Source organism: Chrysemys picta, chromosome 12, assembly GCF_011386835.1.
Source record: "Chrysemys picta bellii isolate R12L10 chromosome 12, ASM1138683v2, whole genome shotgun sequence".
In the NCBI taxonomy this organism is placed as follows: Eukaryota; Metazoa; Chordata; order Testudines; family Emydidae; genus Chrysemys; species Chrysemys picta.
In genome coordinates this window covers 25304024-25375192 of record NC_088802.1, presented here as the reverse complement: position 1 = coordinate 25375192, position 71169 = coordinate 25304024, and the positions used below count along the sequence as shown (strand labels likewise).

Here is a 71169-nt window from a genome sequence, read left to right as displayed (position 1 = left end):
GCGGCAGGCGGGCTCCCCCATCGACTCCGCCTACTCCTCTCACGGAGCAGGATTACCGGCGTCGACGGCGAGCACTTCCGGGATCGATTTATCGCATCTACACAAGACGCGATAAATCGATCCCAGAAGATTGATTGCTTGCCGCCGAACCAGCGGGTAAGTATAGACGTACCCTATGATTCTATGAACAATTTAAACTTCTGCTAAACAAGTTCTCAAAGAGTAACAGCATCTGATATTTGGTTACTGGTGCCAGCGAAAAAGCAGGAAATGTCAAATGAAGTCCTGATATCTTGAATTACCCCATGGTTGACTCAAAGAAAGGAAAATCTGCTGAAGACCTATTTTATGCGACACGGAGCAAGGTATGCAGGTTGTTGTGTTGTAAAAAAGGCCTGATACTGCCAGGTGTTGATAGTTTCCTGGAGCTGCCACTGATCTCAAGTTGGACTCAAATCAATAGGAGCAGAGTGTGCTCAGCACGTAGCAGCAGCATCCCTATACAGAGGGTTAATTATGCTGCATGTACACCTGCTTTGCATCCATGAAGTGGCCCAAAGCTGTCAAAACGTCTCAGTCAGTCCGGCCCACAGCACAACTGTAGTGAATCTCTAATAGGGACTGAATGTGCTTTCATGGTACTTGCAGTGCTTTTACACTGACATGACTCTAACAAGCTCTGTGTAGTTCGAAAGCTTGTCTCTTTCACCAAGAGAAGTTGGTCCAATAAAAGCTATTCCCTCACCCACCTTGTCTCTGCAATATCCTAGGAGCAACACGGCTACAACTACACTGCAAATAACTCCACTGTGTTTTGAGCACTTCAGCTGAGCCTGAGGACTCGTCAGTCCAGCCTCCAGGCAGATTAATGAGCTCTGCTGAGTTGCAGTAGAGCCACCGGACAGGCTGTCTGATTGGCTGGGGGTGCAAACAGGCTTGCTTTTAAGCTCAGCAGCAGCAGCAGATTGCTGGCTGGGCCATGCTTTGGCTTCTAGCTGTGACGGCTCTTGCCTCTGTCCTGCATCAGCTCAGGTTGTGTTCCTGGTTCCTGGCTCTGGTTTTGAGCCTTGGCTCTGATGACTGGTTCTTGTCTCTGGCTCCCATCCTTGGCTCTGGTTGCTTGGTCCTGACTCCAGCTCTGACCATTGAATCAGATTCCTGACTCTGGCTCTGACCCCTGGGTCCAGTTGCTGACCCCACTCAGCTGGGTTCTAACCATTGAATGGGACTGCCAGGCCTGGGCCTGACACAACGTGATTATTCTTGATATACAGCAGGGTGAATAGGAGGGAAATCAAGCCCAGTGACTCCAAGGAGGTCATCCCTGATTTACACCAGTGTGAGAGAAATGAGATCCTTTCCTAGTCCTAGCAGGGGACCCACCTCCCATGATGCAGACAAAGGCAACAAAACAAAACAAAACAAGGGTTCAATGGGCACTAACTCAGATACCATTGAGGATATTTTAAATCATTACCCTGGGCAGTGCATGAACTCCTCCTTTGGGGAGGCCAGCCCTCTGGCCCCTGCCCTTCCAACTGAGCTCCCCCCCCCAGCTGGAGGAGCACTGGCCTGCCTGCCGCAGCTGCCCTAACCCCCGGGCTGGCCTGAGCCACGCCGAGCCACCTGCCGGCCTAAGCCTCGAGCTCCAGGCCGTTGGCTGTAGCTGAGCCCCAGCCGGCTTCAGGGAAGGAGGGGAGCGAGGGCGGGGCCTCCGGGTGGAGCGTGGGTGGGGCCACGGCCTGGGTTAGGTGAGGCTTAGCCTCCCCTGGCCTATTATACCCAATGCCCACAAGAGTCCTTTCTCAGCAAGTAAATCCTATTTACCCATGAGAATAAGGTTTAGCAGGATCATGCACAGGCGCTGACTCCATGGGTGCTCCAGGGCTCAAGCACCCATGGACAAAAATAGGGGGTGCTCAGCACTCACCAGCCACAGTGATTCAGGTGGGGCCCCGGGGCTGGCCACCAATCAGCTGTTCATTGGGCAGGGGGAAGAGAAAGGGCTGGGGCAGGAGACAGTGGGGAGAGGAAAGGGGAGGAGATGGGGAAGGGGGGACCTTGGGGGAGGGAGTGAAGTGGGGGTGGGGGCGGGAAGAGGCAGAGCAAGGGCGGGGCCTCAGTTATCTCAATGGAAAAGCTGTCAAGGTTATTCCAGAAGTATCTGCAGCCAGAGTTGAATACTATCTTCACTATCTGTGTAGGAATCATGAATACATTCACATACAGAAAGATACACAGGAAATTGCTGAGAAAGACAGCAGGTCAAATTCTAGTCTCCCATTCATTATACTCCATTGAATGCAGTGTAATAGCAAAAAGAAGAACAGGAGTACTTGTGGCACCTTAGAGACTAACAAATTTATTAGAGCATAAGCTTTCGTGGACTACAGCCCACTTCTTCGGATGCATAAGTGGGCTGTAGAGTGCCACAAGTACTCCTGTTCTTCTTTTTGCGGATACAGACTAACATGGCTGCTACTCTGAAAAGTGTAATAGCAGTGGTATAAAAATACAATCCTTTATGACTGACAGGCAGAATTTGATCAATCCTGTGCATGAAACTAAGCCCTGAAAAAACATACACCTGCAAGTTCATGGAATTCCCAGAGCTTTTCATCACTTGGATTTAGAACCTTAGGGTGTGTCTACACTAAGCGTGATGCCACAGATGCCAGCTTTCAACTTTCCCCACGGGTCTCAACCCCCGCTCAGCCCAAGGCCCCACTCCCACAACACCCCTTCCTCCAATCCCCCACCCCCTGCCTCTTCCTGCCCCCACCCCGCCTCTTCCTGCCCAGTCCTATCCCCTCCCCTGAGTGCGCCCCATCCCTGCTCCTCCTCCTCCCTCCCAGAGCAAGGTGCTGATTGGCATGGCCTCCAGTGGGTGGAAGGTGCTGGGAGGGAGGGGAGGAGTTGATCTGTCGGGCCGCCAGCAGGCGGGAGTCACTGGGGGGGGGGGTTGGAGCTGGTTGCTGGTGGGTGCTAAGCAACCACTAATTTTTTTCCATGGGTGCTCAAATTGTATAGCCTTGCCTTTTCCAGCTCCACCAGAGCCAAAGAATGACCACTTGACCATGTGATAGACTATTTGATCTCATTTACTCCTGGCTGAGACATAAGTTTGACTCTTGTTTCTGAGGAACTGGTTTGATGCAGTCTCCCCAGATTTGGAATATGTCTTAGTAACAACATACAGTTGAATCTTATATATTTACATACAATGTTGCTATACATATTTTACTAGGACAATAATGATCAGCAAATTATGCATTTTCAAATGATACCTCACAAGGCATACTTTTTACAAAGTTTATCTAGGGTTACCATTCGTCCGGATTCCCCCGGACATGTCCGGATTTTTGAGCTAAAAATAGCGTCCGGGGGGAATTTGTAAATGTCCGGACTTCCCCCCCCTCCCCCCCCATGCAGAGTGCGTGCGGCTAACAGAGCAGCCGGCCGGATGGTGCCACTTACATGGGGCTCCGACAGCCGGAGAGAGCCCCGCCTCCCCCCTGCAGCTGAGAGCACGCCCTCCCTCCCTGCATTCGCAGATCGCCTCCGGCAGTCTGGAGCTCCTCCTCCACTGCCAGCCAGCGTGCTGGAACGAATGGCTCAGGTCCTTCCTGAGCAAGTTCACAGAGACATTAGGTGAAGGCCAACAACAAGGGGGCCAGGGGATCGGAGAAGGGGCAGGGAGGTTTTGGATGGGGCAGTCAAGAGACGGAGCGGGGGTCGGGAGTTCGGGGGGGCTTTCTGGGGGAGGGTGTGGATAAGGTTTTGGGAAGTCAGGGTACAGGAGGGGGTAGGGTCCTGGGGGGCAGTTAGGGAGGGGGGGTCTTAGGAAGGGGCAGTTAGGGGATAAGGAACAGGGAGGCTTAGGTAGGGGGTGGGGTTCTGGAGGGCAGTTAGGAGCAGGGGTCCCAGGAGGGGGCAGTCAGGGGACAAGGAGCGAGGGGGGGGTTGGGAGTTCTGGGGGGGGGCTGTCAGGGGGCAGGAGTGGGGAGAGGGATCGGAGCAGTCAATGGGACAGGGAGCAGAGGGGTTTAGATGGGTCGGGAGTTCTGGGGGGGGCTGTCAGGGGGTGGGGAGTGGTTGGATGGGGTGTGGGAGTCCCAGGGGTCTGTCTGGGGGTGGGGGTGTGGATAAGGGTTGGAGCAGTCAGGGTACAGGTAGGGGGTAGGGTCCTAGGGGGCCAGTTAGGATGTGGGGAGGGTCTCAGGAGGGGACAGTCAGGGGACAAGAGGCAGGGAGGCTTAGGTAGGGGGTGGAGTCCTGGGGGGCAGTTAGGGGCAGGGGTCCCAGGAGCGGGCAGTCAGGGGACAAGGAGCGGGGGGAGGGTTGGGGGTTCTGAGGGGGGCAGGACGTGGGTGGGGCAGGGGCGGGGCTAGGGCAGGACGGGGGCGGGGCTCAGGCGGGGCTCCTCCCGTCCTCTTTTTTGCTTGCTGAAATATGGTAACCCTAGTTTATCATAACCTTGTACATAGATGAACATAAGGGTATAGACTGTCACAGTAGTTAACTCACCTTTCTGAGAAGCAGTAGATATGTACAAGTCTACACTTATAATGGCTTCATCGGCGCAGCTGTGCCATTGTAGCGCTTTAGTGAAGTCACTCTATGCCGATAGGAGAGAGCTCTCCCGTTGGTGTAGTTAATCCACCTCCCTGAGAAGTGGTGGATATGTTGGTGGGAGAAGCTCTCCTGCCGACAGAGCCCAGTCTACATCCGGGGTTAGGTTGGTATAACTACCTCGCTCAGGGGTGTGGATTTTTCACACCCCTGAGAGATGCAGTTATACCGATATAAGTTTCTAGTGTAGACCTGGCCCCGTTACAGGCTCTTGGCAGGAGCAATAGGCATAGTGCCCTGCACTCTGTATCACATCTCTGTCATTATCTGAGGGATAGCTTAGTGGTTTGCACATTGGTCCACTAAACCCAGGATTTTGAGTTCAATCCTTGAGGGGGCCACTTAGAGATCTAAAGCAAAATCAGTACTTGGTCCTGCTACTGAATGCAGGGGGCAGGACTTGATGACCTTTTGAGATCACTTCCAGTTCTATGAGATAGGCATATCTCCATATATTATTATAAATATGCTCCCTTCACTTGTAGAGCCAATGTAAATCTCTTAAACCAGGTCACTACCAGCTTAGAAATCCCCTTCATGAGGTTGTGGCAGTTCACGAGAAACTGCTGAGACAGTAACAGGGCTAGAAGAAACCACACAAGTAAGGAAAATTTCAAAAGTTACAGGCACTTCAGATTGTCTTATCAGCCTGTGTGGTCACTCTTGTGTTTCACTGACATAAATGGGAAGCAAAGAGGTCTGGGAGGTGCTCAGACTCATAAACTCAGAAGGAAAGTGAAGGAGGAAGTGGGGCCCAGGCAAGGGGAGAAACATCAGCTATTACAACATATACAAATATTCCAGTAAAGTGAAGTTCTGACTGTGGTCGCAGATCAGCAGGTTGAGAGCATGTTACATTTCAAGAATCTTAGGATAAAAAAAAAAAATCTAAACAGCCTCGCTAAACTTTGAACATTTAAAAATCTGGGGAGTGCCAATTTAAAGTTATACTTCTCAGATGAAGTGAACCTTAATTTACTTCCGAAGAAGTGGGCTGTAGTCCACGAAAGCTTATGCTCTAATAAATTTGTTAGTCTCTAAGGTGCCACAAGTACTCCTGTTCTTCTTAATTTACTTATTTAGGAGCATGGGTGGTGCGTGAAAAAATGGTTACTCACCTTCTTGTAACTGTTGTTCTTTGAGATGTGTTGTTCATGTCCATTCCAATTAGGTGACTCCCAAGCCCAAGTTCAGGAGGCAGGGTTGGAGTCTTTCACTGATTGGAGTACTGCTCGTCTGAAGGCCACATCGTCCCTGGCCTGCTGGGTAATCTCATAGTGCATGGCGAAAGCGTGTATGGAGAACCATGTCGCCGCCCTGCAGATTTCTTGAGTGGGAACCTGAGGCAGGAATGCTGTAGATGAAGCCTGTGCCCTGGTAGCGTGTGCAGTGATTGGAGGTGCAGGAACACCTGCCAGGTTGTAGCACTCATGAATACAGGATGCTATCCATGACGAGATGCATTGGCAACAAGGAGTCTGGTGGCACCTTAAAGACTAACAGATTTATTTGGGCATAAGCTTTCGTGAGTTAAAACCTCACTTCTTCGGATGCATAGAGTGAAAGTGCATCCGAAGAAGTGAGGTTTTAACTCACGAAAGCTTATGCCCAAATAAATCTGTTAGTCTTTAAGGTGCCACCAGACTCCTTGTTGTTTTTGTAGATACAGACTAACACAGCTACCCCCTGATACTTGACGAGATGCATTGGGATGACACAGACTGACCTTTAATCCTGTCCGCCACTGCCACGAATAACTGGACCGATTTTCTGAATGGTTTCGTTCTCTTGATGTAAAAGGCCAGCGCCCTGCAGACATCCAGAGAGTGGAGCCTCTGCTCCCTGCCGCTGGAATGCGGCTTAGGGTAGAAGACCAGGAGAAAGATGTCCTGGTTGATGTGAAACTGCGACACAACCTTCAGGAGGAAAGGGTGAGGTCTGAGCTGAACCATGGTTTATGGAGGCTCTGAAGTCAGGGCCCTGAGCTCAGACACCCTCCTGGCTGAGGTTATCACTACCAGGAACGTGACCTTGTAAGAGAGGTAGAGCAGGGAGCATGAGCCTAAAAAGGACCAAGTTGAGGTCCCAGGCCGGGAGAGGGCTGACGGACATTAGGGCATAGCCTGTTGAGCCCTTTTAGGAATCAGCTGACCATGGGGTTAGCAAACACAGATTGGCCCCTGCACGCCCGAGTGGAAGACCGAGATGGCGGCTAAGTGCACCCTTATTGAAGACATCGAGAGTCCCTCCTGCTTCAGATGGAGGAGGTAGTCCAGAATGAGCGGTACTGAAGCTAGCGTTGAAAATCAGATTGAAAATCTCTTCACTTGTCAAGGTATGTGGCTCTCGTAGAGGGTTTCCTACTGCCAAGAAGGACCTGTCTAACCTGGTCTGAACAGGAAAGCTCCAACAGATCAGGCTGGTGCTACCAGTATGACCTGAGGCCCGATCTCTGCGGCTCTTGAGAAGCACCTTGAGAATGAGCAGTGTGGGTGGAAAGACATATAAGAGAGAGCCTCCCCAATGGAGGAGGAATGCATCCCCGCTGGAGCCCAGGCTGTGATTCTGGAAGGAGCGAAATTGCTGGCCTTCCTATTGTGTCGTGTGGCGAAAAGGTCTACCTGGGGAAAACCCCACCTCTGGAAGATTGAAATTGCAACGTCTTGGCGATGGGATCACTCATGGCTGTGAAACGACCTGCTGAGGTGGACCCCAGCTCGTTACGTACCCCGGGGAGGTATGATGCCTGCAGGTGTATTGATTGTTCTACGCAGAAGTCCCAAAGCATGAGGGCTTCCTGGCACAGTGAAGAGGAGAGCGCACCCCCCCGTTTGTTGATATAGGACATTGCTGTTTGTATTGTCCGTCATTACTGATGCTCATTGTCCAGTTAGGTAAGGACGGAAGGTCTGACATGCTAGGCGCACCACTCTCAGCTCTCTGACATTGATGTGGAGACCCAGATCTGCTTGAGACCAGAGGCCTTGAGTCCTGCCATCTCCCAGATGAGCTCCCCAGCCCAAGTCTGACGCGTCCGCCACCAGTGACAGGGAACAGTTATGGGGCAGCAAAGGGAACCCCTGAGCACATCTCCTGAGTGTCGATCCACCACAGGAGGGAGTTGAGGACAGGGTGAGGCAGGATCACAATCCTGTCCAAGCTGTCCCGGGCTGGGTGATACACTGACGTGAGGCACGACTGAAACGGTCGAAGCCTGAGTCTGGCATGCTGCACCTGGCATGCTGGCTGGTATAGACAGCCATGTATCTCAGAAGTTTCAGGCAGTTCCTTGCTGTAGTTGTGGGGAACTGTCTGAGGCCTCAAATTATATCGTTGAGGACAGGAAACCGTGCCTGTGGCAGGTATGCCCTGGCTTGAGTCGAGTCTAGTACTACCCCCTATGAACTCTATCCTCTGGACAGGGGACAGAGTCGATTTTGCTTCATTTAGAAGTAGACCCAGGCTGTCGAAAGTGTCTCCGATGAATCCAACCTGAGCTTCCACTTGGGTCCTGGAGCGGCCTTTGATCAGCCAATCGTCGAGGTATGGAAATACCTGTACCTGGTGCCTTCGCAAGAACATGGCGACGACTGCCATGCACTTGGTGAAGACTCGAGGTGCTGCTGACAGGCCGAATGGGAGGACAGTAAATTGGTAGTGGATACCATTAACCACAAACCTGAGGTACTTCCTGTGGGGCTGAGTGACTGCAATATGAAAATATGCATCCTTCAAGTCAAGGGCAGCATACCAGTCTGCTGGATCTAGTAAGGGGATGATGGAGGCAGGGCCGGCTCCAGGCACCAGCTTCTCAAGCAGGTGCTTGGGGCGGCTGCTCCGGAGAGGGGCAGCACGTCCAGGTATTCGGCGGCAATTCGGCGGATGGTCCCTCACTCCGTCTGAGGGCCGAGAACTCAGCTTGGGAGTCCGAAGGGAGGAGCTCTGGAAATTTGTCCATCACTGCATAGGTGTTATACGAGTACCTGCTGACGGTGGCATGCTGGTTTAAAGTATGGAGCTGCAGTCCCCCTGTAGAATAGTCCTTTCTCCCAACACAGGTCTATTCGCTTAGCCTCCCTGTTTTGGGGGGATGGCCTTTGGAATCCCTGCTGCTCACGCTGGTTAGCAGCGTCCACAACAAGAGTCAGGGTGTGGGTGGGAGTATAAATGTTCGTACCCTCTGGAGGTCATGAAATAACACCTCTCATTGCGCTTGGCAGTGGGCGGCAAGGGAGCAGGGGTCTGCCACAGGATCTTGGTGGTGTCCACAATAGTTTTAATCAGTGGAAGGGCAATACAAAAAGGTCCTGAGGGGGCGAGGATGTCCACCATGGGATCAGCCTCCTCGACTACATCCTTGGCTTAATGCCCAGACCCTAATCAGCCCTACACAGCAACTGCTGCAGCACCCTGTTGTCCTCAAGCACTGGGGCTACCGCTGTGCCTGCCAATGCCTCATCTGGCGATGATGAGGAGGAAGCGCTTATAAGGAGCAGATGCTCCCTGCCATCCGCCTCCACAAGATCCCACGACTCTCGGAGTAGTGTCGGTGCCAATGGGGCTCTTGTCGGCGCTGGGCTATAGACGACAAACCCGGTGTTGGTGCCACCATCAGTGAGACCGGAGGAACCGTCGATGTAGCCGGTGCCGATCTTCCTGTCTGCACCGATGAAGATGGTGGGCCTGTCGCCGGCATCAGCGCCAGGGTCATTGGTGCCTGCGCTGTAGTCGGCTTTGATATCAGTGCCTGCGCCGAAGTCAGATGAGTCAGTGATGCCGAGATAGATGCTGAGGTTGATGACGAGTGGGCTGGTACCGAGGGACATGGAGGGGGGAGCGCCTGGACATCATAGCTGGTTTCCCTCTTAACTGCACCTGGGGGCAGGGTGAGCCAGCACTGGAGGTTCTTTCCTCCTCGGGGGCGAAAACGGCGCTGTAAGGTGCAGCAGGTCCCAAGCAGCTTCGAAAGCCTCCAGCATTAAAGGGAGCTGTAGCTGCTGGCCTGTAGGGACCGGTGAGCGTGGGGGACCCGGACTCAACTGCCTCGCCTGAGGACTAGACGCAGTCCTAGTAGGGGATCTGGACCTGTGGCCTGCCTGGGGTCTCACTTCTCTGGATTTAGCCGGAGGTGACTGGCTGTCTGGCTTCTTTTTCTTCTGTGGCACTGGAGAGTGGGATCGGTACCTGCTCTCCGCTGGGCCTCCTGAGGTGCTGTGCCGAGTGTCCTGGGATGAGTCTTTTCCCAGTGCCAAGCTTGACAATGGTGCCGGGGCGCTCCGCAGTGAGGATGATGTGTTAGGAGCCGAGTCCCCTGAGCCCGAGTCGAAATGGGGGCATAGAGCTGACTCCATGAGGATCACCTTAAGCCACAGTTCCCTTTCTTTAAGAGTTCTAGGGTGGAACTCATGGCAGATCTTACAGCGATCCTTCTGGTGACCCTCCCCTAGGCACCGTAAACACGAGGAGTGTGGATCACTCTTCGGCATGTGCTTTGCGCAGGCCACACAGTTTTCAAATCCCAAGGATCATGGCATACCATGGCTCTGGGGAGTCGGAATGGGCAGGGGGACTCCCAACAACTCTAATTACTAAAAACTCTTATTACTAATAATAACTACGGTAACTATATACAGAGAACTATAGAATGTGCTTGCTAAGCAAGAGCTACAGGAAGTTCCAGCTAACCGCCACTGGCAGTAAGAAGGAACTGAAGGGGTGGTGCATCGGCAGGGCTGTATATTAGGTGCCATGAAGGCGCGACTCCAGGGGATGCCCAGACTGACCCGACAGATGCTGCTATGGGAAAAATCATCCGGCCACCATGCATGTGTATGCACACACACCTGATTGGAATGGACAGGAACAAGCACTCAAAGAAGAACCCCGGCTTTGGGGAGGCTAGACCCCTGGCCCCACCCCTTCTGCCCTAGGCCCCGCCCCTACCCCCCTTCTACTCTCCTTCACCCACTGGAGTCCGAACTCCACCCCCTCACCCACCGTACCCTGGACGAACAGGCTCGAGCACCAGCTGGCCTACCCCAGCTGCCCTGAGTCCCAGGCCACCGGCGCCTTGAGTCCTGGACCGCCGGCCGGCCTGAGCACCGGCCCACCCGCCCCAGCTGCCCTGAGCTCCAGGCCACTGGGTCGAGCTAAGCCCCTGCCAGCTTCAAGGGAGAGGGGGAATGAGGGTGGGGCCTTGGTTGGGGCGGCGCATGGGCCGGATCCCGGCCTGGGTTAGGGTAGGCTTAGCAACCCCTGGCCCATTATATCTGCTGCCCATGATTTCCTTGAGAGGAAGGGGGCGGGAAAGAAAAACAATGAGTAAACCAGGCTCATCAAGGACAAAGGCCCAGATCCTTAAAGGTATTTAGGCTCCTAGCTCCCACTGATTTCAGTTAAAGTTAGGACCCGAAATACCTTTGAGGAACCTGCACCAAACCCAATGAGGGCTTGTCTACAAAGGAACCTATGTAAATTAAAGTGTGAATTTAAGCTGATCTATTTATATCAATATAACTGTCCCATAGTCACTCTTATTACAGAATAAGAGTAACTTTACCCAGTTTAGTGCTTTGGAAGGGGTTTAAACTAAACCATAACAAGCCATTCTGATTCTGGACTAAGTGTGTCCACTTGGGAAGTTATATCAGTATAACTATTTTGATTTAAACTATTCAGGTATAAATACACCAGTATAACTGGCCAAACTTTCCCATGCCTACAAGCCCTACACATCATGTGAGGAAGATATGGGGTAAGTGGCTGTCTGTAGTGTGTGTTTGTGTTTGGGGGTTACTTGCTGTGTGCTGAGCTTGTGTTTGTCTGTTTGTTTGTTTGTTTGTTTGTTTGTTTGAAGACCGTATGCTGTGGCCGGCAGTTGGAAGCTGTGAGTAGGGTGACCAGACGTCCTGATTTTATCGGGACTGTCCCAATATTTCCTTGTTTGTCCCGCGTCCCGACCGACGTGCGGTCGGGACACTGGACAAACAAGGAAATGCGCCGGAGCCTGGAGCCGGAAGTGCTCGCACCCCCCCCTCCCCCGCCCCGACTCCACCCCTCCTTCCCCCATTGACTCCCTCCCCGAATCCCCGCCTCTTCCCCAGGCTCACCATTCCTCCTCCTTCCACAAGCGCTGGAGGGAGGCCCAGAAGACTCAGAGGAAGCGCGGGGCCGGGGTGAGTGAGAGTCCGGCCTGGCCCCGAGCACAGGCAGGACTCAGTTGGGTGGTAGAGAGAGGAGGGGGGCGGCCCACGGGGCCAGGCGGCGGCTGTTCTCCCCCCCGGGCAGCGGGACGCGGGAGTAGCCGCTGCTGCAGCTCCCACTGCCGCGGGGGGAGGAAGCGGCCATGGCGCTTGGCGGCTGCGGCTCTGGCGCCCCCGAACCCCCCGAGCCGGGGCCTGCTGTGGGGACCCAGCAGCGCGCAGGCTGCGCCTAGCCCCTGGCCAGTCGCGTCTGGGCTGGCTGCCCAGGTGGTGCAATCCCGCGGCGGCCCCGGGGCGGAGGCATCGGCAGCCCAGCCCCGTTCGTTCCCCTGCGGGACTCAAGCGGGACAGGGGGGCTGGGGCCTGCTGCCCTCACTCCGGGGCCGCCGCGGGATAGTACCAGCTGGGCAGCAGCCCAGACGCGCCTGGCCAGGGGCTGGGCGCAGCGTGCGCGCTGCAGGGTCCCCGAAGCAGGTCCAGGCTCGGGGGATTCGGGGGCGCCAGAGCCGCAGCCGCCCAGCTTGGCCATCGGCCGCTTCCTCCCCCGCGGCAGTGGGAGCTGCAGCAGCGGCTGCTCCCGAGTCCCGCTGCCCAGGGGGGGAGAACAGCCGCAGCCTGGCACTGCGGGCCGCCCCCCTCCTCTCCCAACCACCCAACTGAGTCCTGCCTGCTCGGGGCCAGGCCGGACTCTCACTCACCAGGCCCCGCGCTTCCCCTGCGTCTCCCGGGCCTTCCTCCAGCACTTGTGGAGGAAGGGTGTTTTTTTTTTTTTTTTTCCCCGCCCCCCCCCCGCGTCACCCCCCCTCCCCCCGCGTCCCGATATTTGACTTGGGTGATCTGGTCACCCTAGCTGTGAGTTTCTAAACAAGGTTTCATATCTAGATGCCTTTGTTCATTGGCTGAGCCTTAGTCATGGGGCGGGGCTATCAGGAAAGCCAGGGCTTCATAAAGCAGCGAGTCAGCGACCAGGGGCTGCTAACAGGGAGTTTCGAGAGGGAGTTTGGAAGGGGAGTTGGAAGGGGGCGAGGCACACTTGCCATTCTTTAAAACCTTTAAACTAACCTATAATCAAAACTTCTTGATGTAAACAAAAACCCTATCATTAACCTAGGTAGCTGCAGGAGAGAATGCAGGCAGAAGCCCAGCAGCAGATTGGGGGCTATCCTGTTTATTGCGCTGAGTGCAGCATGTATGATTACCTGCCCTGTGGGCGGGTGGCGTATGTGTGCATTCTGTGCAAGGAGCGCCTGGCCCTCAGAGACCGCGTACAGGCTTTGGAGGCCAGGGTGGCGGAACTGGAGGAGCTAAGGGAGGCAGAGAGGTATGTTGATGAGGCTTTCCGGGACACTGTAAATTTGTTCCACCTCAGCCCCTGTACAGTCAGACTGTAGCTGGAAAGTGCAATTCCCAGCTGTGGCTGGCCACCTGAGCACAATCCCTCCTGACACCCTGGATATGTATGTGGGTAGCTAGTCAAAGCTGCTGCCTATGCTGCTGTGGCCACACAAGTGCGGAGATAGAGCATGTATGTCTATCCAAACTGGGAATGATGCCTTCCAGCTGCTGTGTGGATGAGTTTCTTTTTTTTTTTATGAGTACTAGATGGGAACCAGTCATAGGAGTAAGGATTGCAGATATTAGTTATAGTCTGTGATGGGCTCTGAGTTCTTTTGGAATGAAATATGAAAGATGTTATACTGGTTGATTTTTTTTGAATTCCTAAATGACGATAAACATTTTAATGGACATTTTGAATTTCCATTAAAAGATGAGGGCAAAAGATCTTATGAAATTTTCCTGAAAATTCTCCCAGCTGTAAACTTGGTTGAAAATATTTCAATGGAAAATGTCCTGGATTTTTTGAATTTCAACCTAATTTTCATGAAATTCCCCTCTGTCTTCTCCCAGTTTTTGTCCACCTGTAATAAGTATTGAATAATGTTAATGATAATTTAAAAAAAAGTTAAATAAGACCTTGATCCTGCCAACACTTACAGTCATGTGTAACTTGAATTTAGTGGGACTACTCACATGCATAAAGTTATGCACATATTATTGTTGTTGTCGTTGTTGTAGTGCATAGAGTGCTAGTCATAGAATCATAGAATCATAGAATATCAGGGTTGGAAGGGACCTCAGGAGATCATCTAGTCCAACCCCCTGCTCAAAGCAGGACCAATTCCCAACTAAATCATCCCAGCCAGGGCTTTGTCAAGCCGGACCTTAAAAACCTCCAAGGAAGGAGACTCCACCACCTCCCTAGGTAACGCATTCCAGTGCTTCACCACCCTCCTAGTGAAATAGTGTTTCCTAATATCCAACCTAGACCTCCCCCACTGCAACTTGAGACCATTGCTTCTTGTTCTGTCATCTGCCACTACTGAGAACAGCCGAGCTCCATCCTCTTTGGAACCCCACTTCAGGTAGTTGAAAGCAGCTATCAAATCCCCCCTCATTCTTCTCTTCTGGAGACTAAACAATCCCAGTTCCCTCAGCCTCTCCTCATAAGTCATGTGCTCCAGACCCCTAATCATTTTTGTTGCCCTCCACTGGACTCTTTCCAATTTTTCCACATCCTTCTTGTAGTGGGGGCCCCAAAACTGGACACGGTCATAGAAGGGCAGGGCTGGATTTACATCTTATGTGTCCCTAGGCCCACCCCCACCCCCAACCCCCTGCCTACAGCTGACCTTCATGTTTTCCATTAAAAATGAAACAAAAAGAAATATAAGCACAGCCTCTCCGAGACGGCACGAGACCGTCTGCCACGCACGGTGCTCCCAGCCCAAGCTGGGGCACAGCCCACCTGCCCCAAGTGAGGTGCAAGGGGGAGAGTGTACCTCTCCCCACAGTTAGCAGTCCCTGAGTGGTGCCTTCCGTTCCTCCTGTGACCCAGCATGGGAGCTGCACTCCTGCTCTGCCTGTGCAAGTAAATGTGTGCTGTCCATGCCCCTTCCTCTCCCTCCCCAGCATGGGGTGGAAGCAGTGGGACAGCCGAGATTGGGAAGGGACTGGGACATTCCCAGCACCTTCAGCAGCCGCCCCACCTGGCCATAGCTCACAGCACCCTCTATGTGGGATGACCCAGACGCTCACTCTGCTCCAGCCCCAGATGCTGGCCGGCCACCAACCCATGTCAGGAGCCTGCCCATCTGCAGGGGAGCTGTGTGCATTAACTTTAACTTTTAACCCACTTTTAACTTTTAGGTGCCCCTAGAACACCTGCACCCCTAGGCATGTGCCTACTGTGCCTAATTGGAAATCTGGCCCTGCAGAAGGGACTGTCTGACCTCCTGCATGTTGCAGGTCACAGAACTCACCCACCGACTCCTGTAATAAACCCCAATCCTCTGGCTGAGTTACTGAAGTCCTTAAATCATGGTTTAAAGATGTCAAGTTACAGAGAATTTACCATTTACACTAGTTTTAACCTGCAAGTGACACATGCCCCATGCTGCAGAGGAAGGCGAACCCCCCACAGGGTCTCTGCCAACCTGATCCAGGGGAAAATTTCTTCCTAACCCCATATATGGTGGTCAGTTGGACCCTGAGCATTTTGGCAAGACGCAACAGCCAGACACCAGGGAAAGAATTCTCTGTTGTAACTCAGAGGCCTTCCCATCTAGTGTCCCATCACCAGTCATTGGGGACATTTGCTACTAACAGTCGCAGATTGGCTACATGCCATTGTAGACAGTCTCATCATACCATCCCCTCCATAAATTTAACGAGCTCGGTCTTGAAGTCAGTTAGGTTCTTTTGTTCCTACTGCTCCCTTTGGAAGGCTGTTCCAGAACTTCACTCCTCTGATGGTTAGAAACCTTTACCTAATTGCAAGCCTAAACTTGTTGATAGCTAGTTTATATCCATTTATTCTTGTATCCACATTGGCTTAACTTAAATAACTCCTCTCCCTCCCTTGTATTTATCCCTCTGATGTATTTATAGACAGAAATCCTATGTCCCTTCAGCCTTGGTTAGGTTAAAAAAGCCAAGCTCTCTGAGTTTCCTCTCATAAGGACCAGCACCTCATTATGAGAGGTGCTGTATAAACATAGAACAAAAAAGACATCTGTGATGAAGCGGGGTGGGGTGGGGGTCCTGTTTTTCAATGGTTTGCATGCAGAGGGTTTGTGACTCAGTTTCTCTGTGTGTTACTGGTTTAACAAGGCAGTGGAAAAGGGAGTTTGTTGTTATAGAGGGCCAGTGAACAGCCTGGAGAATGGATACCCCGGTGACTGATGACCTGATGACTGGGAGGCCCAGCTTGGGAGTCACAGCTGGTTCTGGCCAGTGGGAGGACAATGGGCTATGGAGAGAGGACCCTGGTGACTTGACCAGCCTGTTCCAACCAGTGAGGAAACAAATGACGGATGAGAGGAGAGGCTGAGAGGAGAGGAGGCCTAGGCAGCCTGTTTACCTGGGACAGAAGACAAAGGACAGAGGCAGGACTTGGGAGATGGTGATATCAGATGCCCTGCTGGAAGGAGGGATTTTTCTGGGCTGGGAGGAGAGAGCAGCCAGACCTAAGTATCAGAGGAGTAGCCGTGTTAGTCTGTATCCACAAAAACAACGAGAAGCCAGAGCTAAGGTTGCCAATATTCTAATTGCACAAAACTGAACACCCTAGCCCTGCTGTGACATTCTATACCTTGGGGGAGCATACTGTAACCCCCATATTCTTCATTTTCATATAATTGTGATCTTACATATACAGCATGCCTTGTAAGGTATCAGGGGCAAGGTTATGATCTGCTGAAAGTCATTTCTCTACCCATATATGTGTGTATCATTAATACATATAAAGTTATGAGAATTGTGTAGTATGGTTGTCACTAAAACATGCTGTAAGTTGGGGGAATCAGCCAGATATTAGCTCCCCAGAGGCAATAGCAAGGAAAATTACCTATGCCCAGGCGGGGTGTCAAACAACCCATCAACAGCCATTGTCCAGCAAGGGAGCTACAATACAATGACTCACCTGCATGAGGCCGCACCAGGGGAATTGCTCAACCTGTCTTGGAGAGACTCAGTAATGCTCACCTGACTCTGAAGGGTGGACGGGGGTGGGGGGTAGGGAAAAGCCAAGAGGGAGGAAAGGTCATGATAAAAGGAAGAGACATTTGCCATGCTCTTCTTCTCTCTTTCACCTACACCTACAGACACCACCAGGCGACTGAAGCACTGATCAAAGGGGAGAATCTGGCTGAAGAGCAACCAGCCAGCCTGTGGTGAGAAGCATCTAAGTTTGTAAAGACACTGAAAGTGTTAAGATCAGGTTAGAATGTGTTTTGCTTTTATTTCATTTGACCAAATCTGACTTGTTATGTTTTGACTTATAATCACTTAAAATGTATCTTTATAGCTAATACATCTGTTTGTTTATTCTACCTGAAGCAGTGCATTTGGTTTGACGTCAGAGGCTCCCCTTGGGATAACAAGCTCGGTACATATCAATTTCATTGTTAAATTGACGAACTCATATAACTTGCAGTGTCCAGTGGGCATTACTGGACACTGCAAGACAGAGGTTCCTAGGGTTGTGTCTGGGACCAGAGATATTGGCTAGTGTCATTCGGTTGCACAATCCAAGGAGCAGCTTACATGCCAGAAGCTGTGCATAAACAGCCCAGGAGTGGGGGTTCTCACAGCATAACAGGGTAAGGCTGGCTCCCAGAGTCAAGGATTGGAGTGACCTAGCAGATCACTGGTCCAGATAACACCAGAGGGGAATGTCACACCTGCCCCTTCCCCGAGGCCTCACCCCCCCCCCCCAACTCATTACATTCCCCCTCCCTCAGTGGCTCGCTCTGCCCAACCCTCACTCACTTTCACTGGGCTGGGGCAGGGGCTTGGGGTGAGGGAGGGGGTGAGGCCTCCAGCTGGGGGTGCAGGCTCTGTGGTGGGGCTGGGGATGAGGAGTTTGAGGTGCAGGAGGGGGTTCCAGGCTGAGGGTGGGGCTGAGGGATTCGGAATGTGGGAGGGGGCTGCAGGTTGTTGGAGCAGGGGGTTGGAGTGTGGGGGAGAGTAGGGGCTCTGGGCTAGGGGTCTGGGCTCTGGGGTGGGGCCAGGGATGAGGGGCTTGGGGTTCAGGAGGGGGCTCCAGGTTTTGGGGACCCAGGGCTGGGGCAGAGAGCTGGGGTGCAGGAGGGGGTATGGTCTCTGGGCTAGGGGTGTGGGCTCTGGGGTGGGGCTGGGGATGAGGGCTTTGGGTGCAGGAGGGGCTCTGGGTTTGGTGGGGAGGTTCAGGGCTGAGGCAGGGGGTTGGGGCTCGGGGTTGGGACACGGGTTTACCTCAGGCGGCTCCTGGTCAGCGGCACAGCGGGGCTAAGGCAGACTGCCTCTTTGTCCTGACACTGCGTTGCATGTGCCCTGAAAGCAGCTAGCAGGTTGGCACTAGTGGGCGGGGGCATTGCACCCCCAACTCCTATTGGCCAGTTCCCAGCCAATGCGAGTGTAGAGGCAGTGCTCGGGCAGGGGCAGCACGTGGAGCCCCATGCCCCCCCGCCGCCTAGGAGCCGGACCTGCTGGCTGCTTTCGGGGCGCAGCGTGGTGCCAGGACAGATAGGGACTAGCCTGCTTTAGCACCGCAGCATTGCCAACCGGACCTTTAATGGCAGGTCAGCGGTGCTGACCGGAGCCTCCAGGATCCCTTTTTGACCGGATATTCCAGTCGAAAATTGGACACCTGGTCACCCTAGCCAGAGCCCACAGATGTACTGTGCTGAGGGATGGTAGGCCTGAGACCTAGAGGTACTGTGCTGAGGGATGCTACAAAGAGTTTACAATCTAAGCATAAGACAAGGGGCAAGAGATGGTTACAATCAGACAACCAGGGGAGTACAAGAAAATTATTGAACTGGTCAGCATGACAGGCTGCTGTCTAACCATTGTCAGCTTTTTTTTAGGCATTACAGCAAAGGAAATTTGTAAGGAGCGATTTGAAAGAGGATAATGAGTTAGCCCTGTGGATGTTTATGAGGGGCTGCTAGCAAACACAAGGGGCAGAATGGGAGAAAGCACACAGGTGCTTCTCTGAAAACAAGTAGCCAAGGAGGCTGGTATCATGGGCCGATCAAAGCTGGGTGCTGACATTTAGATATCAAATGAGAGATTATAGGTGGAGTGGGGATAGGCCTTAACAGGGAAGACAAGGGGATTCAATGGAGGCAGGGCCGGATCTAACTTTTTTGCTGCCCCAAGCAGCAAAAAAAAGTGCCGCCCCGCCGAGGCCCACCCCGCCGAGTGCCACGCCGCTGGAACTCCCCCCCCCGAGCGCCGCGCCGCCAGAGCCCACCCCCCACCCCCGCCGAGCACCGCGCCGCCAGAACCCCTCCCTGAGCGCCGCTCCCCGCGCCGCCCCCCTGCCAAGCGCCGCGCGCCACGCCACCGGAGCCCGCCCCCCCCGCCGAGCGCCGCAGCCTGCCCCGCGGAATGCCGCGCTGCGCTGCCCCCCGCCACCCCAAGATTGGCCGCCCCTTACCAGGTGCCGCCCCAAGCATGTGCTTGGTTGCCTGGTGCCTGGAGCCAGCCCTGAATGGAGGGATGCAAAGTGAGGGGTGTTTAACTGCTTGCAGGAGTATAGCATAAATATGCACAGAAATTTTATCAATTTTCCCCTGTGCCTTGCACAGATTTCTTCAGATTTAGGGGAGCAATAGGCAGAAAAAGCCATATAGATTTTGCCAAATTACAGAATTAGGCATTGTACTATGTCTGCTGAGAGGAAGGCAGATAAATGTATAACCTGGATGTATACAGGGGACTTACCAGAAAAATAACTAACTTGTGTTCAAGTCACTTTGTGTCAACTGATCAAAGGGTGGGACAGAAAGAGACACAGAATTGTGTCAGACTAGAAATTCATTTCCCTAGAATTATTAATTACATCTCTTTCAGTATTTGGAACATACTGATTGGTAGGAAGTTTTGAACCACTTTCTTTTCTGAGACCAGCTGGTTCAGGCTATAAAATGAAAGTGCTCACTAGATGACAAGAGCTGCTGGTGGAAACATGGACAGATTCTGTAAGTGAAACTGCTGCGCTGGGATAATTGCTTTGGGGCTAGGAAAGGATGTGTGTTAGTCCATCTTCAGCTGCTTTCTTGTTTTGCATCTTTCTCTTTCTTTTAACCGCTCACTTTTTTTCATTCTTATTTAGATGAATATGTCTTGGGCTTTGTTTTTCAGTGCCTCTTTCTGCTGCCTTGAAGTTGATTCTCACTGATTTCAATGAGCCTTGGATCACGCCCTCTTGGTGGCAATGTGATTTTTTAAAAAGAGGATGCATACCTGCCTTTGTGGGTATTTTATGGAAAAATTTGGTCACACTAAGGGCTTGATCCTGAATGATTGAAAGCAATGGCAATTTTGCTTTTAACTTCAATGGCAGAAGGATTAGACTGTAGGACTTTACATGAATCGATTGCTGTTAATACTGTGTAACCCTCTGAGAAAGTGCCATCCAATAATATGCTGGCAGGTCCCACTTACAACTGTTCCAATGCCAACAATGGTTCCATGAGATTCCTCATGTGAGTCAGGCTTGTAGGATCAGGGTTTAAAGCAAGTCACGTTGTCCAAAGGAAATTTTTGGTACTGTTTAGTTTCTTGAGTGAAACTGGTGCCTGTTTGAGAAGAGAAGAGAAAAAAAAAATCTTATTCTGTGGTTCTTTGGGTAATAGCTTCCGGCTGAAACTGGAAACTCTTGAACTGTGTTTTTCTTCACTGTGAACTGAATTTATATGCACTGCTGGTGAATCTGTGTATAGTTTAAAGGATTGTTCTGAATGGGCTCTGATCTACCCTGCTGTTTCTCAGGGCATTTCTAGAAAAATAAATTTATTTGAGGAGCACAGAGAGGTCTAATCACCAATAGTTCCAAAATAGCCAATCGAGTAAAAGCACTGTAGCAGTGTGGAGATTCAATGACTTTAGTGGGTGCAAATTTAGGTCAACACTGAGCCCTTTTGAAAATCTCACCGAGTGTGCCTTAAAGTTTTATTTAAATGTCTTTAATATTCCTTGTTATAAATACTTTTGAACTTTACAGTTAAGTAGCACCCTTCACTACAATCTTGTCCACACTGGGGAAATGTATTAAAAGATTCAAACTGGTTTTAAAATCAGTTTGAAACTAGTTAGAACCACAATGTAGACAAGACTCAAGCAGCCAGATTCATTCTTATAATTGGTTTACTTAAGCATCCTGATAGCCAAATTATTTAAACTGATTGTAAATATGATTATGGCCAACAACAAACTTATCAGCCCTGTGGCTCCAACTGATTTTGAAACTGGTCTGAATTTTTTGGGAAAAGATCTGCAATGTGGACAAGACCTTAAAGTTAACAAAGATTTTGTGTCTATTGGGCCAAGACTTTTAACAATGGCTAGTGATTTTGCATGCCTTATTATTTCACAGACCCTAAGTCCAGAGGGGACCATTGTGACCTTCTAGTCTGACACCTACCTAATTCAAGACATAGAATTTCATCTTCTAATTCCTGCATCAAGCCCATGTCTTGTGGTTTAGCTACAGGGTAAAGAGCAATTTCAGTGTGCCCCAGTTGAGGCATCTTAAAGGGGCTTCATTTTTCAGAAAAGGCTGGACACCTGTTATCTGAAAATGTGCCCCTTTCAAGTGTCCCATGCTGATGTCACACAACATCACTTCTGAAACTCTTGCCCATTATGTTTATTACATTGCAGCTCCTCTCCCCAGGTTGCTACCCTGTCGCTAGGGGTGAGGTATGGCACATCACGGGTGGGACTGACAGACACTCTACCAGCGATGAGTTACATATTTGAGCTTCTCTATCTAGGCTGTCGACGACTCCATGTGTGGTGGATCCAAGAGGTCTCACCCAGGCCTCTCACCTTCATTGTGCTATGCACTGTGCAAAGATGTTTTAAGTGACAGCCCATTTCCCAAAGATCTTATAATCTGAGGGTAACCATGGTGGGGTGTGAGCAGCAGGAAGGGGTACCTGCCCCTAACATGATTCTGTCCAAGATCCTAGGAATATACTCCTCCCCATCCCATGCTTCCACTGCTGTGGATACCATTCTATTTTTAGCATGCTAGCTCAATAAGAGGGAGCACAGGTCTGTCTACTCAAGCTGGAAATGACACATCCATCTCCAGTGTAGACATACCTTAAAATGATCGTCTTTGTATTCTGGTAATGTTAGGAGCTGGTTTGCTCTTATGTATCATCTGGCAATACTCAAGGCTGGTTTGCTGCACACCCTTGTATGGATTTTAGCTCTGCTGTGGGCTGATTGGTGTCATTTCAGGGATGCCACCTGCCATCTGGGTTTCAGAAAATTAATTTGCTTCCCTGACTGCATCATTCATTAACTACACCTCACTTCTCTTTGTCCATATGTCCCCAGCGCTTTCCAGGCTGTTTCTCCTTGTGGCTGTACTATGGTCTGAGAGTTTCTCTAGATTTCCTGAACTTTGCCTTGATGATCCCGACTACGATGAGCTGGTGAAGATTGCCGAAAATGGGCTTGGAAAGGCAGCTCATCCAGTGGAGGTGGTCATTGTAGGGGCAGGCATAAGTGGACTCACTGCTGCCAAACTGCTCAGAGATGCCGGTCACATGGTAATTCTATGCACAGAGAGATGTCAGAGCAAGGCAGGGAGTCAGTGCTGGCTTGAGTATTTTTCATTATTTCTTTTCTGAGGAATAAAGGTTAAAATGAAACAAGGGGAATTCACAAGAACTAAGAAAGAAAGAAAGAAAGAAAAGGCTCATTAACAAAGGAAGAGATTTTTCAAAGGCAATAATGGGACTTTAGGTGCCCAACTCCCATTGTATTTCAATAGGATTTAGGCTCCCTCTTCCCATTTCTGTCTTGGAAGATTTCCCTGAACCTTCATTAATTAAAAGCTGGAGGAGTTACAGTAACTATCATAAGAAATAGGAAAAGGAACAAATCCCCCAAAAGCTACAGTTTCAAAATTACCCTATCTATTCGAAAGTGGCAAGTCACAGGAATATACTTTGAAATGTCAATATCCGTACGGAGCATACATTCTCTCACAGAAATCTAAGCATGTGAACATTGATATGCTATTGGTAGCCTTCAGTCTGCCTTCTTTTTATGTTCTTTTCAGGCCAGAAATAACAGGGGTGAATTTCAGCCCAGTGGAGACATAACTTTAAATGATTTTCATCCCTGTTTACAGAGGAGTCAGTGCAAGACTTATGAGCTATTTAACTCCCACATAAATCCATTTTTCTTTAAGGCCAGGATGTGCGTAGAAGCCTAAGGAGTTGAAAATCCCAGTCCCAGTTATTTGTGAATTCTAAGGACCCTGATGCTTTGGAAAACTTACAGGCAAAATGTACAAACTTGGGTGCTTAAAGTTAAGCACTTACAGGAAGGTTTTCAAAAGCACAATAATAGTTAAATGCAGCTTGAGAAAATCTTCCTTCAAAATCCTTATGCCGACATGTAAGGCTCAGACCTTGCCTACACTATATATTCTTTGCCAGGTTAGCTATTCCAGCAGAGCCGCCTGGGTTAGATGTAGCTTATGCTGACAGAAAGAGTTTTTTCTGTCAGTATGGTACTCCACCTCCCCAAATGGCGTTAATTGTGTCAACAGAAGCACTCTTGTGTTGTCCTAGCTATGTTTACACTGGGAGTTTTGCCAGCATACTTACGTTGCCTGGGGTGTGTGGTTTTTCAACCTGACAAACACAGCTAGGCCGACAAACCCTGGTAGTGTAGAACTGGCTCTCAGATTTTCAGATGCACTCAGAGTTGGCATCACTCTGCTCCCATTGACTGCAGTGGGTGCAGTTCAACCAAGATGGAGTGCTTTTGAAAATCCCACTTTAAAAGGGTGCAATTTTCAGAGGTACAATGTACATAATGTTAGGAACTGGTGGGTGCAGAGACATTAGGACACTTATTTAGGTGCCTGAATGTAGGGTTACCATATTTCAACACTGAAAAAAGAGGACACTCCACGGGGGCTCTGGCCCCGCCCCAACTCCACCTCTTCCCCATCCCTGCCTCCGCCCCCTCCCCACCCCCATTCCATCCCCTTCCCCAAAGTCCCCACCCCAACTCTGCCCCCTCCTCTGAGCACCCCGCATTCCCCCTTCTCCCTCCCGCTCTGTTCTTGGTTGGGGGTTGCTAAGTGCTTCATAAACTGTAAAACGTTTGTAAAACCTACAAAGTGAGGGTGAAACAGAGAAAAGTCTGTGAGCAAAACAAGCTGCTAGTGAGGGAGACATGGTTATCTATATGAGATGTTTCTATTTAAGAACCTATGGTAATACAAATAGTAATGATGATGATGGTGGTAATGCTACCAATAAGCAGTTAAGATTGGGACCTTATTCTAAACAAGAAAATAAATCTAAACCATGGAGAATGCAGTGAAAATTAATATTGATTATTAAGAATAATGGTGAGGTAGAAATAGCATCATGATGGTCAAGGAGAAGGGATTCTGCTAGGGCCAGGTAGTAACCATGGTTCTATTTAGTATTTGTGTCAAAGCACATTCACCGCTTAAATACAGTTCTCTGGTTTAGTTATTTGGTACAGTAACTTGCAAACCGTGAAGCCGGTAGCGCTCCGGCAAAAGACGCTCGGGGGACCCCGAGTGCGAGTGGCTGCAGCAAAACTAACAACTCGTACTGAGATGATGTCACAGCGGGCGACCCCCCCCCCCCCAAATTCGGAGAGCCGTAATATAGTTGAAATACACTGAATTACAGATTTTTGGATGGACAGAATGGAAAAAATAGTAGCTATTTTGCTAAAAATGAAGGACAGCTGTTAGTGTACAGGACTTCTGGCACTGCATTTCTGACTATACCACTGCCTCATTCAGTGACCCTGGGCAAGTCACTAAGGCCTGCTCTACACACAGATTTTGTGCCAGGGTAACTATTTAGGTTAGGGGTATAGTTTTTTTTTAAACCAATTTAGTTATCCCAGTACAACCGCAAGTGTGGTTGTAATTCTATACTAGTACAAGCACTTTGATACCAAGTCCATGCCAAGAAGTTGTCCCACTTTCATTATACTGGTACTGTTAAAATGAGAGAATTTTCCTGAGCCACCAAGGCCTTACACTCGATCTGTTTCCACCTATTTATGATTTTCCACTTGCTGCTTTGTGATGCTCACACTGCAGGAGCTCTACAAGCATAAAGTATTTTTATGGCTGTGTATCATGAGTGGGGTGCATGGCTAGGAGCCTGACCTTTGCCTCGCCTCACAAGATATGGAGGTGCAAGACCTGAGTAACGTTTCCCCTGGGTCATGGTTTACGGACAGGACTCACAGGGCACGCAGCAGCCCGATTGATTTTCACCAGTTCCATTCAGGAAAGTAAATGGAGACACGGGGGGGGGGGGGAAGGGCGGGATCCTGCCCCGCAGACACACCCCAACAACATCCTCCAGGCAGCTCAACCCGACTAGCGGCTCCTCTCATGCCCCAGGCTCGCCAGCCGCCCCAGCCCCTCCAGCCGCCCCATGACTGGTGCCCGGGGCCGGGGGCGCAGCTCTAGCCCCAGGGGGATGCAAATCCAGACAGTGCCAGCTCCCCGCAACGCGCTGGCGACCACAACCCCCCCCCGGGGTGCCCCCCAGCCCGGCGCTGGCTGCCAAGCGGCGCCCAGAGACACCCCCCACCCAAAGGACACGGGCCCGCGTCCCCCCTCCCCCGACGGCTTGCTGCCTCACAGGGGCAGGTTGGTCGCGTCGCAGGGGCCGCTGGGAGTTGTAGTTTTCGGCCGCTCCCCTCTCCCGGCTCTCCCTGGAGCGTGAGGCCCGGCCGGACTACAGCCCCCAGCATGCCCTGGGCAGGAGCCGAGTGTCGCACCGAGATGATGTCACAGCGGGCGACCCACACACACACACATTCAGAGAGCCAAGCCTCCCTATTTCCCTGGACATGTCCGGCTTTTTGGCAATCCCCCCGGACGGGGATTTGGGGACCAAAAAGCCGGACATGTCCGGGGAAATCTGGACGTATGGTAACCCTACTGAATGTAGATTCAGTTACCTAATTTTAGTCACCAAGGTTTGAAAGTTTTGTCCTTTGTGCCTAAAATTGTGCAGCTGCCACATAAGTGAGTGGAAATGATGTTCCATGCTTGTTCCTAGGTTACAGTTCTGGAAGCCAGTGGTCGTGTGGGAGGACGAGTCAGGACGTATCGAGATGAGACACAAGATTGGTATGTGGAGTTGGGAGCCATGCGTTTGCCAAGCACCCACAGGTAATACAGTTTCTCCTCCTCAGCCATGTAAGTTGTTTGGTAAAGGAACAATCCAGTTTTGCAGAATTCTGCTATGGTTAGGGATAAGATCAAACATCCTAAAAGAACTTGCTGCTAGATGTAATATTTCCTGCCATAATTAGTCTCAATGACCTGGGTAGGATTATGGCCAATAGTAAACAATGAACTGAGCAATAAGTGTTTTCAGGATTAGGGCCTCATTATGGAACTGGCGGCTTGTGAGTGCATGGTCGAACTTCCATGAAACCAATGGAATAATTCCAGTTTACGTTAATGGAAGTTGTATCAGGCCCTGAGTCAAAAGAAAGCCAGACAATAGATATGGGCTCTTCATTAGCCAAAGTGATTTGAAATGAATTGCATTGTTTCATAAAACACTGCACCCAATTGTTTTGTGAGGAAGTATAAGAACAAGAATAGAATAGAATAGCATAGAATAGAATCTTTTTCAGCACAATTATATGGAACAAAAGCTTATTAAAACAAACAAACAAACAAACACAAAAAGCTGTATCATAAATATACCCTAACTACAAAGGAAACTACCATGAACTGAGACTACAATTTCGAAGCAGAACAACTAGATGAGATTATTATAGTCAACATCTGTGGTTACCAGTCAATATGCCAAGCCCTCAGTTACTATATAGCTGGTAGCCCCCTTGTAGTCAATGGAACTACATCAGTTTACATCAGGATCAGGATCTAGATCTATCTATCATATTCCTACAGCATTAATAACATTAGTTGGAATCAGGAAAGTTCAATAAGGGAATGACATAAATAACATACTTACAATTGTATTATTTGTATGCCCAGTAGAGAGTATAATTTATTTTCTTATTTTTGACTCTTTTCCCCCTTTCTCTCCCCTTTCTTTCTTTTGCAGTATTGTTCGTCAATTTATTAGACAATTCTCCCTTACGCTAAACAAGTTCTCTGAGACGGATGACAACGCCTGGTATTTGGTTAATGGTGTCAGGACAACAGCTGGGAATGTCAAAAAGAACCCAGATATCTTGAGTTATACTCTGGCTCCCTCAGAGAAAGGCAAATCTGCTAAGGAACTTTATAAAGAAATTCTGCAAAAGGTATGTTTATTGGTCGATTGTATAAAGGAAAGTAAATTACCAGCCTGATTCTGAAAAATGGCCCTAACGTCTACTGCAGCACAGGGGGTCTCTTCTTCTGTAGTATGTGGTGGTCTCTTTTCCCAACACATCCCTTCTCAACACCATTCCAATCCAGAATACATCCGGTGTTAGGAGAATCTGAGCTAGAATTCCCCTTGTTGTGGTATGAAGGGGATTTACCAGGGCAGATTATCTGGCCCTAGTTCTCTTTTCACTTTCACCCATGTGAATCAGGAGTAACGACATGTGATCTCTCACCCCTCCCCTCCCCCCCCCGGACCTGTGGGTGCTTGCCACTTCTGAAAAGAAACACTTGTTTTTGATTCCTACACAGTGAACTCGGGATCAAATCCTGCCATTTAACTACAGCAGGGCTGGAGACTATGCCATGCAACTCAGTTCCATTCACTGGGGTCTCATGGATACACACAGGAATTAGGGTCTAGTAGATAGGGCATTGCATTAGGACTTTGGGATCAGTTGCTGCTATAGCTATGTGCTCTGTGAAATGGAGCTGATTCTTCCCTACCTTAAAAGAATATTTTGGGACTAAAATTCATCAGTGATTATGAAATCTGCAGATATCATGCAAGTATCTGCCTAGATAGATAGGAGAACAGAATTTGGTCCAGTGTTTTTGTGAACATATTTCTCTTTCTGTCTATGAATGTTTCCATGCATGGTTCCAACACAGGCCAGAGAGAAGTTCCAGAGCACAGATTGTGAAAAGTTGCTGGATCGGTATGACAGCTTTTCCACCAAGGTAATGGATATGGGCCTTCAAGTACCTTTAAATCCAAATATTTAGGGAAAGTCTGAAATTATTGCTCTGAGCAGGGCTGACTCCAGGCACCAGCCAACCAAGCACGTGCTTGGGGCAGCATCTTGTAAGGGGCGGCCAATCTTGGTTTGGCAGGGCAGCGCTCGTTTTTTTTTTGGTTCGGCGGGGTGGCGCTCATTTTTTGTTGTTGTTGTTGTTGTTTTTGTTTCAGCGGGGTGGCGCTCCGGGGAGGGGGTTGATTTTCTTTTCGGTTCAGCGGGGCAGCACTCGGGGGGGGGGGGGGGGGGGACACTGTTGTTTTTGGTTCAGCAGGGCGGCGCCGGGTTGTTGTTTTTTTTGGTTCGGTGTGGCGGCGCACGCGTGGGGTTGTTTTTGGTTTGGCGGGGCAGTGCTTTTTTTTTACTTGGGCGCCAAAAAAGTTAGAGCGGGCCCTGGCTCTGAGAGTGGTGTAAAATGCACCTGTTTATCCCAATTAAACCTAATGATACCAGTTTTCATGTTGAGGTTGACCTTTATTCAAAGCACCAATAAAGGAATGAGGGAAAACAGCATATTATGAAGCTCTGCACAGTCTATTAGGATTAGCTTCTCCTTTTGGCAGCCTCAGTGGGCAGGGTTTTGTTTGTGCCAAGATTATGGAAAATAAAGGAAGAAGTGCCAGAAATTTCATATTTCCTTCAATTATTATTTTAATATTGTTATGCTGGAAGGTGTTAATGGTGGCGATCAAACATATCTTTAGTCTATAGGTTAGGCTCAGACCTGGTTAAAGTTGATGGGCATGCTAAACACATTTCATTCAGGTAAAATGGAAGAAACAATTAAGCTCCTTTCTGGAGTTAGATAGTTGGAGGCAGTGGAAGCCACTGCGCAAGGCACTATCAGGCTGCATGGGTAGGCCAATCATAAGCTAAGCTGTGGGGGTTGATGGTTTCCCTAGGATTGATTGCAGAGGTTAGGTGGTTGATTGTTTGCAGTTGAGTCTGTGTGTGAGAGGGGGAGAAAGCCAGGAGAAAAAGAGAGTAGCAGTGGTTAACATGGCTGTTTGAGACAACAAAAGATAGAGCTTCTTTGGGTCACAGTATTTGCTGGAAATGCAGACTTCGATTGCTGAGCAGGGACATTGCCTCCAGTTGACTGTTTCTACTGTGTTCAGGGAAACAGGACTTTGTATCCATTCTTTTTAAATAGACAGGATTGCAGCAAAGAAAGACCTGACTCACATCATCAATCTCTCCTTCAAACAGAAAGAACCAAGCAAGGCCTTGGATATTGGCAATGGCTCAGACCAAAAAGGAGCAACAATATCATCACCATATAAAACTTGAAAATAACCCTTTATCTTCTCCTTCTTCATGATAGTCAAATCTTTCCCCAATGATACCTCCATAAATGTGCCTCTTGTGCCTAAAGAGAGAACAACTTTACTCCCTTTCCTCCACTCCCAGGAGTACTTGATTAAAGAAGGGAAATTAAGCCTTGGGGCTGTACAGATGATTGGAGACTTGATGAATGAGGGTGCTGGATTCCACAGGTCATTTCTTAACTCTCTCATGGAATTTAATATCTTCTTTCATGAAGACGGGTGAGAAACGAATGTACTTAAATTGCAAGGTTTTTGGGGTGTCTACATTGCCAGTGGGCTGCCCATGGCAGTGAGTCTTCTAGGAGAGGGTGAGACTTAGGCTAGTGGGGATTTTACTAGCACTGTACAAATAGCTGTGTAGACAGCACTCTGAAGTTGCAGCTTGGGCTGGAGCTCGGGCTCTGTAGCCTTGGGAGATGGGTGGGCTTGAGAGCCCAAGTTCCAGCCCAAGCAGCAACTTGAAAGCACTGTCTACACAGCTATTTCTATAGCGCTACTGAGAGCCCCACTAACCTGAGTCTCTCGACCCAGGCTGGGAGTCTTGCTGCACCGGCAGTGTAGATGTACCCTTTGTGTGACTGCAATGTGAGTAAATAACTAAATAAATAATATCCTTCTTGTAGTTGATAGAGGCAGACACTCCAGATTACCAATGGGAAACACCCCTTGCGGTAGTTAGAATGTGCGGAGAGAAGCACTCTCTGTCATCAAATGGGTCATATTGTCAGCAATATAGTCCTCGATTCCTTAATCTGGGCCATAATTTGGACTCACCCTGTGCAGCACAATCTGAATTCCCCAGCATTGGCTGAAATTCCCCTCCGGGCCCCAGGTCTGTGTGTCACTTAAGCCTCAGTTCCCCCTTCTGTAAAATGACAATAATAAACTTTTTTTTTTGATCTATCTTGTCTAGCTGGAGCATAAACTCTTTGAGGCAGGATCTGTCTCAGACACAGACCCTATTTCAAAGGGGCACCACTTTGTTGTTGTACCTAAAAGCAATTGTAGTTCTGCTACTAGTGTAATTCTTTCACCCATCACTTCTTGTTTCTTTCAGTTTTGATGAGATCACAGGGGGATTCGACCAATTGCCCCTGGCCTTCTACTGGTCTATGCCTGGAGTTGTCCAGCTGAACTGCACAGTAGAGCAGATAAAATACATTGGTAACAAGGTCCAAGTATTGTACCATAGTGCACACGACACATGTAGCCCCTCCTCAGTGATGGCTGATTATGTCCTTGTCACAGCCACAGCAAAAGCCACGAGACTTATCAAATTTTTGCCACCACTTTCCTCCAATAAGACCCATGCCCTGCGCTCCATTCACTATGCCAGTGCCACCAAGGTTGCCTTGGCCTGCACTGAAAAGTTCTGGGAGAAGGATGGGATTCGAGGTGGGCCGTCAATCACAGATCGTCCTTCTAGATTCATCTACTATCCCAACCACAACTTCTCTAGTGGGGTGGGGGTGATTGTGGCTTCCTACACCTGGAACAACGACGCTGAATTCTTTCTTCCCCTGAGTGACAAGAAGTGCATTGATGTGGTGCTGGAGGACCTGGCAGAAATCCACAATGTATCTAAGGACCATCTCCGGTTTGTCTGTGATAAACACGTGATACAGAGATGGAATCTGGACAAACATTCCATGGGAGCATTTGCCTCGTTCACCCCCTACCAGTTTGCTGACCATCCTGGGCCTTTGTTTCAGAATGAAGGGAGGGCCCACTTTGCAGGAGAACACACAGCCCTGCCTCACGGCTGGATTGACACTGCTATGAAATCTGCTGTGAGAGCAGCAAGGAACATCCACAGGGATAGCTATCTGTCGTGGGGGAAACATTAGCTGCAGAAGAAGCAAGAACAACAAGAGCAGGAGCAGGAAAGGGTTGACTGGGTTCAAAAATGTGGACTTTAATTGCTTTATGGGTGTTTAAGGAAGGCACAACTGCACTGGACACTGAGGAGGGAATTAGAAACTGCACTGATAATCTCCTTCACGGGGACAGATCCTCAACTGGTGTAAATTGGTGTATTTCCATTGAGTCAATAGAGCTAAACCACTCAACACCAGTAGAGGATCTGGCCCCAAATCCAGTGTATGTAAACTGAGCTTGTTCTGTCTCCTTTGAAATATTAAATAAAACTACTACAGTATAGAAACCTCCACAGAATTAATTTGTTTCATTAATCAAAATCATTACTAATCAAATACAAAGCACTAACCTGTTCTTTATAAATAGAAAAAAATATTGTTCTGTAGCATCCTATCAATAAAAGAATAGATAGAAATAATCCAATATTGCTTTCATTTTGTTCATTAGTTGTAAACTATGATAATTTGCAGTAGTGATGCTATGGAATAGATAAGGCTGAGAGAACAGCTTATTCCTAAACCAATTCTAGTCAGTTGCACTTTTCAAAACATGTTTCTAACAGTGCAAATAAACAAAACCAGGCATGCACTGATGGCCTGAAATCCTAGGCTCTGACTAGACTATAATTGTTGATCATTTTGTCACTCAGGTTGATTGACATGTGGGGTGAACTCACAAGATGCTGAATGCAAATATAGATACTCCCCAGATGTATGTATGTTGGTCATGGTTCAATCTAGGGCTCGGGAAACAATGTTTGTGTCACTGAATAAACAAGGACACACATTTCCATATAGACAGGGACCTCTGGGTTATTTCTTTTCAAAGAAAATGTGAATTAAACATTTTCAGATGTTAAAGTACATGAGTGTGAAATAAGCCATTTCTCTGCCATTGTGGGATTTGTTTTGAGAACAGGTTCATCCTGAAACTGGGCATGTAATCCAGCCACTCATCCTCTCATGAAATAGTATATCACTCCAGGCCTGATTCTACCACACTTCCTTGTCTTATGTAATATCTAAGTCCTGGTCTGCTCTAGAAAATTAGGTCATCATAAATAAGTCACTCAGGCATGTGAAAAATCCACACTCCTGATTGGCTCAGTTAAGCCAACCCAAGTCCCCGAGTAGGCAGCACTAGGGCGACTGAGGAATTCTTCTGTTGACCTAGCTACCACCTCTCAGGGAGGGGGCTTATGTACACCAATGGGGAATCCCTCCATTTGGCATAAATTATGTCTACAGATAAGAGCTACAGAGATCCTGCAGTAGCATTTCAAGGGTAGACAAGACATTTTCTGATTATCCTCATGGGGGACAAGATTGAGCAGTTACTCACATAGAACATAAGAACGACCTTAGTGGGTCAGACCAAAGATCCATCTAGCCCAGTATCCTGCCTTCCAACAGTGGCCAATGCCAGGTGCCCCAGAGGGAATGAACAGAAGAGGCAATCATCAACTGATCCATCCCCGTCACTCATTCCCAGCTTCTGGCTAACAGAGGCTAGCACCTTCCCTGCCCATTCTGACTAATATCCATTGATGGGACCTATGCTCCATTCATTTATCTAGTTCTTTTTTGAACCCTGTTATAATCTTGGCCTTCACAAAATGTATTGGACAATGGGATGTTCTGATAACGGCCGTTCTCAAAAATTGTTCTAAAAAATCTTAGATTGTTAAAGAATTTAGAACAATCAAGAGATAATACAGCAAGATATTCCCAATCCCAATCCTTGGGGGATCAGTTCTGGATATTTAACACAGATATCAGCAACACATGTTTGGTACTTTGTGCACTATCTTTAGGAGAGCGAAATAAAACCTCCTTACTTTCTCTGACACACTCTGTGTTACTGCCATTGTCTGCTCTAGTTTAGTGAATTGTTTTTCACTTCACTAAAAATGTATTTACTTAACTTTAATATATGCAGTTAAGGTTTTTTCCCTCTTTTATTAAGAAGGGGTGTCAAGGCTGCTTTCCCACTCTGAACTTTAGGGTACAGATGTGGGGGCCTGCATGAAAGCTTCTAAGCTTAACTACCAGCTTAGATCTGGTCCGCTGCCACCACTCTCAATGCTAATTCCCTTCCCTGGGTAGCCTTGAGAGACTCTTCACCAATTTCCTGATGAATACAGATCCAAACCCCTTGGATCTTAAAACAAGGAGAAATTAACCATCCCCCCTCCTTCCTCCCACCAACTCCTGGTGGATCAAGATCCAACCCCCTTGGATCTAAAAACAAGGAAAAATCAATCAGGTTCTTAAAAAGAAGGCTTTTAATTAAAGAAAAAGGTAAAAATCAACTCTGTAAAATCAGGATGGAAAATAACTTACACGGTAATCAAACTTAAAGAGCCCAGAGGACCCCCCCTCTAGCCTTAGGTTCAAAGTTACAGCAAACAGAGGTAAACACCCTAGTAAAAGGTACATTTACAAGTTGAGAAAAACAAAGGTAAACTAACACCCCTTGCCTGGCTGTTTACTTGCAAGTTTGAAATATGAGAGACTTGTTCAAAAAGATGTGGAGAGCCTGGATTGATGTCTGGTCCCTCTTAGTCCCAAGAGCGAACAACCGCCCAAAACAAAGAGCACAAACAAAAACCTTCCCCCCCGCCCAAGATTTGAAAGTATCTTGTCCCCTTATTGGTCCTTTGGGTCAGGTGTCCACCAGGTTACCTGAACTTCTTAACCCTTTACAGGGAAAAGGATTTTGGAGTCTCTGGCCAGGAGGGATTTTATAGTACTGTACACAGGAGAGCTGTTACCCTTCCCTTTATAGTTATGACAAGGGGGAATTTATTTTTCTAATTATTTTAGCATTTATGTTTACTGAGCACAAGCATGTCCGTGACTCACTAACCTTTAACTCAATCATTACTGTTAGTATCAGACTTGGAACTGCATTTATTTTCATACAAATTTTAAGCTATTTTATAGATATAACTAAAAGTACAATTTGCAAATAAGTAACCTTCATCTGCCCAGTGTGTGTTTAACTAATTGTGTTTTAAACTGGCATTGCTAAGGTTTGTATAAGCTAATTGACATTCTAGACGGATACTATTAGTTGATTATACCATTTTAAATAATGAATGGCAAAGCACAATATGGTAATAAAAGTAATATGATTATTACTCCAACCAGGACAGGTTGGGCATTTTAGAACTCACTACTCAAAGAATTAAATTTAAGCATAAGAGAAATAAAATGATGAAATGAACAGAGCAGTTGAAAAACTAAAATAACAGCACTGTAATCCTCAACGAACTTTGAAAGAATAAAATGATAAAGACTATATGTGCCTTGTGCATTGCAACAGGAAGTAACAAGAAGTAACAACAAAAATAATAATTCAAGTGTGTGTGTGTGTGTGTGTGTGTGTATGTGTGTGAGAGAGAGTGTGTGTGAGTGTTTCGGGGACTGTGAGGGGGACTGCGTGTGTGTGAGAAAGCGTGTGTATGTGTCTCTGTTGGGGGGCGTGACATAGACTGTGTGTGTGCATGTGCATAAGAGTGTGTTGGGGAACTGTGTGAGAGATTGTGTGTATGTGAGAAACAGTGTGGGGTGGGGCTTGAAGGATTGTGTGAAAGAATGCTTGTGTGTTAGGGGCATGTGTTTGAGAAAGCATGTGTGTGAGAGTGTGTGTATGTGAGAGACAGTGTGTGTGTGTGTGTGTTGAGGGGAGTGTGTGACAGTGTGTGTGTGTGAGGTCACACCCTGAGTGTCTGTGTATAGCTGCAACCCTGGTCCCACAGACACTGACCCCAGCCGTCTGCTAGCAGCACACCAGTTACGCTCTGGCATCCACCAGGCTTGGTTACAACCAGCAAGACGACTCCAACACAGTGCCAAATTTCCCCCAAACCATATGCCCCATAATGTCCAGCCCTTTCCCGGATAGTTCAGAAAAATAATCAGGTTTGTTTGTTGCTTTGAAGACACAAAAGCACATCACAGCTTACTAACTTAAATGGGCGTAAATACACCCTTGCCTTTAAACATAGCAATGAGTCAGTTTATGGCATGAATGAAAATAATTTACTAACAAAATAGACATAGGATTAAGTGAGTTCAAGTATAAGGAATAAAGCTAGAAAGAGTTACAAGCAAAACATGCTTCTAAAAGTCTAAAACTTAATCTAGCAAGATGCATGCTTTGATCAAGCAGGTTTCTCACCCATATTCAATTCCCAGCAACTTCAGCCCGCATCTTAGTTGAAGGACCCCTCTTTTTCAGCCTGTAAGAGCTCTCCCCTCTAGCATCCATCCAGTGATTTCTATGCAAATAGAGCTTCCATTGTTTTTTGTTCCACCATGCTTAATTTACATAGGAGACAGGTATATAGCTGCACCCCCATACGCACACTGACTTAGGGGGCTAGTTCAAGCCAAATGCAGACTTCGATTGCTGAGCAGGGACATTGCCTCCAGTTGACTGTTTCTACTGTGTTCAGGGAAACAGGACTTTATATCCATTCTTTTTAAATAGACAGGATTGCACCAAAGAAAGACCTGACTCACATCCTCAATCTCTTTTTCAAACAGAAAGAACCAAGCAAGGCCTTGGATATTGGCAATGGCTCAGGCCAAAAAAGGGCAACAGTATCATCACAATATAAAACTTGAAAATAACCCTTTATCTTCTCCTTCCTCATGAAAGTCAAATCTTTCCCCAATGATACCTCCATAAATGTACTTCTTGTGCGTATAGAGAGAACAACTTTACTCCCTTTCCTCCCCTCCCAGGAGTACTTGATTAAAGAAGGGAATTTAAGCCATGGGGCTGTACAGATGATCGGAGACTTGATGAATGAGGATGCTGGATTCCACATGTCATTTCTTAATTCTCTCATGGAGTTTAATATCTTCTTTCATGAAGACGGGTGAGAAACGAATGTACTTAAATTGCAAAGTCTTTGGGGCATGGCTACATCTTTTCATTCTACATGTGTGTACTTTACCTAGGACAATGGGGCCCTCCATTGTTGGCCTCTGGGGGTACGTCTATATTGCCAGTAGGTTGCCCATGGCAATGAGTCTCCTAGGTCAGGCTGAGAGACTTAGGCTAGTGGGGATTTTACTAGCACTGTACAAATAGCTGTGTAGACAGTGCTCTGAACTTGCAGCTTGGGCTGGAGCTCGGGCTCTGTAGCCTCGGGAGATGGGCTGGCTTGAGAGCCTGAATTCTAGCCCAAGCCCCAACCTCAAAGCACTGTCTACACAGCTATTTCTACAGCGCTTCTGCAAACCCCGCTACCCCACGCCTCTCGACCCGGGCTGGGAGTCTTGCTACCACTGGCAGTGTAGATGTACCCTTTGTTGGACGATTTGGGTGGTGGCAGCATACTGATCTAAGCTGGTAATTAAGCTTAGGGGTTTTCATGCAGGTCCCCACATCTGTACCCTAAAGTTCAGAGCGGGGGTGAAACCTATGACATCCCCCTTCTCTAAAATGACAATAATAAACCTTTTTGGTCTGTCTTGTCTAGCTGGAGCATAACCCCTTTGAGGCAGGATCTGTCTCAGACACAGACCCTACCTCAAGGGGGCCCCACTTTATTGTCCCTAAAAGCAATCGTAGTACTGCTGCTAATGTAATTCTTTCACATGTCACCTCTTATTTCTTTCAGTTTTGATGAGATCACAGGGGGATTCGACCAATTGCCCCTGGCCTTCTACCGGTCTATGCCTGGAGTTGTCCAGCTGACCTGCACAGTAGAGCAGATAAAATACATTGGTAACAAGGTCCAAGTATTGTACCATAGTGCACACGACACATGTAGCCCCTCCTCAGTGATGGCTGACTATGTCCTTGTCACAGCCACAGCAAAAGCCACGAGACTTATCAAATTTCTGCCACCACTTTCCTCCAATAAGACCCATGCCCTGCGCTCCATTCACTATGCCACCGCTACCAAGGTTGCCTTGGCCTGCACTGAAAAGTTCTGGGAGAAGGATGGGATTCGAGGTGGGCCATCAGTCACAGATCGTCCTTCTAGATTCATCTACTATCCCAACCACAATTTCTCTAGTGGGGTGGGGGTGATTGTGGCTTCCTACACGTGGAACGACGACGCTGAATTCTTTCTTTCCATGAGTGATGAGAAGTGCATTGATGTGGTACTGGAGGACCTGGCAGAAATCCACAACAAATCCACAAAGTATCTCCGGTCTGTCTGTAATAAGCATGTGATACAGAGATGGAACCTGGACAAACATTCCATGGGAGCATTTGCCTCATTCACCCCCTACCAGTTTGCTGACTATTCCGGGCCTTTGTTTCAGAATGAAGGGAGGGCCCACTTTGCAGGAGAACACACAGCCCAGCCTCACGCCTGGATCGACACTGCTATGAAATCTGCTGTGAGAGCAGCAAGGAACATCCACTTAGCTAGCAATCTGTCGTGGGGGAAAAATCAGCTGCAGAAGCAGCAAGAACAACAAGAGCAGAAGCAGGAAAGGGATGACTGGGTTCAAAGAGTTGAACTTTAATTGCTTTATGGGTGTTTAAGGAAGGCACAACTGAGGAGAGAATTAGAAACTGCACTGCTAATCTCCTTCAGGGGGCCAGATCCTCAACTGGTGTAAATTGGTGTATTTCCATTGAAGTCAATAGAGCTAAACCACTCAACACCAGTAGATGATCTGGTCCCAAATCCGGTGTATGTAAATTGAGATTGTTCTGTCTCCTTTGAAATATTAAATAGAACTACTACAGTATACAAATCATTGGTTTCATTAATCAAAATCATTACTGATCAAATACAAAGCACTAACCTGTTCTTTATAAATAGAAAAAATAATTGTTCTTTAGCATCCTATCAACAAAGGAATAAATGGAAATAATCTAATATTGCTTTTATTTTGTTCATTAGTTGTAAAGTATGATATTTTGCAGTAGTGATGCTATGAAATATGTAAGGGTGAGGGAACAGCTTATTCCTAAACCAATTCTAGTCAGTTACACTTTTCAAAACATGTTTCTAACAGTGCAAATAAACAAAACCAGGCATGCACTGATGGCCTTAAACCCTAGGCCCTGTCTAGACTAGAATTGTTGGTCATGTCATCACTAAGGTTGATTGACATGTGGGGTGAACTCACATGATGATGAATGCAAATATAGATACTCCCCAGATGTATGTATGTTGGTCATGGTTCAATTTAGGGCTCAGGAACCAGATCGGGAAACAATGTTTGTGTCACTGAACAAACAAGGACACAAATTTTCATCTAGAGAGGGCCCTCTGGGTGATTTCTTTTCAAAGAAAATGTGAATTAACCCCCCCACACACACACACCCTTCTATCTGGGCAGGAACTGTACCTTTCTTAGCTGGGCCACACACTTTAAAACAATAGGCATGAGAAGCAGATGAAACCCCCCTTCAGGGGGGCTATCCCTCCAGCCCCACCCCTTCTGCCTGAGGCCCCCACCCTTCCCCCCCAGCTCAACCCCTGGAGCTGCAAGGCCCCCCCAGCCCCCGCGATTGGAGGAGCCCCAGCTGAACTGCCCCGACCCCCGGGCTGCCCTGAGCCATCCTGAGCCACCCCGGCCCGGGCCACCCTGAGCTCTGGGCGACAAGCTGGCCTGAGCCCCAAGCTCCGTGTGACCAGATGGAGCTGAGCCCCTGCCAGCTTCCAGGGAGAGGCGAGTGAGGAGGGATGCAGCAGGCAGCCTCACAGAAGAGGGAGGTGGAGGAGAGGAGGGACTCACCAGGCAGCAGCAGGCGATGCAGGTCTCAGGGAAGGCGGGGAGGAGGAGAAAAGGAACGCAGTGAGCAGTGGGGACTTCTGGGAGAGGGGGTTGGAGTGGAGGAGAGGAGGGACTCAGCCAGGCAGCGACAAGTGGTGGTGGATTTGGGGCAAGGGGCGGAGCATGGCCAGGAAGAGGCGGAGCACAGGCGGGGCCACCACGGCCCAGGTGTCTGGCGGCAGCTCTGCCAGGGGGGTCTTAGCCTTCCTTGGCCTATTATACCTGTCGTGCATAGCCATAGGCATAGTTTGACTTCTATATTTGGGGGGTAGCTCCAGTCAGGCAACATAAAAGAGGACAGGTCACTCTTATAGAGCGATCTGGATTGCTTATTAAGTTGGGCCCCAGCAAATAATTTGCACTTCAGTATGACCAAATGTAAACTCATACAATTAGGCACAGAATGCAGGCCAAAGTTATAGGATGATCACCCAGTGGGATCTGTGCTGGGGAGAGGCCTTCATAAAAGCTCCCTCTGTGGCCAGCCAAGGTGTGGACTTTCGCTGTTGGCTTGAACTAGCCCCCTAAGTCAGTGTGTGTATGGGGGTGCAGCTATATACCTGTCTCCTATGTAAATTAAGCACGGTGGAACAAAAAACAATGGAAGCTCTATTTGCATAGAAATCACTGGATGGATGCTAGAGGGGAGAGCTCTTACAGGCTGAAAAGGAGGGGTCCTTCAACTAAGATGGGGGCTGAAGTTGCTGGGAATTGAATATGGGTGAGAAACCTGCTTGATCAAAGCATGCATCTTGCTAGATTAAGTTTTAGACTTTTAGAAGCATGTTTTGCTTGTAACTCTTTCTAGCTTTATTCCTTATACTTGAACTCACTTAATCCTATGTCTATTTTGTTAATAAATTATTTTCATTCATGCCATAAACTGACTCGTTGCTATGTTTAAAGGCAAGGGTGTATTTACGCCCATTTAAGTTAGTAAGCTGTGATGTGCTTTTGTGTCTTCAAAGCAACAAACAAACCTGATTATTTCTCTGAACTATCCGGGAAAGGGCTGGACATTATGGGGCATATGGTTTGGGGGAAATTTGGCACTGGGAGTGTGTTGGAGTCGTCTTGCTGGTTGTAACCAAGCCTGGTGGATGCCAGAGCGTAACTGGTGTGCTGCTAGCAGACGGCTGGGGTCAGTGTCTGTGGGACCAGGGTTGCAGCTATACACAGACACTCAGGGTGTGACCTCACACACACACACTGTCACACACTCCCCTCAACACACACACACACACTGTCTCTCACATACACACACTCTCACACACATGCTTTCTCAAACACATGCCCCTAACCCACAAGCATTCTTTCACACAATCCTTCAAGCCCCACCCCACACTGTTTCTCACATACACACAATCTCTCACACAGTTCCCCAACACACTCTTACGCACATGCACACACACAGTCTATGTCACGCCCCCCCAACAGAGACACACTCACACGCTTTCTCACACACACGCAGTCTCCATCACAGTCCCCGAAACACTCACACACACTCTCTCTCACACACATACACACACACACTTGAATTATTATTTTTGTTGTTACTTCTTGTTACTTCCTGTTGCAATGCACAAGGCACATATAGTCTTTATAATTTTATTCTTTCAAAGTTCGTTGAGGATTACAGTGCTGTTATTTTAGTTTTTCAACTGCTCTGTTCATTTCATCATTTTATTTCTCTTATGCTTAAATTTAATTCTTTGAGTAGTGAGTTCTAAAATGCCTAACCTGTCCTGGTTGGAGTAATAATCATTATTACTTTTATTACCATATTGTGCTTTGTCATTCATTATTTAAAATGGTATAATCAACTAATAGTATCCGTCTAGAATGTCAATTAGCTTATACAAACCTTAGCAATGCCAGTTTAAAACACAATTAGTTAAACACACACTGGGCAGATGAAGGTTACTTATTTGCAAATTGTACTTTTAGTTATATCTATAAAATAGCTTAAAATTTGTATGAAAATAAATGCAGTTCCAAGTCTGATACTAACAGTAATGATTGAGTTAAAGGTTAGTGAGTCACGGACATGCTTGTGCTCAGTAAACATAAATGCTAAAATAATTAGAAAAATAAATTCCCCCTTGTCATAACTATAAAGGGAAGGGTAACAGCTCTCCTGTGTACAGTACTATAAAATCCCTCCTGGCCAGAGACTCCAAAATCCTTTTACCTGTAAAGGGTTAAGAAGCTCAGGTAACCTGGCTGACACCTGACCCAAAGGAACAATAAGGGGACAAGATACTTTCAAATCTTGGGGGGCGGCGGGGGAAAGTTTTTGTTTGTGCTCTTTGTTTTAGGGGGTTGTTCGCTCTTGGGACTAAGAGGGACCAGACATCAATCCAGGCTCTCCACATCTTTTTGAACAAGTCTCTCATATTTCAAACTTGTAAGTAAACAGCCAGGCAAGGCGTGTTAGTTTACCTTTGTTTTTCTCAACTTGTAAATGTGCCTTTTACTAGGGTGTTTACCTCTGTTTGCTGTAACTTTGAACCTAAGGCTAGAGGGGGGTCCTCTGGGCTCTTTAAGTTTGATTACCCTGTAAGTTATTTTCCATCCTGATTTTACAGAGTTGATTTTTACCTTTTTCTTTCATTAAAAGCCTTCTTTTTAAGAACCTGATTGATTTTTCCTTGTTTTTAGATCCAAGGGGGTTGGATCTTGATCCACCAGGAGTTGGTGGGAGAAAGGAAGGGGGATGGTTAATTTCTCCTTGTTTTAAGATCCAAGGGGTTTGGATCTGTATTCACCAGGGAATTGGTGAAGAGTCTCTCAAGGCTACCCAGGGAAGGAAATTAGCATCGAGAGTGGTGGCAGCGGACCAGATCTAAGCTGGTAGTTAAGCTTAGAAGTTTTCATGCAGGCCCCCACATCTGTACCCTAAAGTTCAGAGTGGGGAAGCAGCCTTGACACCCCTTCTTAATAAAAGAGGGAAAAAACCTTAACTGCATATGTTAAAGTTAAGTAAATACATTTTTAGTGAAGTGAAAAATAATTCACTAAACTAGAGCAGACAATGGCAGTAACACAGAGTGTGTCAGAGAAAGTAAGGAGGTTTTATTTCGCTCTCCTAAAGATAGTGCACAAAGTACCAAACATGTATTGCTGATATCTGTGTTAAAGATCCAGAACTGATCCCCCAAGGATTGGGATTGGGAATATCTTGCTGTATTATCTCTTGATTGTTCTAAATTCTTTAGCAATCTGAGATTTTTTAGAACAATTTTTGAGAATGGCCATTATCAGAACATCCCATTGTCCAATACATTTTGTGAAGGCCAAGATTATAACAGGGTTCAAAAAAGAACTAGATAAATGAATGGAGCATAAGTCCCATCAATGGATATTAGTCAGGATGGGCAGGGATGGTGCTAGCCTCTGTTAGCCAGAAGCTGGGAATGGGTGACGGGTATGGATCAGTTGATGATTACCTGTTCTGTTCATTCCCTCTGGGGCACGTGGCATTGGCCACTGTTGGAAGGCAGGATACTGGGCTAGATGGACCTTTGGTCTGACCCAGTAAGGTCGTTCTTATGTTCTATGTGAGTAACTGCTCAATCTTGTCCCCCATGAGGATAATCAGAAAATGTCTTGTCTGCCCTTGAAATGCTACTGCAGGATCTCTGTAGCTCTTATCTGTAGACGTAATTTATGCCAAATGGAGGGATTCCCCCATTGGTGTACATAAGCCCCCTCCCTGAGAGGTGGTAGCTACGTCAACAGAAGAATTCCTCAGTTGCCCTAGTGCTGCCTACTCAGGGACTTGGGTTGGCTTAACTAAGCCAATCAGGAGTGTGGATTTTTCACATGCCTGAGTGACTTATTTATGATGACCTAATTTTCTAGAGCAGACCAGGACTTAGATATTACATAAGACAAGGAAGTGTGGTAGAATCAGGCCTGGAGTGACATACTATTTCATGAGAGGGTGAGTGGCTGGATTACATGCCCAGTTTCAGGATGAACCTGTTCTCAAAACAAATCCCACAATGGCAGAGAAATGGCTTATTTCACACTCATGTACTTCAACATCTGAAAATGTTTAATTCACATTTTCTTTGAAAAGAAATAACCCAGAGGGCCCTGTCTATACGGAAATTTGTGTCCTTGTTTATTCAGTGACACAAACATTGTTTCCCGAGCCCTAGATTGAACCATGACCAACATACATACATCTGGGGAGTATCTATATTTGCATTCAGCATCTTGTGAGTTCACCCCACATGTCAATCAACCTGAGTGACAAAATGATCAACAATTCTAGTCTAGTCAGAGCCTAGGATTTCAGGCCATCAGTGCATGCCTGGTTTTGTTTATTTGCACTGTTAGAAACATGTTTTGAAAAGTGCAACTGACTAGAATTGGTTTAGGAATAAGCTGTTCTCTCAGCCTTACCTATTCCATAGCATCACTACTGCAAATTATCATAGTTTACAACTGATGAACAAAATGAAAGCAATATTGGATTATTTCCATCTATTCTTTTATTGATAGGATGCTACAGAACAATGTTTTTCTATTTATAAAGAACAGGTTAGTGCTTTGTATTTGATCAGTAATGATTTTGATTAATGAAACAAATTAATTCTGTGGAGGTTTCTATACTGTAGTAGTTTTATTTAATATTTCAAAGGAGACAGAACAAGCTCAGTTTACATAAACTGGATTTGGGGCCAGATCCTCTACTGGTCTTGAGTGGTTTAGCTCTATTGACTCAATGGAAATACACCAATTTACACCAGTTGAGGATCTGTCCCCGTGAAGGAGATTATCAGTGCAGTTTCTAATTCCCTCCTCAGTGTCCAGTGCAGTTGTGCCTTCCTTAAACACCCATAAAGCAATTAAAGTCCACATTTTTGAACCCAGTCAACCCTTTCCTGCTCCTGCTCTTGTTGTTCTTGCTACTTCTGCAGCTGATGTTTCCCCCACGACGGATAGCTATCCCTGTGGATGTTCCTTGCTGCTCTCACAGCAGATTTCATAGCAGTGTCGATCCAGCCGTGAGGCAGGGCTGTGTGTTCTCCTGCAAAGTGGGCCTTCCCTTCATTCTGAAACAAAGGCCCAGGATAGTGAGCAAACTGGTAGGGGGTGAATGAGGCTAATGCTCCCATGGAATGTTTGTCCAGATTCCATCTCTGTATCACGTGTTTATCACAAACAGACTGGAGATGGTCCTTAGATACATTGTGGATTTCTGCCAGGTCCTCCAGCACCACATCAATGCACTTCTCATCACTCATGGAAAGAAAGAATTCAGCATCGTCGTTCCACGTGTAGGAAGCCACAATCACCCCCACCCCACTAGAGAAGTTGTGGTTGGGATAGTAGATGAATCTAGAAGGACGATCTGTGACTGATGGCCCACCTCGAATCCCATCCTTCTCCCAGAACTTTTCAGTGCAGGCCAAGGCAACCTTGGTGGCGCTGTCATAGTGAATGGAGCGCAGGGCATGGGTCTTATTGGAGGAAAGTGGTGGCAAAAATTTGATAAGTCTCGTGGCTTTTGCTGTGGCTGTGACAAGGACATAATCAGCCATCACTGAGGAGGGGCTACATGTGTCGTGTGCACTATGGTACAATACTTGGACTTTGTTACCAATGTATTTTATCTGCTCTACTGTGCAGTTCAGCTGGACAACTCCAGGCATAGACCGGTAGAAGGCCAGGGGCAATTGGTCGAATCCCCCTGTGATCTCATCAAAACTGAAAGAAACAAGAAGTGATGGGTGAAAGAATTATATTAGTAGCAGAACTACGATTGTTTTTAGGGACAACAACAAAGTGGGGCCCCTTTGAGATAGGGTCTGTGTCTGAGACAGATCCTGCCTCAAAGAGTTTATGCTCCAGCTAGACAAGACAGATGACAATAATAAACTTTTTTTTTTATTTTACAGAAGGGGGAACTGAGGCTTAAGTGACACACAGACCTGGGGCCCGGAGGGGAATTTCAGCCAATGCTGGAGAATTCAGATTGTGCTGCACAGGGTGAGTCAAAATTATGGCCCAGATTAAGGAATCGAGGACTATATTGCTGACAATATGATCCATTTGATGACAGAGAGTGCTTCTCTCCGCACATTCTAACTACCGCAAGGGGTGTTTCCCATTTGTAATCTGGAGTGTCTGCCTCTATCAACTACAAGAAGAAGTATATTATTTAGTTATTTACTCACATTGCAATCACACAAAGGGTACATCTACACTGCTGGTGGGAGCAAGACTCCAAGCCTGGGTCGAGAGACTCAGGTTAGTGGCAAGTATCAGGGGGTAGCCGTGTTAGTCTGTATCTACAAAAACAACAAGGAGTCTGGTGGCACCTTAAAGACTAACAGATTTATTTGGGCATAAGCTTTCGTGAGTTAAAACCTCATCCGAAGAAGTGAGGTTTTAACTCACGAAAGCTTATGCCCAAATAAATCTGTTAGTCTTTAAGGTGCCACCAGACTCCTTGTTGTTCAGGTTAGTGGGGCTCTCAGTAGCGCTATAGAAATAGCTGTGTAGACAGTGCTTTCAAGTTGCCGCTTGGGCTGGAACTTGGGCTCTCAAGCCCACCCATCTCCCAAGGCTACGGAGCCCGAGCTCCAGCCCAAGCTGCAACTTCAGAGTGCTGTCTACACAGCTATTTGTACAGTGCTAGTAAAATCCCCACTAGCCTAAGTCTCTCAACCTCTCCTAGAAGACTCACTGCCATGGGCAGCCCACTGGCAATGTAGACACCCCAAAAACCTTGCAATTTAAGTACATTTGTTTCTCACCTGTCTTCATGAAAGAAGATATTAAACTCCATGAGAGAGTTAAGAAATGACCTGTGGAATCCAGCACCCTCATTCATCAAGTCTCCAATCATCTGTACAGCCCCATGGCTTAAATTCCCTTCTTTAATCAAGTACTCCTGGGAGTGGAGGAAAGGGAGTAAAGTTGTTCTCTCTTCAGGCACAAGAGGCACATTTATGGAGGTATCATTGGGGAAAGATTTGACTATCATGAAGAAGGAGAAGATAAAAGGTTATTTTCAAGTTTTATATGGTGATGATATTGTTGCCCCTTTTTGGTCTGAGCCATTGCCAATATCCAAGGCCTTGCCTGGTTCTTTCTGTTTGAAGGAGAGATTGACGATGTGAGTCAGGTCTTTCTTTGCTGCAATCCTGTCTATTTAAAAAGAATGGATACAAAGTCCTGTTTCCCTGAACACAGTAGAAACAGTCAACTGGAGGCAATGTCCCTGCTCAGCAATCGAAGTCTGCATTTCCAGCAAATACTGTGACCAAAAGCAGCTCTCTTTTGTTTTCCTCAAAGGGCCATGTTAATCACTACTACTCTCTGTTTCGCCTGGATTTCTCCCCTTCTCACACACACAGACATGGCTGCAAACAATCAGCCACCTAACCTCTGCAATCAATCCTAGGGAAACCCTCAACCCCCACTTATGATTGGCCTACCCATGCAGCTTGATAAGGCCTTGGGCAGTGGCTTCCATTGCCTCCAGCTATCTAACTCCAGAAAGGAGCTTAATTGCTTCTCCCATTTAAACTGAATGAAATGTGTTTAGCATGCCCATCAACTTTAACCAGGTCTGAGCCTAACCTATAGACTAAAGATATGTTTGATCGCCACCATTAACACCTTCCAGCATAACTATATTAAAATAATAATTGAAGGAAATATGAAATTTCTGGCACTTAGTCCTTTATTTTCCATAATCTTGGTCAGAAACAAAACCCTGCCCACTGAGGCTGCCAAAAGGAGAAGCCAATCCCAATAAACTGTGCAGAACTTCATAATATGCTGTTTTCCCTCATTCCTTTATTGGTGCTTTGAATAAAGGATAACCTCAACATGAAAACCAGCATCATTAGGTTTCATCAGGATAAAGAGGCACATTTTACACCTCTCTCAGAGCAATTTTTTCAGACTTTCCATACTCATTTGGATTTAAAGATACTCAAAGGCCGATATCCATTACCTTGGTGGAAAAGGAGTCATACCGATCCAGCAACGCTCCACAATCTAGACTCCAGAACTGCTCTAAGGCCTGTGTTGGAACCATGCATGGAAACATTCATAGACAGAAAGAGAAATATGATCACAAAAACACAGGACCAAATTCTGTTCTCCTATATAACTACCTAGGTACTTGCATGATATCTGTAGGCTTCATAATCACCGATGGATTTTATTCCCAAAATATTCCTTTGGGGTAGGGAAGAATCAGCTCCATTTTACAGAGCACATAGCTATGGCAGCAACTGAACCCATATCTCTTGAGTCCTAATGCAATGCCCTATCTACCAGACCCTAATTCCTGTGTGTATCCATGAGACCCCAGTGAATGGAACTGAGTTGCATGGCATAGTCTCCAGCCCTGCTGTAGTTAAATGGCAGCATTTGATCCCGAGTTCACTGAGTAGGAAACAAAAAGAGGTGTTACTTTTCAGAAGTGCCGAGCATCCACACTTCGGCGGGGGGGGGGGGGGGGAGGGGGAGGGGAGAAGAGGGTCAGATCACATGTCATTATTCCTGATTCACCTGGGTGAAAGTGAAAGAAAAACAGGACCAGATAATCTGCCCTGGTAAATCCCCTTCATACCACAACAAGGGGAATTATAGCACAGATTCTCCTAACACAGGATGTATTCTGGATTGGAATGGTGTTGAGAAGGGATGTGTTGGGAAAAGAGACCAGCACATACTACAGAAGAAGAGATCCCCTGTGCTGCAGTAGAAGTTAGGGCCATTTTTTGGAATCAGGCTGGTAATTTACTTTCCTTTATACAATCGACCAATAAACATACCTTCTGCAGAATTCCTACATAAAGTTCCTTAGCAGATTTGCCTTTCTCTGAGGGAGCCACAGTAAAATTCAAGATATCAGGGTTCTGTCTGATATTCCCAGCTTTTGTCCTGACACTATTAACCAAATACCAGGCGTTGTCATCTGTCTGAGAGAACTTGTTTAGCTTAAGATCAAATTGCCTAATAAATTCATGAACAATTCTGAAAAAGAAAGGAGAGAGTCAAAAAATATGAAAACAAGATATATGCTGCTCTGACTATAAAAATAGTAAGGTAAATATGTGATTTGTCTCGTTCCCTTCCTGAAACTTCCTGACTCCAACAGATGTTCTTAATGATGTAGGAATGATAGATAGATGATAGCTAGACAGATCAATTGATAGATCCTGATCCCCGTCTAAACTGATGTAGTTCCATTGATTAAATGGAGATACCTGGTAAGTAGTAGCTGGCTGGCTGGCCCATGAACTGGTAACTACAGCTGTTGTACATAATAATCCTATCTCGCTGTTCTGCTTCTAAATTGTAGTTTGAGTTCATGGTAGTTTTGTTTGAAGTCAGGGTATATTTATGGTACTGGTGTTTATTTTTTTAATAAGCTTTTGTTCCATATAATTGTTCTGAAAAAATATTCTATTCTATTTTTGTTCATATACTTCCTCTCAAAACCATTGGATAAAGTGTTTTATGAAATAGTGCAACTCAGTTTAAATCATTTTGGCTGATGAACAGTCAATATCTATTGTCTGGCTTTATTCTGACTCAGGGCTTGATACAACTTCCATTAAGATCAATGGGAGTTTTTCTGATGGTTTCATGGAAATTCAGTCATGCTCTCACTAATCATCAGTTCCATAATTAGGGCCTAATCCTGAAAACACTTATTGCTGAGTGCATTGTTTACTACTGGCCAGATCCCACCCATGTCAATGAGACTAGTCAGCAAGTTCTTTTAGGATGCTGGATCTCATCCTTAACCATAGCAGAATTCTGCAAAACTGGGCTGTTCTTTTCCTAAACAACTTACATGACTGAGGAGTGGAAACTGTATTACCTGTGGGTGCTTGGCAAACGCATGGCTCCCAACTCCACATACCAATCATGTGTCTCATCTCGATAGGTCCTGACTCGTCCTCCCACACGACCACTGGTTTCCAGAACTGTAACCTAGGAACAAGCATGGAAAATGGAACAAGCAGGTGCAAAGCACAAAACTTTCAAAACCTTGGTGACTAAAATTAGGCAACTGAATCTACATTCGGGCAACTAGATAATGAAATAAGACCCTGATGTCTCCACACCCACCAGTTCCTAACTCAACCAATAAATGTGTTAGGTACATTGCACCTCTGAAAATTGCACCCATTTATTTAAGGTGGGATTTTCAAAAGTGCTCCATGTTGGTTGAACTGCACCCATTGCAGTCAATGGGAGCAGAGTGATGCCAAATCTGACTGTGTCTTTAAAATCTGAGAGCCAGTTCTATGCTCCCAGGTGTTGTCAGCATAGCTTTGTTGGTTGGGGTATGAAAAAAGCACACACCCCAGGCAACATAAGTATGCTGGCAAAAAAAAAAACCCCAGTGTAAACATAGCTATGACAACACAACAGTGCTTCTGTTGACATAGCTAATGTCATTTTGGGACGTGCCCTTACCATACTGACTGAAAACACCTCCTTCTGTCAACATAAGCTGCATCTAAACTCTGCAGGAATACTAATAGAATTTGTAGTGTAGGCAAGGTCTCAGCCTTATATGCTGGTATAATTTATTGATTTAGAGGGAATATTTTCTAAAGCACAAATGGTGCTGCACCTAACTGCTGTTGTGCTTTGGGTAACATTCCTGTAGTTGCTTAACTTTAAGCACCCAAGTTTGAACATTTTGTCTAGAAGTTTTCCATATAATCAGGGTCACTGGAGTTCACAAAGAGCTTAGACTGGGATTTACAACTCCCTAGGCTTCTACGCACATCCCAGCCTTAAAGACAAATGGATTTATGTGGAAGTTAAATAGTTCATAAGTCTTGCACTGACTTCTCTGTGCAGGGGTGAAGATCATTTAAAATCTTCACTGGACTGAAATTCACCCCTGTTGATTGTGGCATGTAAAGAACGTAAAAAGAAGGCAGAGTGAAGGCTACCAATAGCATATCAATTCTCCCGTGCTTAGATTTCTGTGAGAGAATGTATGCGCTGTACAGATATTGGAATTTGAAAGTATATTGCTGTAACTTGTCACGTACTCATGGATAGAGTTATTTTGAAAAATATAGCTTTTTGGGGATTTGTTCCTTTTTCTATTTCTTACGATAGTTACTGTAACTCCTCCAGCTTTACATTAATGAAGGTTCAGGGAAATGTTCCAAGACAGAAATGGGAAGAGGGAGCCTAAATCCTATTGAAATACAATGGGAGTTTGGCACCCAGAGTCCCATTATTGCCTTTGAAAAATCTCTTCCTTGTCAACGAGGCTTTTATTTCTTTCATGTGAATTACCCTTGTTTCATTTTTAATCATTCTTTAGCCTAATCACCTTTATTTCTCAGAAAAGAAATAATGAAAAATACTCAAGCCAGCACTGACTCCCTGCCTTGCTCTGACACCTCTCTGTGCATAGAATTACCATGTGACCGGCATCTCTGAGAAGTTTGGCAGCAGTGAGTCCACTTATGCCTGCCCCTACAATGACCACCTCCACTGGATGAGCTGCCTTTCCGAGCCCATTTTCGGCAATCTTCACCAGCTCATCGTAGTCGGGATCATCAAGGCAAGGTTCAGGAAATCTAGAGAAACTCTCAGACCATAGTACAGCCACAAGGAGAAACAGCCTGGAAAGTGCTGGGGACATATGCACAAAGAAAAGCATGGTGCAGTGAATGAATAATGCAGTCAGTGAAGCAAACTCATTCTCTGAAATCCAGATGGCATCACTGAAATTACACAAATCAGTCCACAGCAGAGCTAAAATCCAGATAAGGGTGTGCAGCAAACCAGCCCTGAATTACAGGTACAAACTGATTACCCAAAGAACTACAGAATAACACCCTCCCCGCTTTTCCTTTTGAAATGGGCACCAATTTCACTCAGGAAAAAAAACAGTGTCAGCAATTTCCTTTGAATAATGTGACTTGCTTTAAACACTGATCCTACAAAACTTAAGCACATGAGGAATCTCATGGAATCATCTCTAGCATTAGAACATTGTCCTTGATTTGTGCCACAGCTTTGAGGAGAGCAGAGAAATTGTAAATGGGTCCCCCAACATCTTAGTGCACTCGCTCAGAGGATTATACAAGGTTAATGACAATAAATGTATTTACAACGTCAGAGTCTGATCCTACCGCCATTTAAGTTAATGACAAAACTCCCATTGCTTTCAATGGTTGAGGATCAGGCCCTTGATGACCTAATTGTACCATGAAATACCCACATAGATGGGTATGCACTCTCTCTCAGTCTCAAAACAAACAAACAAACCCCCCCCACCACCACCACACTAGCTACCATTATGGCATGATCCAAGGCTCATGGAAATTATTGGGAATCTTCTCATCAATTTCAGTGGCATTTGGAATGAACCCTTACAGAGCAGAAAGTGGCACTGAAAAACAAATCCAAAAACATACCTGTCTGAAAAGAAGAGGGAAAGAAAAGTATGAGGTGACAAAGAGAAAGATGCAAAACAAGAACTCATGTTTAAGATGGACTAATAGGCAATCTTTACCAGCCCCAAAGCAGTGTTCCCAGTGCAGTCGTTTCACTTACAGAGTCTGTCCATGTTTCCACCAGTAGGACAAGTCATCAGGTGAGAACCTTCATTATATAGCCTGAAGAAGGCTGGCTCAAAAGAAAAAGGTGGTTCAAAAATTCCTACCAATCAGTATGTTCCAAATATTGAGAAATACGTAATTAAAAATTCTAGAGGTGGTGAATTTCCAATCTAAAGACCCACCTCTGTATAGTTCCCTCCCTCTTTCAGTTACACCCTTTCATCAGGAGACGCCAGTTTACTAGTACCCAAGCAACTAATTTTTTCTGGAAGACCCACACATGTATATACCCAACTCATACATATATCTGTCTTCATCTCAGCAGAGATAGTTGAAGACATAATTCAGTATGGATTCCTCTCAAAGGGAGTCTGAATCCACTTGAGGAATTTGTTGATTTCCAACAACAATAATGTTTTGAAACATAAGATAGCTAAGGGTTTTTCCCTATTTTACCTCCAGCGATGAGGGTTTCATTTATGCAAATAGCTGTGCACCTGACCTAATCAGGAAATTTTGTAGCAGCAATATCCTGGAGGGAAGGTAGCCCCTTCACAATTAAGGTTGCAATTATTTAGCTCAGTGGCTCTCTGCCTTATCAGATGGCTGTAAGCCCTTCAGGAGTCTGATTTTGTCTTGCGTACCCCCAAGTTTCACCTCACTTAACAATGGCTTGCTTTCAAAATCAGATATAAAAATATAAAAGTGTTGCAGCCACACTGTTATTGAAAAATTACTTCCTTTCTCATGGTTACTATACAATTCTAAAATAAATTGATTGGAATATAAATATTGTACTTACATTTCAGTGTATAGTATGTAGAGCAATATAAACAAATTGCTGTCTGTATGAAAGTTTAATTTGTGCTGACTTCGCTCATGATTTTTCTGTAGCCTGTTGTAAAACTAGGCAAATATCTAGAGGAGTTGATGTATCCCCTGGAAGACCTCTATGTATCCTCAGGGATACGCTACCCCTGGCTGAGAACCACTGATGTAGATGTTAGGATATAGATATGCAGGCCTGTCTGCAAAGGCCTATACTTTAAGAATTTAGGTGTATTCTTATGACTTAGCTAGTTGTAGAGGTATAAAAGAAAGAATCAAAATCACTGTCTGCCTGTGTAAGGGCCTTTTCTTACTGTAACAGTCTGAGGCCCTATTCTTAGGCTAAGCCTTTGGCTAAGCAGTAGAGGCAGCCTGTAAGCGGCGTCGGTCGGTCCACCGATCTACTAGGGGCTGGTGGGGAGCTACAACGTCACTGGCCGGCCTGGGTTACGCCTCTGCCACTGGGGAATTAGCGGCAGGAAGAGCGCTAGCCAGCGTCCGGAATGCGCCCCTCAGGCATGGGGGCACTGTCAGGGTTATGGTCCCGACATGGGTCAGCCGGGTAGGGGAACACAGGCCCACCCTACACCACTGCATTCCAGCCCAGGGCCCTGACAGTGTCAGGACAAGGGTCCCGCCACTGAGTCCGTGGGGTTCTTCCGCTATATAGACTCACCACGGTGCAGTTCTGTCCCTGGGCTACTTCCTACCCGATTGCTCCTCCGAATCCCTCTGGTCCCGCCAGTTCGTCAGGGTAGTTAGCAGCTGGCAGCTCCAGCTCCCCCTCTGGCTCAGGCTCCTCCAGTTCCTCGCGGTCCTCGGCTGCTGGTAGCTCCAGCTCCCCCTCCGGCTCCTCCAGTCCCTCCAGGTGAGGTTTCCACTGGACCAGGGCCTCCCCTGGTGTGGCAGCAGGGTCTGAAGGGAGCAGCCCGCGCGGTCTGCATCTGCCTCCCTCCCTGGTGCTGCTCTGACTGAGCTAAGGGCCCCGCCCTTTATACCTCCTGTTCCACCCCTCCCCTTCCGGGGGGTGGAGCGAGCTTGGCCTGGCCCCGCTCACTGAGGCTGAGAGAGCGGCCCTTTACCCTCAGGTTCGGAGGGCAGCCATCCTGGGTCCCTACACAGCCATAAACTGGGAAGTGTATGGTCACATCCTTACATTCCAAACTAGTCACATTGAAATAAGGTGGTATTGGGCTGTTAGGAATACAATCCTGTGCTGATATTCCTATCACCTCCAGAGAAAGGAAAGAGCCTAGAAGATATAAAAGGAAACTTAGTTTGATAGCATCCTGTCTGGCAAAAACTCACTTATCAATAGCTGGGATGTGAAATCCTCATTTCTGTATTCTTCCATCACTGGAGTCTTCACTTCCCTGTTGTTTGTCTATATAATCTCTGGTTCTGTGATTGTTTCTGTCTGCTGTATAATTAATGTTGCTGGTTGTAAACGAATTAAGGTGGTGGGATATAATTGGTTAAATACTCATGTTTCAATATGTTAGGATTGGTTATTTAAATTTCAGTAACATGATTGGTTAAGGTATAGCTAGCCAGAACTCAAGTTTTACTATATAATCTGCAGTCAATCAGGAAGTAAGGGTGCGGGGGGGGGGGGGGGATGGGAATGGGAACAAGGAATGAGGGTGGGGGAATTGGAATAATGTTTTGCTAAGGGGGGAAATGGGAACAGGAACAGGGACACAGGCAAGGCTCTGTGGCGTCAAAACTGGGGAGGGGGACACTGAGGAAGGAAACTGGAATCATGCTTGCTGAAAGTTCACCCCAATAAACATCAAATTGTTTGCACCTTCGGACTTGGGGTATTGTTGCTCTCTGTTCATGCGAGAAGGACCAGGGAAGTGAGAAGTTGAAGGAATAAGCCCCCTAACCGTAGATAAGCGCTAAACCATATAATGGCTCCCTCTTTTAAAATCCACAACCTGAGGAATATTGGACTCAAAATTAATAGGTTAAGCCTATGGCTGAAGACAATTGTTTTCTGCCTAACTTGCGGTCAGTTGAACAAGGAGTTCATGAATAATGATAACCATAGGCACAGACTTTGTCCTTTCCTGGGGGGTGCTCAACCCCCGCTCTACACCAGGCCCCACCCACACTCCACCCCTTTCCCCAACCCCCCACCCCACCTCTTCCTGCCCCTGCCCTGCCCAGTCCCACCTCCTCCCACCCTGTTCTGCCCCCTCTCCTGAGTATGCCCCCCCACTCTCCCCTCAGCAACAGCTGGGAGGGAGGGGGAGGCACTGATCAGTGGGGATGCCAGTGGGTGCTGAGCACCCACCATTTTTTCCCCATGGGTGCTCGAGCCCTGCAGTCAGTGCCTATGATGACAACACACACACACACACACACACACACACACACACACACACACACACACACAAAATATGTTTACCAGAGTTTAAAATATTGGGGGGGGGGAGGGGGAAGAGGGGAAAGGCTGTTCCAAGAAAAAAAGAAAGAAGAAAGAAAGAAAACAGAGGAGAGAAAGTTTACTGCACTCATTTAGTGAAAATTTGATGTAAACCATCAAACTCAAGGTTAGGGATTCTTGTTTTAAAATTTTAGGTGCGGAGGCTTGGTAAAGACGGTGTCACATAGGCTGAGTCTGCCAATCAGTGCAAAGCCAGGTGGTCACTCTGTGATGTGGGAACTGGAACTGAGACTCACCAAACTCATCTCACACAGGGCAAACCAGATCTCGACTAGATGGGATGGGAACAGCTGTCAGTCCTTGCTGAGCTGGGCTGGATTCCAGCTGGTGTCCCAGAGGTGCAGACTTTGTAATGCATTAGCCGCACCCTGAGGCATTTGGTCTCCCAGGAGGTGCTAATGGAAGTAGGGCATCCACAGTTATAATCTCCCTTACAGTACAAAGCAGAACCTTAATTACAACCTCATGCTTCAACTGCAAACACATATCACACTGCATAGTGCAGCTTGGCACACTTGTGAGCATTATAGAGTGACTAACAGCCAGCATCAGGCTGGCTGGAGTTGTTGAGACAGCATACTCAAGGATCTTTTTTTTTCTCTTTCCTGTGTGCTCTCATTTCTAAGGAGTGTGGGTTCAAATCCCACTCCTCACATTACAAGATAGCAGTGACTCTGAAAAAGGTTCACAATGGACAAGCAACTCTACATGAGCTCCCAGGGTCATGCTGTGGCCAGAAGGGCTAAGGCAGTCCTTGGATGTGTGAAGAGAAGAGTGAGAGTAGGGAGGTTATTTTACCTGTCTATATGGCATTGGCCAGACCAACATTACAATGTTGTGCTCAGTTCTGGTGTCCACACTTCAAAAAGCTTATTCAGGAAGGGCAGGCATGAAGAAATTGGACTGATGATACATCGTACATCAAGAATATATACACTTGTTCTGAGGTCCAGAAGGAGGTGGGAGACAGAGCAGTTGAAAGTCTCTGGGTAAAGGTAAATGGGATGAAAAATAAAGGCGACATCATGGTAGGGCTCTAATATAGACCACCAAATCAGGAACTAGCTGAACAAATCTTGGAACCTTTAGTAATTATCTTTGAGAACTCCTGGAGGAAGAGTAAGGTCTCAGAGGACAGGAGAAGGGCAAAGACAGGACCTATCTTTAAAAAGGAGAACAAAGAGGACCCAGGGAACTATAAACCAGTCATCCTAATTTCTATACCTGGAAAAAGAATGGAACAAATTAGTAAAGAAACAATTTGAAGAAACCTGGAGGTTATAAGGAATAGCCAGCATGGATTTGTCAAGAACAAATCATGCCAGCAAACCTAATTTCCTTCTTTGAGAGTTTTATTGGTGCAGTGGATATGGGGGAAGCAGTACACGTGATATATCTTGATTTTAGGATTTTTGATACAGTCCCACATGACATTCTCCTAAGCAAACTAGGGAAACATGGTCTAGATAAAATTACTATAAAGTGGGTGTCACAGTTCAGGGTGACCACACCTGTATTTCCTCAACCATGTTTCTGCGAGGGCATCCACTCTTGGCTTTCAGCTCCCCAGCAGTTGCACACTCAATGTGTTCAGTTGCCTTTTTATACCATTTTATACAGAAGCAGATATTTAGTATACAAAGGGTCTCTTTCCTCAGGGCTTATTTTCAAAAGGTTGGCTTCAGAGAGGAAGAATTTGCATTCTCCTAATCACTTCATCTCAAGGTATTTCCTAAGGAAATCCACTAAACACATTGTTCGAAAAATAACTTTGATAATCCTCCTACTTTCCTGATATTGTTAATCTTGTTTTTTTATAAAGATTTCCCAGTAGTACATAAATATTTCTATTACAAAATACAATGAAACCCAAATCGTGTTAACGCTAATTAATTAAGATATCATTTAAACTACATTGAATTATCTTAATTCTATCAGGTTTGTTCAAGAATTTGCATGATATTGTCAGTCCCTCTCATCTTCCCCCTACAGAAGTGGGTGTAAATAAGTTCCCAACCAGCACCCTAGGAGAATCCAAAAACTTATTGCCTTGACAGGTTTATTCCCTGGATGGCAGTTTTGCCATTACTTTTCACAAGTTTCCTATTTCTCCTGTTCAGTTGACAAACATTCTACATGGAAGCCAGTAGACATCCTTACAAAATCCATACAGAGCTGTTTGTCAACCCTTCTGAATCCGTTCTCTCTTTAGAACCAATGGGCTTAGCTTTCACATGCCCCTTCCCCCCTCACCACCATTACTCCAAGACATTTGGGCATAAACTTGAGACCTGGTTCTTCCTCCTGTCCCATTCGCTTTCTACGGAGTGTGAGTGGGTCCCTTTTTACCCCAAAGGAAGAAATCTGTCAGGACTGCCTCCCTTCATGCTCTCAGCCATGCATTGCTTTTAACAGCAAAAATATCAGGCCAGGGAGTGTCTTCAAACACTGGCCTAACCTCAGCTTTCCTCGGGGGAGGAGGAGGAAAATTGATTCCCCACCCCCCAATGCAGAGGTCAGAAATTCACCATCCCAGCTGATCAGTGGTGTTGTGAAGTGGTAGTGGCTTGGTGCTTGGTCCAGTACCCTGTCCAACTCCTCATAAAAGGGTCGGGATGACAGTGAGTTTCCAGTGGTGCGGTTCTCATCCCTGGCTGTCCAGTACTCAGTCTTCCCTTTATCCTCTCCCTGCGCTGGTCACTAGTCCAGTGACTCCCCAAGCTGCCAGCTTGTACCAGCAAATAGCAAACACGGGTTCATTCCTTGAACTCTCCCTAAAGTCAAACTGTTTGCTCACCTTGTACAATAGATTCACCAAAATCTGGCTGCACTCCCCTGAGTTTTGCCAGCAGTGCATTTGCCACGGCTACTGACATAAAGACATCCTTTGCCAAATATTGGAGAAGATTCACAGTGTTTGCAGCTCAGCGGTCAAAATAAAATGGAAAGGTTAAATATCCAGCTCCTGAACTTGAACAAGGGGGCTGCTTCCTTTACCTGTTAGTTAATTGTTGGTTTGTCCTAGTATAGAGAGGACAAAGAGCACTGGCCCATGAGATTGTGGGTAACCACTGGTAGACTTTCAGAGTCTGACTCTATAGCTGTGTCCACACTGTAAAACAATGGAGTTTGGACCCAAGTCCTGGCTCAGGCCCAAGTCAGAACTGTGTGTAGAGAGAAGGTTGGTTTGGGCTCAAGACTATGGGTATCTACACTGATTGCCAACCCTAAGGTAAGAATTTTTTAACCCAGGCCCAAAACTGGGCTGTGGTGTCCACATTGCAGTGTGCCCCAAACTTCTTAGCACCCTGTCAAAATGTTGCTGCTCTAGCCCTTTGTTCATGGTGCAATGTGGGAAAACTTGACTGTCCAGTGCACACGTTACAGGAAGTTTGACCAGCCTGTCAACATATCCTGCTGAGCCATCATTTTGCTCTGTGACCTCCCAGAAACCGGAGGCAGCAACATGGAAGAGGCGTGATTGGAAGAACTTCTTGCTTACTCGGTAATGTATTAGCTGGGTATTGAGGCATGTGTTCCCCCAGGAGGTGCTAATGTAAATGGGGCACCCAAAGATATGGTCTCCCTCCCAATACAATGCAGAACCTCAGTTGCACTCTAACACTTCTCCACCAAACATATACCATGCTGCATCTGGACACACATCAAAGCTGGTGTTGCTGGGGCTGTGATAAAATATTTGGATTGTACTGTGAGGAGATTAATATATTCTGTGTGTCTGGATCCATGACCATGCAGAGTCTGACTATTAATGCAAACATGTTGAGTGGGTATTGTAATGTGGCTAAAGTTGTCTCAAGAGCAGATTCTTTCTTGCCTTTTCTTGTATGCTTTGTTTCTCAGTGAGGGGGTGGGTTCATATCCCGTTCCTTACACATTACACACTAGAAAGCAGTGACTCTGAAAAGGTTTCAGGGGTCATAATGGACAAGCAGATCAACATGCTTGTGATGCTGTTGCACAAGGGGTTAAGGCGATCTTTGTATGTGTAAAGAGAGGAGATAGAGCATGGAGGTTATTTTCCCTCGCTACATGGCATTGGTCAGACCAACATTATAACATTGTACTTGGTTCTGGAGTCCACACTTCCAAATGGATGTTGAAAAACTGGAGAAGGTGCAGAAGAGAGCCACAAAAATTATTCAAATGCTGGAGAACTTGCCTTTACTAGAAGGCTCGTTTGGTTTATCCCAAAAGAAGATTAAGAGGAGGAGAAAATACCAGGTCCTAGAGGCCCCTTTTATCTATCAGATAAATGCAGAAAAAGAACCAATGATTGGGAACCTAAAGCCACATGTATTTCAATTACAAACAAGGCAAAATTTGTTAGTAGAGAGGGTGATTAACTCTTGGCACAAAATCCCAAGGAAAGAGGTGGTTTCTCCATTTCTTGATGTTTACAATTCCAGACCAGACTTTCTTGAAGATGCTTTAGCCAGACAGAAGTTATTGGGCTCAATACCCGAGTAAGTGGATGACATTCTCTGTCCTGTGATAAACAGGAGATCAAACGAGATGAATTATAGATTCACAAAAGATCAGGATTGGAAGAGACCTCAGGAGGTCATCTAGTCCAACCTCCTGCTCAAAGCAGGACCAGCATCAACTAAATCATCCCAGACAGGGCTTTGTCAAGCTGGGCCTTAAAAACCTCTAAGGATGGAGATTCCACCACCTCCCTAGGTAACCCATTCCAGTGCTTCACCACCCTCCTAGTGAAATAGTGTTTCCTAATATCCAATCTAGACTTCCCACCCTCGATCTGCTGGCAATAGAATCATAGAATCATAGAATCATAGATTATAGGACTGGAAGGGACCTCGAGAGGTCATCGAGTCCAGTCCCCTGCCCGCATGGCAGGACCAAATACTGTCTAGACCATCCCTGATAGACATTTATCTAACCTACTCTTAAATATCTCCAGAGACGGAGATTCCACAACCTCCCTAGGCAATTTGTTCCAGTGTTTAACCACCCTGACAGTTAGGAACTTTTTCCTAATGTCCAACCTAGACCTCCCTTGCTGCAGTTTAAACCCATTGTTTCTGGTTCTATCCTTAGAGGCTAAGGTGAACAAGTTCTCTCCCTCCTCCTCATGACACCCTTTTAGATACCTGAAAACTGCTATCATGTCCCCTCTCAGTCTTCTCTTCTCCAAACTAAACAAACCCAGTTCTTTCAGCCTTCCTTCATAGGTCATGTTCTCAAGACCTTTAATCATTCTTGTTGCTCTTCTTTGGACCCTTTCCAATTTCTCCACATCTTTTTTAAAATGCGGCGCCCAGAACTGGACACAATACTCCAGCTGAGGCCTAACCCGAGCAGAGTAGAGCGGAAGAATGACTTCTCGTGTCTTGCTCACAACACACCTGTTAATGCATCCCAGAATCATGTTTGCTTTTTTTGCAACAGCATCACACTGTTGACTCATATTTAGCTTGTGGTCCACTATAACCCCTAGATCCCTTTTGGCACACTGCTGACTCATATCCATCTTCTCATCCACTGTAATCACCAGGTCCTTTTCTGCAGAACTCCTACTTAGCCAGTCGGTCCCCAGCCTGTAGTTGTGCATGGAATTATTCCATCCTAAGTGCAGGACTCTATACTTGTCCTTGTTGAACCTCATCAGATTTCTTTTGGCCAAATCCTCCAATTTGTCTAGGTCACTCTGGACACTATCCCTACCCTCCAGTGTATCTACCTCTCCCCGCAGCTTAGTGTCATCTGCAAACTTGCTGAGGGTGCAATTTATCCCATTGTCCAGATCATTAATAAAGATGTTGAACAAAACAGGCCCCAGGATCAACCTCTGGGGCACTCCGCTTGATACCAGCTGCCAACTAGACATTGCGCCATTGATCATTACCCTTTGAGCCCAACAATCTAGCCATCTTTCAATCCACCTTATAGTCCATTCATCCAGCCCATACTTCTTTCACATGCTGTCAAGAATTCTGTGGGAAACCATAACAAAAACTTTGCTGAAGTCAAGGAATAACACATCCACTGCTTTCCCCTCATCCACAGAGCCAGTTATCTCAACATAGAAGGCAAATAGGTTAGTCAGGCATGACTTGCTCTTGGTGAATCCATGCTGACTGTTCCTGATCACTTTCCTTTCCTCTAAATCCTTCATAATTGATTCCTTGAGGACCTGCTCCATGATTTTTCCAGGGACTGAGGTGAGGCTGACTGACCTGTAGTTTCCCAGATCCTCCTTCTTCCCCCTTTTAAAGATGGGCACTACATTAGCCTTTTTCCAGTCATCCGGGACCTCCCCCGATCGCCATGAGTTTTCAAAGATAATGGCCAATGGCTCTGCAATCACATCCACAAACTCCTTTAGCACCCTCAGATGCAGCACACCTGGCTCCATGGATTTGTGCTCATCCAGCGTTTCTAAATAGTCCTGAACTACTTCTTTCTCCACAGAAGGCTGGTCACCTCCTCCCATGCTGTGCTGCCCAGCTCCCAGTAGTCTGGGAGCTGTCCTTGTTTGTGAAGACAGAGGCAAAAAAAGCATTGAGTACTTTAGGTTTTTCCACATCCTCTGTCACTAGGTTGCCTCCCTCATTCAGTAAGGGGCCCACACTTTCCTTGACTTTCTTCTTGTTGCTAACATAAGAAGCCTTCTTGTTACTCTTAACATTCCTTGCTAGCTGCAACTCCAAGTGTGATTTGGCCTTCCTGATTTCACTCCTGCATGCCTGAGCAATATTTTTATTCTCATCCTTGTCCAATCTTCCACTTCTTGTAAGCTTCTTTTTTGTGTTTAAGATGAGCAAGGATTTCACTGTTAAGCCAAACTGTTCACCTGCCATATTTCTTTCTTTCTACACATCAGGATGTTTTTTTCCTGAAACCTCAATCAGGATTCTTTAAATACAGCCAGCTTTCCTGGACTCCTTTGCCCCTTGTGTTATTCTCCCAGGGGATCCTGCCTATCAGTTCCCTGAGGGAGTCAAATTCTGCTTTTCTGAAGTCCAGGGTCTGTATTCTGCTGCTCTCCTTTCTTCCTTGTGTCAGGATCCTGAACTCGACCATCTCATGGTCACTGCCTCCCAGGTTCCCATCCACTTTTGCTTCCCCTAGTAATTCTTCCCAGTGACAGGTTGGCAGCTGTTTGGGGAGGCTTAGCTTCTCCTAGCCTGTTATACCAGTCGCCCATGGGTGCCTGGCCTGACCCTGCCTTGATGTGTGGCATGGGAACGTGTCCTACTGCCATGGAAGAAATAAAGCAGCCCTCCCCAGAAACCTTCGGCAGAGGATTACAGACTACCTTCCAGGAAAGTTTCCTTGAGATCTTTATGGAGGATTCATGGGACATCCCTGGGCACATAAACAAACTTTTCTGCAGGTCCCCCTCTGCCTAGTTGTACAGGAGAATGAGAAGCAGATAGCAACTGTACCTCTATTGTTTTTTTCACTATCTCGTCTAGCCTGATTAAAGAAGATTAAATGAACAGATGTGTCCCTGCAACATCAAAGCAAACTGCATACTTACTACAGGTTCCTTCCTCTGCATCAGGCTCGCTTGTGCTGGATTGTAGGAACAGGCTTGAGGTGACCCATATATAGGGCCCCTAGATTAGGAATCCCCAGATTCTAGTTCATTGAGCTGACCCTCCATGGGATCAAGGTGCGTAAAGGTATGTTTGTGGTTTCGTCGTTGCAGGATTGGGGCAGAGGATCTGATGTGATGCAATAGGAGAACGAGATGCACTGGGGCCTCGGAAGAGCAGGCTTAGTGCTGTTTTCAGGAGTGCTGTGTTTTCCATAGGCCTGCTGGGAAGCAGGGAACGGCTGCACCGCATTGGCCATGAACTGCTCTACACCCAGCCCCATCTATCTCACTGCCTCCCCCAGCTCACCTCTGTGATGTGATGGGGGATGGGAGCGGGGTAGAGTGCAGTCCTTCTATCAAGGATTCCACTGGGGCATGAGCCTTGGTTTCCCATCTGTAAAATGGGGATAACAATCCTGATCTCTGTCCTAAAGCACTTTGAGAGATTGCTATTATTGCAGGCGGCCCACAGATGCTGTGGGACAACTGTGAAATCGCTGCTGCCCTCTCCTGGATAGAGTCAGAACTGCTCACCTGTGTGCTTCAACCCCTTCCCAGCAATTCCTTACCGCCAGCATCTGGACTATTGGAGCGGGAGGGTCTTGGGTTGAAACTTGCATCCATTAAATTCTGAACAACTATGGCAGTGGCAATCACAAAGACCTTGCTGGCTGGGGTGGGGCATGCCCTGAGTAGGCATAACTCTTAGCACCTGCTGAGTGGGGGGGGGGCATTATTTAAGGAGATGATTGAAATAGAGAAGGTGGCTTTGTCACCATGGTCCCATGGACCTGCTGTTTTGCCCCAGCAAAGGAATTGGATGATCAGCAGGGATCCACTCAGGGACCTTCAGCCCCTATGGCGAGGCCCTTCACTACGTGAGCTATAGGAGCTCCGCTGTGCTGTTGTAGTTATGGTGGCTCGCTGATGACTCGAGGACTGTTTGAGAGAAGCTTTGCAAAAGCAGTCGATGATTTGGTGCTGAGTGTGACATGGTTGTCTCCTGATATTTGGTTTTCTGAGAGCTGCAGCTTCAGGACGCACGTGGTTACAAAAGGATCCTGGCTATCATTTTGAAAAGGAAATATCTGGCTTTTGTGGATATGGAGATAGCCTGAGAACATGGCCTGAGTTTGGCTCAAGGCTCAGAAACCAGAAGGAAAAGAAAAAGAATCCACAGGTGTTGGGGCGATGAATTCTTCTTAAAAGTGTGTGGGGGGATTTGGGGCCCCAGCCGCTCCGTGCCCTGCCCCGGCCCCTCCTCTTCTCCCCAAGGCCCTGCACTGGCCAAGCCAGAAGCTGGACTGGGGAGTCTGGGCCCCTCCACTTGCCTGGGATGGGGGGCCTGAGAGCAGCCCCCAGCCTGTGTTCCTGCCCCCTGGACTCCCACCCAGGGCAGGTGAAGAATCTGCAGCTCCGCACAGCTGCCCACAAGTCTCTTACCCCGACCTGGCTCTGACTTCCAGCCTGGCCTGGGGGCGGGGCCTCGGGGGCCAAAGAGCACAGCTGGGTTATGGTAAGAGGTGGGGAGCCATGCACCCTTCACCTGCCCTGGACAGGGAGTCCAGAGGGGTGAGGACATGGGCCAGGTGCTGCTCTCAGGCCTCCCCTCCCTGGGCAGGTGGAGGGTCCTCAGGGGGAAGAGGATGAACAAGGGACTGGGCCAGTGATGAAAAGTGGGGGGGGGGGGCCATGGCCCCTTGGTCCCACCTACTCCGGCACCCCTGACAGGTGACTAACTTAGCCTTCATCATATTCACCTGTAATACAAGGACCCTACAAATCTGTACCCTGTAAATCTTATAACACAGTTCAAAAAAGAACTAGATACAATTCATGGAGGATAGGTCCATCAATGGCTATTAGCCAGAATGTGGGAATGGGCAACAGGATGGATCACTTGATGATTACATGTTCTATTCATTCCCTCTGAAGCATTTGGCATTGGCCACTGTTGGAAGACAGGATACTGGGCTAGATGGACCTTTCATCTGACCCAGTATGGCCGTTCTTATGTTCTTATTTATGCTTCTGTTCCACCTTGTATTTAGCTGTGACACTCGGAGTACCTTTCCCTGACCTGAAGAAGGGATCTGTGTATAGCTCGAAAGCTTGTCTCTCTCACCAACAGAAGCAACAAGGAGTCTGGTGGCACCTTAAAGACTAACAGATTTATTTGGGCATAAGCTTTCGTGAGTAAAAACCTCACTTCTTCGGATGCATTCGAAGAAGTGAGGTTTTTACTCACGAAAGCTTATGCCCAAATAAATCTGTTAGTCTTTAAGGTGCCACCAGACTCCTTGTTGTTTTTGTAGATACAGACTAACACGGCTACCCCCTGATACTTGTCACCAACAGAAGTTGGCCCCATAAAAGATATTACCTCACCCACCTTGTCTGTATTTCTAAGACATCGGTCAATATGATACCAAGCACTGTACGTATCTAGTATTCGTCACATCCTCATTAGTCTCTTCTTCCCCTGGTTCTACATTTAAAACTTTCCCCCACCCTCAATTTCATCTTCATTCCTGTTCTGCCACCTCTTTCCTTCCTTCCTTTAACTCTATTAATGTTACCCAAAAGAGTTAAGAATTTTACAAATACATTGGACTCCCTGACAGGAGCATGGGCACCTCCTGGGGCGTTTATACCTCCGAATAAATAGTTACATCCATACATGTAAGAGTTGGAAGGGAGGGAAGGGGGGAAGAGAAATCTGAGTGAGAAAGAAGACAGGGAGGAAGATACAGTTGGTGATGGTTGTCAGAGAGCAACGCTGTTTGGCCATTCTTTCAAAAATGGCTTGTGGCCAGAAAGATGAAGACAAGGAGTGGAGATAAGTAGAAATGAAAGGGACTCCTCAGCAGCACAGTTCATAGGCATTAGTTAAACTTGCTGGGCCATTGGCTATCGTTTCTGAAAAGTCAGGATGAGCTAAGGAGGGGCTGGGGGAGTGAACCTGGCAATTGCTGTCTGCCCAGTTTACCCTCAGTCCCTAACAATGTAGCGATGGCCCTGGGGTGAGAGCCACATGAGTGGAATGATGACATGGGAAGAGTCTAGAAGTGATTATGGAGAGTGAGTCAGGATGCAGAGATTTCATCCCCAATGATGGTCCAGGGAGTAAGGCCTGGGCTGAGGACTCTGGAGAGCTGGCTTCAATATCCAGCCCTGGCGCAGACTCACTGGGTAATTTTGGGCTAGTCACTTTGTCTCTCTGAGTCTGGGGTCCCATCTGTAAAGTGAGAATAATAATCTTCCTTTTCACCCGCCATTTATCTGTCTTGCCTACTTAGATTGGGGCATGGATTGTGTGTCCCTCGTTCACTGTGTGTCTGTGCAGCACCCGGCACAATGGGGCCCTGATCTCAGCTGGGACAGGGACTGTCTCTTGCTCTGTGTCCGGGCAGTGCCTGGCACAATGGAGCCCTGATCTCAGCTGGGACAGGGACTGTCTCTTGCTCTGTGTCTGGGCAGTGCCTGGCACAATGGAGCCCTGATCTCACCTGGGACGGGGACTGTCTCTTGCTCCGTGTCTGGGCAGTGCACCTATCATATAGCTTGTTTGATTCACTGAGGATCTGCTGCAGAGAGAGATTGGGGGAGAAAGAAAACTTTAGGAGGAAAGTAAAGGGGGTAGGCAGAGGGGAGTTAAAAAGAGAACTGCTCCTGATCCTTCAGTGAGATCCACCACTGGAGTTCCATGCACCCGCCAGACTCCCACCAAGGCTCTGTACAGCCATCGGTGCCGGTGGATCGAGTTCAGATTGGGACCACAGCATCTGTGCCATTGATAAGCCCATGCTGGTAACAACCCAGATTTTGGAGATGTGGCAGGAAACAGCCATCCATCCTAATCAGTCGGTCTGTCTGTCTCTCCATTCATTGTGCTGTTCACGTCCCCACTCCCTTACTCTCTGTATTTCAAATCCCCTTCTCCTGAGACTCACCTCCATTCACCTCTGGCTCTGCTCTCCCCAGATCGCTCCTGCCTGGGCAGCTCCGGTCTGTTCAGATGTTCTGATGCCAGGGCAGAGTCTATGCCCTGGTCTACACTGGGGAGGGGGAGGGGAAGATCGACCTAAGATACACAACTTCAGCTACGAGAATAGCGTAGCTGAAGTCGACGTATTTAGGTCTACTTACCGCGGCATGTGCATGGCGCTGAGTCGACTGCTGCTGCTTCCCCGTCGACTCCGCTGGTGCCTCTCATGGCAGTGGAATACCGGAGTCGACGGGAGAGCGCTCGGGGATCGATTTTATCGCATCTACACTAGACGCGATAAATCAATCCCCGATAGATCGATCACGTACCCTTAGCCGTGGTCCCTGTTCCCGTGCACTGAGACCCCCTCTGTGCTTGTGGAGCCCAGGGATGAGGCAGCCCCAGGCCGAGGTGCTGAATGTCTAAGGGGTTTGGGAGGAGGGGGGTAAGGAGACCAGCTAACACTGTCCCCCTGCTGTGGGATGGCACACACACGTCTGGCTCTGGAAACCGAGAGGACGCAAGTGTCGTCCCACCTGCTGCTGGGTACCGGGGAGTCCTACTGGGAGGAGAATGGGGCAAATGTGGGCAATGGTCGGACACTCAGAGTCAGCGTTGTATTATCATGGCTCCCCCATCCAGGCAGCCAGACCCGCTTGGTGTGTGAGTTAAGGGACTGGGAGTGAGATGAAGACTCTTATTACATGTGCCCCACCTGGGTGGGGATGCCCTAAGCCTGTCTCAGCGGGAAGGGGCTCCTGAAAGCCTAGCTAATGCAGTGTTGGGAACATTAGAAATGCCAGAGATATGAGAGAGAGAGAGAGAGAGAGTCTCTGTGTGTGTGTGGGTTGATGGAGGCTAGACATGGGTGGATGGAAATAGAGATGGGGAGTCAGAGGGAGGGAAGGATGGATGTGGAGAAAGAAAGGAAGTCAGAGGTGAATTGGTAGAAGGACAGAGAAAGGCAGAGAGAAGGCTGGACAGTAAAGAAAGAGAAAGATGGAGAAAAGAGGAGAGAGCTGGCTAGATGGAGAAATGTACAGTGGATGGCTGGAAGGACTGCTGGATAGCCAGACCCCTCTACAGACACCTGCCCCTACTCCTGTCCTGGTATCTCCAGGCTCCATGTGCCTCGGCTGGCCAAGGTCTGAAGCTCAGCCGGAAAGGGCCCCATGTGTCTAAGACTTGCACAGCTCAGGATCCTCATCCCCGACTCCAAAGGGGCATGGTCTGGGTGAGGGAGACAAACCTTTATGGTTGTCAGAGCTGTGGCGTGCAGGGACAGCTTTTTCCCTGCATTCTCCCCAAGGGGCTGGCACTTGGCTGGTGAAGTTTGGGGAGCCCCAGGGACCAGGGTTGGCAATTTTCTGGGAAAAGCTAGTACAGGTCGGGGGACTGGTAGATAACAGCTCAACTTTGGTATAAACCCAGAACCTGGGAAAGACAACTGCATCAGTGTCCAGCAGCATAGAATGAATCTTTTAAAACTTTGGATACATCCAACAGACCTCAGGAATACGCTTGTTCCACCCACTCCACCAATGCTGGGCTCTTGCCATAGAACAGCTGCGTGGCCAAATGGAGCTGGGCTGGTAGTTTGAAGTCTGCAAACTTCCGATCGCTTAATGCTTCAAGGCTACGGCATGGCCTTATTGGTCTTTTTGTCTCCTCAACTGTTTCAGAGCTTGCTTTATTTAATATTAAAAACTGAAATATGAGTCATGACGTGTGCTGTCCTTGAGGAACTACCGAACCAAAATGTACACCGACCCTCCGATGTTCAATGTTACAATGACCTAGATTAACACTGCGCCCACCGCAGTTTTACTGTATGTCTATACAACTGTAAATTAACCTGTGAATCAACGGCTTGTGGGACCACACTTTGAATGTGTAACTAAAACTCAGTGAAATGTGGTGTGCATCAATGAACCAGTTGTTAAAATAGAAAATTCCCTAAACTGGTACTAACTTGTTTTTCCTAGAAGGGTAAAAAAACTGATATTACCTGGTAAAAACCACTTCTGGGAAATACCATGCCATCCCTGCCAGGTATGCCATGCCCTGACCAGCCCATGACACTGTTGGGTGGGAGATGGGGGCTCTGAGGAAGTGATCCCTGACCACCCCAGAACTGCCTGTGATAGTGTGTATCTCTATGTTCACCCCTTTTTCAGAACTATGATACATTTTGTTAAAAGCATGCGTTGTGAGGTATCATTTGAAAACGCATAATTTGCTGATCATTAGTGTCCTGGTAAAATATATCTGGCAACATTGTATGTAAAGTTATAAGATATTACTGTGACATGTCTGAAGAGCAGTCACAAATCAGCTCTCGAGAGACAAAAGGCTAGCTAATGCCTCAGCAAGGCATCAACAAAATCAAACGGATCATCACCTAGTTAAGTGGCCATTCTTTGGCAGAAAAGAGGATGTGGGTGAAAATCTACATTGTGACAAAGAAACAGGTGGGGGTTCCCGTCCACAGACTTTCTGTATCCTGAACCTCAGGCCATGTCTACAGTAGTGAGCTTACAGTGGCACAGCTGTACTGATGCAATTGCGCTGCTGTAAGATCACTCATGTAGCAGCGCTATGCGGACGTGAGAGAGCTCTCCTGTCGACATAGTGCTGTGCACATTACCACTTACATTGGTGAAACGTATGTCACTCAGGGTGTGTTTTTTTCACACCCTAAGCGACATAAATTTTGCTGGCATAAGAGGTAGTGTAAACATGGCCTCAGCTGGAGATGATTGCCAAAGAGGAGAAAGAGCTATAAGAAGGGAGAGAAGATGCCCCAAATATTTCTCCCTTCTCTTTACCCCTGGCATCGACAATACCTGAAGAAAAAAGGAAGCAACATTGGATTGGGGAAGGGATCCTGACTGAAAGAAATTCAGCCAGTAAGACAGCTGAAAAATGTAGTGAGAGAGACTTTGCTTTGAATTCACTTAGCTTGTTACCAACGAGGAGTAATTGTGGCACCTTAGAGACTAACCATTTTATTTGGGCATAAGCTATCGTGGGCCAAGACCCACTTCATCAGATGCATGGAGTGGAAAATACAGTAGGAAGATATATATACATAGTACATGAAAAGATGGGAGTTGCCTTACCAATTCTAACAAGACAATTCAATTAAAGTGGGATATTATCAACAGGAGAAAAAAATCACTTTCGTAGTGGTAATCAGGGTGGACCATTTCAAACAGTTGACAAGAAGGTGTGAGTAACAGTAGGGGGAAAATTAGCATGGGGAAATTAGTTTTTAGTTCTTGTAGTGACCCATCTACTCCCAGGCTGAATTTGATGGCGTCCAGTTTGCAAATGAATTCCAGTTCTGCAGTTTCTCATTGGAGTCTGTTTTTGAAGTTGTTTTGGTTGAAGAATTGCCACTTTTAAGTCTGTTATTGAGTGTCCAGGGAGGTTGAAGTGTTCTCCGACTGGTTTTTGAATGTTATAGTTCTTGACATCTGATTTGTGTCCGTTTATTCTTTTGTGTAGAGACTTTCTGGTTTAGCCAATGCACATGGCAGAGGGGCATTGCTGGCACATGATGGCACATATCACATTGGTAGATGTGCAGGTGAACGAGCTCCTGATGGTGTGGCTGATGTGGTTAGGTTCTATGATGGTGTCCCTTGAATAGATATGTGGACAGAGTTAGCAACAGGGTTTGTTGCAGGGATAGGTTCCTGAGTTAGTATTTTTGTTGTGTGGTGTGTAGTTGCTGGTGAGTATTTGCTTCAGTTGGGGGGCTGTCTGTAAGTGAGGACTGGCCTGTCTCCCAAGATCTGTGAGAGTGAGGGATCGTTCTTCAGGATAGGTTGTAGATCCTTGATGATGCGCTGGAGAGGTTTTAGTTGGGGGCTGAAGGTGACAGCTAGTGGCATTCTGTTACTTTCTTTGTTGGGCTGTTCTGTAGTAGTTGACTTCTGGGTACTCTTCTGGCTCTGTCAATTTGTTTCTTCACTTCAGCAGGTAGGTATTGTAGTTTTAAAAACGCTTCATAGAGATCCTGTAGCTGTTTGTCTCTGTCTGAGGGATTGGAGCAAATGTGGTTGTATCTTAGGGTTTGGCTGTAGACAATGTGACATGGTCTGGATGAAAAGCTGGAGGCATGTAGGTAAGTATAGCATTCAGTAGGTTTCTGGTATAGGGTGGTGTTTATGTGACCATCGTTTACTTGCACTGTAGAGTCCAGGAAGTGGACCTCTTGTGTGGACTGGTCCAGGCTGAGGTTGATGGTGGGATGGAAATTTCCACCAGGATTTCAACAGTTTCCAGAGGACAATGACCTGGTGCAGAAGGGTTTGGGGCACTGGTCTGGCTGGCCAAAGATCTGATGTCGAGAGATCCAGCCCCTGCCTGTGACAGAGGAAAGTCTGGGATTGGCTTGGTGTCAGTTGTCTCCTGTAGAGTCAGAGCCACAAGATGTCCTATCCCAGGGCTCCTCATTAGGCTTCAGGATGCGACGCACTGGGCACTGTTAGCGTCTCTGCTCCTGGTTCCAGTGGGGGATCCAGCAACTGGGGCACTGGGGGTTATTAAAAACATGTGCTATTTGTGACGTGGCCTCTCACGAGCCCCCTGGTGGGGCTGGCCGGGCTATTAAAGAGTTTTCTGTTCCAGATTCAGAAGGGAATCTGAGTTCAAAGGGAGCTGAACTCTAGCAAGTCCCACATAT

At 47.1% G+C, this 71169-nt stretch overlaps 2 protein-coding genes across 4 annotated transcripts; one reads left to right on the top strand and one right to left on the bottom strand.

The window, feature by feature from the left end:
- Positions 1 to 19720: 19720 nt before the first annotated feature.
- On the top strand, positions 19721 to 39933 carry LOC101944444 (L-amino-acid oxidase-like). Of its 3 annotated transcripts, none has more exons than XM_042846611.2 (7): positions 19721 to 19861; positions 22233 to 22447; positions 25982 to 26094; positions 27005 to 27206; positions 27943 to 28011; positions 36028 to 36164; positions 36912 to 39933. In XM_042846611.2, the coding sequence occupies exons 1-7, from the start codon at positions 19825 to 19827 to the stop codon at positions 37771 to 37773; spliced, it is 1635 nt and encodes a 544-aa protein (XP_042702545.2). In that variant the 5' UTR covers positions 19721 to 19824; the 3' UTR covers positions 37774 to 39933. The 3 variants fall into 3 exon arrangements, with proteins under 3 accessions (XP_042702545.2, XP_065419368.1, XP_065419369.1); XM_065563296.1 differs by lacking the exons at positions 36028 to 36164; positions 36912 to 39933 and adding exons at positions 29478 to 29614; positions 30453 to 31570 and having other exon boundaries at positions 19724 to 19861; XM_065563297.1 differs by lacking the exons at positions 19721 to 19861; positions 22233 to 22447 and adding an exon at positions 25697 to 25898 and having other exon boundaries at positions 36912 to 39928.
- Positions 39934 to 43518: 3585 nt separating this feature from the next.
- LOC103306973 (L-amino-acid oxidase-like) lies at positions 43519 to 51754 on the bottom strand. The gene is made up of 7 exons (XM_065563295.1): positions 51616 to 51754; positions 50474 to 50688; positions 48902 to 49014; positions 47847 to 48048; positions 47018 to 47086; positions 45810 to 45946; positions 43519 to 44757 (listed from the first exon to the last, which is right to left on the bottom strand). Exons 1-7 carry the CDS (start codon positions 51650 to 51652, stop codon positions 43956 to 43958), a joined length of 1575 nt encoding a protein of 524 aa, XP_065419367.1. The 5' UTR covers positions 51653 to 51754; the 3' UTR covers positions 43519 to 43955.
- Between the last annotated feature and the right edge of the window lie 19415 nt (positions 51755 to 71169).

Excerpts from the sequence above, each read along its gene's own strand:
- LOC103306973 (XM_065563295.1), bottom strand. The coding sequence starts at position 51,652 with ATGACTTGTCCTACTGGTGGAAACATGGACAGACTCT. Across the intron at positions 49,015-50,473 it reads TCAGAGATGCCGGTCACATG|GTTACAGTTCTGGAAACCAG; the intron begins GTAATTCTATGC and ends GCTTGTTCCTAG. Across the intron at positions 45,947-47,017 it reads ATGACTCCTTTTCCACCAAG|GAGTACTTGATTAAAGAAGG; the intron begins GTAATGGATATC and ends CTCCACTCCCAG.
- LOC101944444 (XM_042846611.2), top strand. The coding sequence starts at position 19,825 with ATGACAAGAGCTGCTGGTGGAAACATGGACAGATTCT. Across the intron at positions 27,207-27,942 it reads ATAAAGAAATTCTGCAAAAG|GCCAGAGAGAAGTTCCAGAG; the intron begins GTATGTTTATTG and ends GTTCCAACACAG. Across the intron at positions 36,165-36,911 it reads ATCTTCTTTCATGAAGACGG|TTTTGATGAGATCACAGGGG; the intron begins GTGAGAAACGAA and ends TATTTCTTTCAG.